At 36.0% G+C, this 72,089-nt stretch overlaps 2 protein-coding genes and 1 pseudogene across 2 annotated transcripts; 1 reads left to right on the forward strand and 2 right to left on the reverse strand.

Moving 5' to 3' along the window:
* Nucleotides 1-26,986: 26,986 nt before the first annotated feature.
* Nucleotides 26,987-29,387, forward strand: LOC100804436 (uncharacterized). Its single transcript, XM_003548657.5, has one exon. It carries the CDS (start codon nucleotides 27,518-27,520, stop codon nucleotides 29,003-29,005), a length of 1,488 nt encoding a protein of 495 aa, XP_003548705.1. The 5' UTR covers nucleotides 26,987-27,517; the 3' UTR covers nucleotides 29,006-29,387.
* Nucleotides 29,388-30,420: 1,033 nt separating this feature from the next.
* Nucleotides 30,421-34,866, reverse strand: LOC100803546 (protein NUCLEAR FUSION DEFECTIVE 4). The gene is made up of 3 exons (XM_003548656.5): nucleotides 34,254-34,866; nucleotides 31,140-32,068; nucleotides 30,421-30,995 (listed from the first exon to the last, which is right to left on the reverse strand). Exons 1-3 carry the CDS (start codon nucleotides 34,680-34,682, stop codon nucleotides 30,515-30,517), a joined length of 1,839 nt encoding a protein of 612 aa, XP_003548704.2. The 5' UTR covers nucleotides 34,683-34,866; the 3' UTR covers nucleotides 30,421-30,514.
* Nucleotides 34,867-42,541: 7,675 nt separating this feature from the next.
* Nucleotides 42,542-43,252, reverse strand: LOC121173651 (proteasome subunit alpha type-7-like; annotated as a pseudogene).
* Nucleotides 43,253-72,089: the final 28,837 nt, after the last annotated feature.

Genomic DNA, 72,089 nt, shown 5'->3' on the forward strand with positions numbered 1-72,089 from the left:
TCTTAGGGTTCATGGGAATCCTTTGATCACTATTTAAAAAATTAAGAAAAGTAATGCAATAAAACATACCTTTTTCTATATTTTCATGTTGATTATTCCTACCAAAAAGTATAACAAACCTAAGGTTTCCCATATGAGTACCTAAGTTTGTATTGAAACTAAAAATAAGAAGAAACCTACCTAATGAGTCTCTATGTAGACAAATCATGAAGATGTTGGGTGCACGAGTGATTTTACAAAAGAGGGTTGCACCATTCAAAACATTCATCTTACCACCTATTTTAGGGATTTGGTGCCTAATAATACCTATTTTGGGAACCAACAAATCACAAGGATTTAAGCTCTTGCGAACCAAACCCTCATCCAACAACTCCTTTACTTGAGGAATAAACTCAAGCCCAAGAGGTGTGGCAATGCTAACAAGTGCCTTTTTACAAAGGAGAAAATGTGGAGGTTGTCTAAGAGGGGAAATTTCTTTGATATTTGTATTTATTTCAAAATGTCTTTCCTTCTTAGCTAACCTCTTGGAGGAGACACTTACCTCCTTGCACTCCTCCTTAACCATTAAAGGTTGTCCATCTTCTTGGGGGTAGATTTCTTCACTAGATTCTTCCCCTTTTGCTTCTTCACTTTCACTAGAGGAAGGTGAAGTAGTAGCCTCATCTTGGCTACTATAAATGTCTTGGCTCCTCATAATCATGGTTTTCTTGGTGGGGCATTGAAAAGTAATATGTCCTCTTTCAAGACATTTAATGCACTTTATAGAGCTAGTCTTTTCTTGCATACTAGCCTTAGGAGGTTGCTTTTCTATTGTCTTCCCCTTGGGCTTAGAAGGTGCTGCCCCTAAGATGCCTAGACCATGGTCTTTCTTTGGATAAGAAAGAGAGCCATAAGATTTTAAAGTAGACTTTCTTTTAAGTTTTCGCTCTATCCTTATTTCCCAATCTAATTAAGCCTTTACATTGTCCCTCCCATGGAAGTATGAGAGGTTAATGTTAGCCTCTTGAGGCTTTCTTTCATTTTCTCTCCTATGGGAGTGAAGTCTAAGATGTGACCTATGCCTTCCTTCATAATAGTCACAAAGTTCTTCACTTAGGCTCTTGCAAGAGTTATGACTACTATAGGAGGCATGTTTTTCTCTTTTCACTTCTTTCATTATTTTTCTTCTTTCTTCCTCTCTTATTTTCTCTCTTTCATCTTGACTTATTCCTTCCACTCTTTTTTTCCTTTTTCTTTTCTCTCTTGTTTTTCTTTCCACAACTTAAGGGATCTCAATTCATCTAATATCTTATACAAGGGGTCCTTAGGAGTAGAACCCTCACCATTAACACTAGATGAAGAATGAAGATTCATGTTGGTTCCTAAGTTGCCGTTCTTTCTTGTTGGGGGTTTGAAAACAAAATGTAAAAGAAGCTATGGTTGAAACTAGCCAAAATAAACACTAAAAGAAGTGTGAAAGATAAGGTAAAAACTAATTGGTAAAAGGCAAGCTATCTAGGCGGTTTGACAAGGGAAGGTAAATGAAATAAGCAATGAAAGTAAGCAAGAAATTAAAGTGCAAGAAATGTAAACTAGGCGGATCCTAAGAGTGTTTGGATGACCTCATTTAAGGTTTCCAAGAAAACACTCACTATCCTAAGGGAAAATTGCCTAAAATTATTACACACAAATGGAAGTAGGGTGACCTATTGGAGGCTCCCAACTTACTTCCAATGAAAGGCCTTTTTGTTACAAAATTTGAAAGCAAAGCAAATTGCCAATTACAAAATTACAAAAAAAAGTCTTCAATTTTGGTGGCTATTCTCTTTGTGGTGTTTCACTCAATTTGGAGTGCTTCTTAATCCAATAGCTCATAAGGTGGATGACCCCTTTCTTATTGACTCAAATTCTTCAAGGGATGGCACCAATCCTCCTTTCCAATTCCCTATGTGGCAACTCACAAATAAGGAAACAAAGAGACACGCAATAACCAAAGACCAAAAAAATGAAATGAAAGTTAAACCAATAGAGTTTTAACAAGACAAATTTTCAAGGATTATTCAAAAATTAAAGCAATGAAAAGCACATAAAAGCAAGCTAGAACTCAAAGAGAAACTTAGAATGGCTCTAGAGTAGAGTAAAAAAAACTAAAAAAAAGACTGAAGAAACCTCTAGTATTGACACTTTTTTTCACACTAATTTTCAATTTAAATTTCAGAACTAAGATTGGTATAAAATAGGCACCAATTATGGAACAAATTTCGAGCCAAAACAACAAGCACACTTCCCTTTCACTTTTTTTTTCTTAGACACTAATTATTTTACAAATTGTGTGATTTTTATTATTTTTTCCTTTTATCCAAATCGCTTGGTTCTTTTTTTATAGATTTTTTTCACATGTCTAGAAAATTCAGTAAAAATTTCAGCTCAAAATTCGTAGTGACCAATTCTCAGTAATTTATACAAGTTTGTATGTTCAAGCTGCCAACACTAACAATTTCAACCTAGAAATCAAGAGTAGTGTTTATATTGCTTAAGGCTTGGATAGTTTCAATTTGTGGTTGCTTATGCTCAATTATCTTGAATAACATAATTCAAGGGAGCTTAAGACTTATTTTATTCACAAATCCAGTCACAACTCAACACCACAACTCAACTTCATCATAGGCATCATGTAGAAAACTTAGAAAACAAAAAAAAAAAGTTCAGCAAGATTACTTCTAGGAATTGATTTAGAACATGTTATGAACTAAATAACATGCATGAATTAGACTCAAAATTCAAAGGATAGGCTAAGAATAAAAATAATACATGAAAAAATGTATCTAGAATTCAATCAACAAAGTAAAAATTCAACACAAATTTAGAACATAATGTGACAATTACTATGACTAAACATGACTCTAAGACAACATGGATTAAGTGATTTACACTTAGATTTTTGTGTTTTTTTTTCTAATCAATATTTTGAAAGAAAATTTAGATCTAAAGGTTCAGCACAAGAATATTATGACTGAAAAATGATAGAACCTAAAATCAACACAAAAACATGATTCAAGAGTAGATCTATAAAATTTGAACCACATAAATGCAAGAACAAGTGTAGATCTAAGATTTAATCGGTTTATTTTTTTGAATCTACTCTAAACAGTACCAAACCACAAGACAATGGAGGATATACATGGAGAATAAGATGAATAACAAGGAATTAAAGTGAATTGTCCGAACAATAAGATAGAGGAGGCAAAAAAACATCACCTAGATAAAGCGACTCTTGATACCACATGATGTAGCTCCATTGGAGCTTTTAGGCCTTGGATCTTCTTCATCAATGGATTCCTTTGCTTCTTGAAGATCATGGTAGCATAATGAAGAAGGAAGAAAGAGGATTGGAGATGACACTTCAAGGAGAAGATGAGTCAAGAAGAAGCTCACCACCATAGGAAGCCATGGATAAGAGTTTGAAGGTAGAAGAAGATGAATGAAGGGAGAGAAAGAGAAGAGCACGAAATTTAGAACCTCTAAAGAAGTCTGAACTTTGAAGTTTAATTCTCAAATGATCAAAGTTGAAAAAAATGCACACACATGACCTCTATTTATAGCCTAAGTGTCACCCAAGATTGGGGGGAAATTTGAATATCTCTATTCAAATTTCACTTGGATTTGAAATTGAATTTGTGGAGCCAAATTTTGGAGCCAAAATTTCACTAATTATGATTAGTGAATTTTAGTTATGGTTCAGCCCACTAATCCAAGATCAAGTCCAAGATTCTCCACTAAGTGTGCTTAGGTGTCATGAGACATGTAAAGCATGAAGGGCATGCACAAAGTGTGACTATATGATGTGACAATGAGGTGTAGCAAGTAAATGCTCACCTACCCCTCTAAAATTTAATTGGATTGAGCTTCTCCCAATTCAAGTAAATTTATTTTCCAACACACACATCAAATATTCACTTAATGCATATGAAATTACAAAACTACCCCTAATACAAAAACTAGACTAGGTGCCCTAAAATACAATGGTTGAAAAATCCTACATTTCTAGGATACCATACCTACATTATGGAGCCCAAAATACAAGGACCAAAAATAATGAAACCTTAATCTAATGTGTACAAAGATAAGTGGGCTCATACTTAACCCATGGGTCCAAAATCTACCTTAAGGCTTATGAGAACCCTAGGGTCTTCTTTTGCATCTCTGGCCCAATCTACTTGGAGTCTTCTATCCAATGCCCTTGTGGGGGTAGGATTACATCAGGGAGAGAATGATGGAGGTGCAACTAGCCCATCTAATGATCCTTTACAGGGGATTTGAGGTCCTATGACAAGGTTCAAGATTAAGAGGATGAAGCAAGCTTTGCAAGACTTGATTCCAAATATCAAAGAGAAAGAAGACCAATATGAATTAAGGGTTGCACCTAATTGGGTTACTCTCCTACAAATTGATGAAGATGTTTTGAGGCTAACTTGAAGAATATCTTTGGGAAGCCCAATTTACAGGACAAAAAACATCCATGGGCTGAATTGATCAATTTTGGTGGGCTATTAATATTGGACTGATTAGATAATAATTAAGCCCAATATGCTCATAAATTTTAACCAACTTTTAGAATATGATTTATTTTTATTTTTAATTGTCTTTTAGGCCTATTTTTGGACTTGTAATGGGCTACCACAACCATTTATTGTTATTTTAAAGTCTTTTATTTATTAGATTAGTTATTGGACATTGGGCCTAAATTAGGATTATTAGTATGAGTATAAATAGACTCCTTAAATACTTTGTTGGAATATTTGGAAGATTAATGAAATTTGAGAGTTTCTCTATTGTGGGAGCTTTTCCTTTGTTCTTGGGTTAAGAATTGGTAGTGTTGGTTCTACCGACAGGTCGTGGTTAGTGTCACGCTTTTTTTCATAGCTTTGTTCTACCGAAAGGTCACAATTAGGGTCAAGTTTATTTCTTTTTATACCTATTTTCAAGACGATCCTAAGAAATAAAGGAACTCCCAAATAGGTGAAAGGGAGGCTGCCAATTTTGAAACCTGGTTGATTTCTTATTTCAGCAAACCTTCTAGTCGCCATAGCACCAAGAAAGAAAAAACATTTCTCAGGGTTGATGTGCTGACCAAATGAGTGGGAATAATCATTAAACAACTTCATAAGATTCATCAGATTTCTCTTAATACCCTTACAGAAAATAAGAATATCATCAACATAAATAGTGTGAGAGGGAGTAGGAAATTTCCTGAAACTAGCTATAGGAGAAAAGACAATGGTGTCTATAACATGGGAGATACCTTGACTTAAAAATTCCTCCACAAGACAAAATAGTAACAAAGAAAAGGGGTCTCCTTGATGGACTCCCCTCTTACAGGGGAGGTAACTACATAGGGCACTAGAAAAAGACAACCTGGATGAGTGAAGGATGGTAAATACCTAATTACAAAAAGTAGAGATGAAAGCAAATGCAGAGAATACTTGAATGAGAAAGTTCCAGTCCAAGGTGTTTAAAAAATCAACTTGGGGGATACCTGGGCTAATCTATCCTTGAGGATTTTAGAGATGATCTTAAATTGAAAATTACCCATAGCAATAGGTTTGAAGTGCTCTATTCTATTAACTTTTAGAAATTTTGGAATCAAAGCAACAATGTTTGAATTTAGGCCGGGGAGGATCTAGTTTTGGAGAAAGAAATTGAAGGATAGAATTAAAAGAACCCTTAGAGATAATTTCCTAGTACTTGTGGTAGAAATGATCCCTAAAACCATTAGGCCTTAGGGAACTAGAGCTACTCATATTAAAAATTGTATATCTATTTCTTCAATAAAGGGGAAATTAGATAAGAAAGAGTTGTCCTTTTGGGTAACCAATTGAGGAACAAGGTTGTTGATTTAAAAACATTAGGGGAGCACTGGTTATTAGAAGCAAACAACTCATAATAGAACAAGTAATGTGTTGTTGAATCTGATATTGGGATTGAAGAATATCATCTCCATTTTTCAAAATGGAAATATGATTGGTAGCTTGCTTTTGCTTAACCATGTGATGAAAAAAGGTCATGTTATGACTTCCTTGAAAGAACCATTTCTGATTTGATTTTTCTTTATAGAAAACTTCCCTATAAACTAAAAGGGCATCTACTTCAAGAAGAAATAACTCATCAGAAAAAGCCATTTTGCTGAATGAGAGATTGCATCGAGTTCACCTTTTGCAAAGCTTGGGAAACTTTGAGCCAACATCACCAAAAACATCTACGTTCCAAGATTTGTGGGAAGCCTTCAAGTTCTTTAATTTTTGCTTGAGAATAACCATTTAGTTACCATGAAAGGGCTGCTTCCAGACCTCCTCAATAAATCTCAACAATCTGGATGCTCATACCATATAGCCAAAAATTTAAACAAGGATTTAGGAGGAGGTCTACCTTTATCCAGCACCAGCAATAAAAGGAAATGTTTAGATTTAAAGTGAACTAGGGAACTACAAGAAATTGAGTCACAAAGATTGAAACAATGTTGATTGCATTAGGCATGATCCAATCTTAAATTGATTATGTGAGCACCAACACAAACATTAGTCCAAGTGAATTCGGCTCCTCTAGAGTGGAGGTGAGTGAGGTTTGAGAGAATGCTCCAATCGAAGAAATCATCACTAGAGGCTCTAAGCAGGGGGCACCATCCAATTTTCTCATGAGCTCCCAAAGTGGTGTTGAAATCACCCAAGAAGGCTCTAGGGTGATTCAGCTACATAGAAGATAGTTCTTCCTAAAGTTTTCTTCTCCTTAGGTAATTAATGGCACAATAACTGCCGCAAAATGAGTTGGCTGATTGCCAAGAGAAGTTGTAAAAGAAACATGTTGATCAAAAATAGAAATAATAGAAATAGCTAAAGTTATAGAAGAAGACCTTGAGCACCAAAGGTTTGGAAGGAGATCTCCCCTATCATGAACAACACCAATAGAGAGACCTAGTTTTTTTTCCAAAAAGAGAGATGGGAAGCGATCAAAGGAAGTTTAGGGCTTTGCTAGGAATAGAAGGTTAGGTTTGTCAGTGACACACATGTGTTTAAGGACTAGCCTAATGTCAGAATTGGCTAGCCCCTTTTCATTCCAAAAAGAGCGTTCATGTAAGTTGTGAAGTAAAACCGCCCCTAACTTAGGTGTTATGAGTTCTTACCGCTTTCGCATTTCGAGATTTTTGTCTAAGTCTCTTCTTCTGGGATTTAGACAACACTACTTCAAATTCAGGGTCATCTTCTCCCAAAGGGATAACATTCTCTTCATCTGAGCCTTCCTTATCCTTGGATACTCCTTTTAGAGCAACAAAATCTATTTGGTTGTGGAATATAGGGGAACCTATAGAAGAAACTAAATCAAAGGCATGTGAACCAACGGGTTCAGTGGATGAAAGCTGCAAAGTAGTGTCAATATTTTCTTTCGAAATGAGGTTAGAGGCCCTGGGGGGGACACTCCTAGGTAGATGTTTAGGTTGGACATTTTGAGCCATAGGGTTAGAAGTGGACTCAACAGAAGCAATTACAACTGGTTTTTTCTTATGTGGAGATTAGGGGTGGGAATAGGTCAGGCCAGGCCAGGCTTTGAATGGCCTGAGCCTAGCCTACGATGAATCTTTGAGGCTTGAGCCTGGCCTATAGCCTATCAAAGACTTTTATTTTGGCTCGGCCTGGCCTTTTTAAAAGTCTGACCTGGCCTGATAGCCTTTTTAAAAGCCTTCTTCACAATAAATATTTAATATTTTATGGAGTAGAAACGTAATAGGAAAGTTAAAAAAAAGGAAAGTCAATCAAAATAATGAGGAATATAAAAGGGCACATGACTCACACCTAAATTGTAATTAAAGTCTTTGATTATAGGAATAGAAGTTATGGAGCAGTAATGTGTAATTGATAGTTTCAAAAAAAAAATTAATTGTATCCAAAAAATAATATTATATATTGGTACCCAAAATATATATATATATATATATATATATATATATATATATATATATATATATATATATATATATATATATATATAGGTCGACCTATCAGGCTTATAAGGCTTTTTAATAAGTTTAAGCCTGATCTATTTGATTTAATAGACTTTTAAAAAAGTCTGAGCCTGACCTTTTAATTAAATAGGCCAATTCAGGCCAGACTTTATGTAGGCCCCTGTAGGCCGACCTGGCCTATTCCCACCCCTAGTGGAGATGACTCAGGCATAATAACATTGTTATCGCTTTGTTGCCAAATGGTTTCTGACTTTTTCCCACCCTTTCCTTCCTTTAAAGGTAACAGAGATGTTTTGCAATAAATCGCCAAATACCCTATAGCCTTGCAGTGATCACAGAAGTTTAAAGTCTCTTGTAGGTGATGTGACCAAAAAAGCATAGCCTTTCCACTCCACCAAAATCTGATCTCTTAGTTGTAGAGCGAAATCAATATCCACTAGGACCGTAGCATAATGCCCAAAAGTTCTAATCACTACCCCTGACTTATCTTCTATCTCTGGAAGTGGCATTGTCATACCCTAATTTCGTCCGGGGACCTTTGCTTGATGACATGCGACCTTTGTTTGGTCCTTGTAAGGTGCTTGGCACCCATCATTAGACAATTTGTTAAATTCTGGGACATGCCGGAAAACAAAAGAAAATATTGATGCACAATCCGTAAGGTTCCGTGACACACCGGAAATCAAATGGAGGCATCGTTGCACAACTAGTGAGGTTCCGTAACATTCCGTAAGTCAAAAAGGAGATGATTATGTAATCCACAAGGTTCCGTAACATTACGGAAATAAAACAAGTATTGTTACAAAATTCGTAAGTTTCCGTAACTTTACGAAAAAAGAATCACCAAAAAAGGGCAGGGGGGTGTACTTAGTAAAAATGGGGGTGCAAATAGCAACCAGGCCCACTTGGGCCCTCTAGAAGATTCCTCCAGAAGGCTGTTGCTTCTCCCCTATTTTGCTATAAATAGGGGAGGAAGTGAAGTGAAAAAGGGTTTAGCCCCTTAGGCACTTCTCTCTCTTTCGAATTTGCTTGGAAAAATTGTTTCTGTGAAGAAAATCTAAGCCGAGGCGCTTCCGAAACTTCTCCGTAACGTTTTCCGTGAGGAATTTCTCAAAGGTTTTCGACCGTTCTTCATCGTTCTTCGATCTTCAACGGGTAAGTACCTCGAACCAAGCTTTTCGATTCATTCTATGTACCCGTGGTGGTCCACATTATGTTTTGTGTATTTTTATTCTCGTTTCATTTACTTTTTATACCCCCTTTTGACGTGCTTAAGCCATTTTATTTAAGTCATTTCTCGCTTAACCTAAAAATAAAATAAATTTCCACCGATCGTTTGAATTGTATTATCCGTTAACTTCGGTTAAAATGAATTCCGACCGTTCGGTCATGCCGTAACCACGTTGGAAATAAAAAAAAGAGGTAAAATGATAATATAATAATAAAAAAATGTCTTTTAGTAAAATAAGCGGAAAATCAATCGGACGTTTTCTCTTTGGGATTTCTCATTCTTAATTGAATTGACTAATAACTAAGGTGAAACTAAGGCTAAAATCAACTCGCCTAGTCAAGCTCGTCCATAAAAATAGGTTTTTGAAGTTTGTCATTTCAATTTCTTACTAAGTAAAATGGATCATTTTCAAGGTCCAACGCCTTAAAATGATCACCTTTTAAGTAAAAAAGAACCACTTGATAAAAAAGAACTACGTAGGTCTGATTTCCTCATCGCAATTGAGGAATACGTAGGAGGGAAACACCCTTGTCGACCACAAAAAGAGAAAAAATATAAAAAAGGTATAAAGGATATAAAGACATAAAAAGGGAACATAAAAATCAAGGTCATGTTTTCACATTCGATTAAAGGCTGCCGTCCCTTGGGACGGACGTGTGGGGTGCTAATACCTTCCCCGTGCGTAAATACAACTCCCGAACCTTTCACTTAAAAGTTCGTAGATCACGTCTTTTCCGGTTTTTCCGACGTTTTCCTCAAATAAACGTTGGTGGCGACTCCGCGCGTATTCCTTTCGTGGAACACGCATCCCGCGAGTCACGCGTCGCCCTCCCGCCGAAGGGTAGGTTGCGACAGTTGGCGACTCCACTGGGGACCGTTTTTAGAGAGTTAGACCATTTAATCTTGCGCAATGTTTTACCATGACTTACTCCTTTGTTGGTTTTCCTTCATTATGTTCTTGTATATATAACTCTTTGATGCTTTTAGTGCATTTTTTGTATGCTTGAGGTAAATATTTATTCATTTGATGCACACAAACACTAACACTATTTGCACACACGATGAGTTGAAAAAGGACCCTATACCCGGGTTCGTGGGAACATAAGGAGTGGAGGTGAATCCGTGATCATGCTAGGTCTCCGACTTGCTTGATTACAGTGAACCCTCATCTAGAGTTTTTCTCTTTGAAAACATATTGTTGCTAGTAGTCCCTACTGCTGCAGTATGTTCTTCGAAGGGGATGATACCTCTAGAAACCATCAAGAGAGATATGACTACCTTGGGGGTTATTACTAAAAGCCTAGTTAGCTCTCTCCCTTATAGGTCCCTTAAATAGGGGCACGGAGCAAACACGCTGCGTGCCATTTTTCACACTGCCATGCATAAGTGTCATATACCCTTTTGCTTATATTCAGTGAGTATTGTCATACTATGTACATTCCCGTGTTGCGCCTTTTGCATATGCATCGCACATGGGTTCTGTCTTGATCCCCTCTGTAAACAAACCAACGAAGGGTCCGTGTCACCGTTTTAAATACATACATTGGGGCACTTTGCTACCCCTAGACGTTGTATCTAAGAAGGAGACAGTTTCTCGGGCTCCCGTATTCGTAAATTGCATCTGTGTCATATGCATTTCTTCATGCATTCATCCATTCCACCCATGATAGATGTCGGAGTTTTGATTCGCACTAGATTTTATTTCACTTTAGTAAAACATGGGATCAAGTCAAAAGCCTTTGCTTAAAAAGAGGTTCTATCAAGTCAAAATCAAGAGCTTAGAGGTCACTAGTTTACGAGAGTTGGGGCAATTAATGGGTCAACTTCAACGGCAAGCCTTTCGCAAAGCCTATGGTAAGATTTGGGACCTAGCTAGGGTAGAAGTCTCCATGGAACCGATTGCATCCCTTTCCCAATATTATGACCAGCCCCTAAGGTGCTTCACATTTGAGGACTTCCAGCTAGTGCCGACTGTGAAAGAGTTTGAAGAAATCCTGGGATGCCCACTGGGAGGAAGGAAGCCATATCTTTTCTCTGGGTTCTATCCCTCCACGACAAGAGTTGCCAAGGTAGTGAAAATCTCAGCACAAGAGTTGGACCGTGTAAAGCAAAACAGGAATGGGGTAGTCGGAGTACCAAGGAAGTGTTTGGAGGAAAGGGCAAAGGCCTTGGCAAATCAAGGCGAATGGGCTTTCTTTTATTGACATCTTGGCGTTTTTGATCTTTGGAGTTGTCCTCTTTCCGAATATGGAAGGGTTAGTGGACCTAGCAGCGATTGAAGTTTTCCTCGCCTTTCATCATGGCAAGGAAAGCCCGGTCATCGCCATTTTGGCCATGTATGACACGTTCGACCGGGGTTGTGAAAAGAGCAGCGCAAGAATTGTTTGTTGTGCACTGGCTCTCTATGTGTGGCTGGTTTCACACCTTTTTTCTCCAAGAAGGTAGGCCCGTCTATCCGCTACAAGGTCACCGCTCGTGCGTCGAAAAAGGAAAGGCGAATTGGGACCATCTCTTGGCTAGCATGGAGGGGCGTCTGTTAATTGGTTCCCTTGCTAGAAGGAAGGAAGAATCAGGATTCTATCTTCATGCGAAGGATTTCCAAATGTTCCCTTAATGGGAACAAGGGGTTGTATAAATTATAATCTTGTCCTCGCCATAAGACAGCTTGGCTACCCCATGAGAGGAGTGCCATCACACGAAAGCATCACGCCTTTCATTACACGGGGTTTCAGTGACCCCAATGCAAAGGTACTCTAAGGAGTTCGCAAGGCATGTGATGCGGTGTGAAGAAAGGACAGAGAGCTTAGGGGAAGCAGTAATGGGATCATCGGCGGCTATCATAAGTGGCTGAGAGTCCGGACACAAGGATTGGATTGGCTCCCAAATCTAAAGACTGTGAGAGACAATGAGGTTAAAGCTTCGGAAGAAAGTGATGAGGTACAAGCCCTAAAGGCAAAGCTTGAAAGAGCCCGGGTAGTCAAAGAGAAGTTCAAGTCCATAGCCATCAAAGTCTGAAGAGAGTATGATGAACTAAGGGACGTCAATATGGCCACCGATGAAGCCTTGGAATGAGAAACCAAGAAGTCCCGAAAGGAAGAACACGACCAAAACAAGTTTTGAGGGGCTTTATAGGGCAGCAATAGTGAGCTCAAACTCTGAAGAGGTGAAAGGAATCATCACGGGTCAAAGGCATGATCTGGAAGGACAAGCTAAAGGCTTGCCTTAGGTCGAAAAGAAATTTGTCCCAACAGTTAAAGTGAGACTGAAGGGAATATGTGGGCCATCATCGATGAGTGCAGAGAGAAGCTAAATCTAGCGGCGACTCACGAGCAAAGGCTAAAGGATGAGTACGCCAAGATATCAGCAGAAAGGGAAGCAAGGGAAAGGGTAATTGATTCATTGCACCAAGAGGCAGCAATGAGGATGGATCGATTTGCTCTTACTTTGAACAGGAGTCAAGAACTTTCCCGATTGTTAGCCAAGGCCAAGGCAATGGCGGACACCTACTCCGCCCCCGAGGAGATCCACAGACTTCTCAGCTATTGTCAGCATATGATAGACTTAATGGACTATATGATTAGAAACCGCTAGGAAGTTTGTATTGTCGCTCAGATCTTGACTAGTTATAACTTTTTGAATAAAATGAGTTTATCCCACGTTTTTACTCCAAAAATTAGTGCGAATCAAGTCACTCCCGCATTTTATCTCTAGCATGCATTGTATGTTGGTCTCGTCCTTTGTCACGGGAAGCCGGAAGGTCCATATCACCTTTTTAACTGTACACATAGGGCACTGCGCCCCCAAATGCGCAAGTAAGAAGAGATAATTTTTCGGGCTCTCGTGTCCGTAAATGCATTCATATCATGCATCGCATAAACATCTCTTCATGGCATCATAATGAACATATCATTCCTGCATTTGTCTGTTATCATATTACAGCCTCACATTTTGCATGAGTCATGGCATCGTCATGCATATGCGTTCAACAAACTTTTTGATCTGCAAAATTGCATACCATTTGTTTACATGTTTTCTCATCCTTGCGTTTTCCTCTACAAAACAAAAACAAAAAAGGGGAAGCGTGAAACTTCACACTACATTCTTAGTTGCATGTGTTAGGCACCATGAGCCAACCATGTTGGGATCATAAACCCATTTCTAAAAAAAAAAAAAAAAACACACAACAACAAAACAAAATAATTGAACATGGTACCTAATGCATGGTTAACTAGGAAATGGTGTTTCTTCGGGCATCTCAATTTCATAATTACATTTTCCGTGCATAAGCTTAAAGTATGCCCGAGTCATTCATCCCTATGAGATGTTGTTGAAGTATTGGCGATCAAAATTGCCATTCCTTGGATTATAGGGTTGAACCAAGCTCATGCTTTTACAAAAAGGTTCATCAAGTCAAGTTGAAATATGGAAGTAACCGTCTTGCAAAATTGGGGCAAAAGATGAATCGAGTCACATCACTGCTTCGTCTATTGCCAAACATATTTAGGATTATTGATGTCCTTGTTACTTCCAGTTTGACCTTGACAAAGATGTCATGGACCATGTTGGAAATCTAAATTGATTCAACCCCATATCCTGCGTAAAAATTCGCAATACTTCAACTGTACATCATTTGCATACATCCATGCTTTTCATTGGTTGCATTGCTCATTGCATTCTTTCCTTGAAAAAGAAAATAAAAATAAATAAATAAATAAAATAAAATAAAAATGAACTTAATCGTTATTATCAAAAAAAGAAAAAAAAACACGCTTTACGACGCCCCTACCAAACCCGTGCTAGAGCTAGAGTAATGGGTGAAGTAGAGAAGGTGCAAGAGCAGATGAAGGCCGACATGGAGGCCATGAAAGAGCAAATGGCCACAATGATGGAGGCCATAATAAGCATGAAAAAGATAAGGGAAGTCGATATGGTTGCAGTTGCCGCTACCAACGCTGTTGCTAAGGTGAACCCGATGCCCCCATCTGGCCTCAACCAAATGAATCATCCAACCTCAAATATGGTAGGCAAAGATTTGGGAAGTACGGACGACCCCATGATGTGCAAATTCAAAACGAGAACGCCTTCCCATCATATGGCTTGCCTCCCAACTATACACCACCCAATGTGGCATACACTCTCAATGAAAATCTCAATAACTCCACTCCGATACTCATTGAGAACCAATAACCTCAATCTGATCAGGCACATATCTCTCAAACCATGGGGGAGACACATGAAATTCCCTACCACAATCTAGCTGACTTCGAGCCTTGGCTCGGATATGCCACTGAAGGGCAAGCAGTTGGTGGTATACCCTTTGAAAACACTTTGGAGGGCCCTCAGTTTCGCCCACAACCACAACCATTGCATTTTGCGGTGGGAAGAGCCCCTCCTGCTATGGCCGAAAAGGGAAAGGCGGATCATCTAGAGGAAAGGCTCAGGGCCATTGAAGGAGGTGAAGATTATTCCTTTGCTAACCTAGAAGAGTTGTTCCTAGTACCCAATATCATCACCCCTCCCAAATTCAAGGTGCTGGACTTTGACAAGTACAAGGGGATTACTTGTCCCAAGAACCATCTAAAGATGTATTGTTAGAAGATGGGGGAATACGCAAAAGATGAGGAATTGCTGATACATTCCTTCCAAGAAAGTCTTACTGGGGTAGCTGTTACCTGGTACACTAACTTGGAATCTTCCCGAGTCCATTCTTGGAAGGACCTAATGGTTGCCTTTGTTAGGCAGTATCAGTACAATTTTGATATGGTTCCGGAAAGGATGCAACTACAGAACATTTGCAAAAAGGGGGACGGATCTTTCAAAGAACACGCCCAAAAGGTGGAGGGATCTAGCGGCCCAGGTGGTACCCCCAATGATGGAAAGGGAGATGATGATCATGATGGTAGACACATTATCGATACTCTACTATGAAAAGATGGTGGGCTACGCACCCTCAAAGCTTTGCGGATTTGGTCTTCGCCAGTGAAAGGATCGAAGTGGATCTAAAAAGAGGCAAATTTGATCATCCTACTTGGACGAATGAGAAAACTGGGGCAAATAAAGAGGGTGACGATGAGGGAGAAACCCATGTTGTGACTGCCATTCCTGTACGGCCAAGTTTCGCACCAACCCAACAATGTCATTACTCAACCCTTCTCCTTACCTACCGCCCATTTATCCACAAAGGCCATCCCTAAATCAACCACAAAGTCTGTCTACCGCACTTCCAATGACGAACACCACCTTTAGCACAAACCAAAAACACCAACCAAGAAATGAATTTTGCAGTGAGAAAGCCTGTAGAATTCACCCCAATTCCAGTGTCCTATGCTGACTTGCTCCCATATCTACTTGATAATTCAATGGTAGCCATAACCCTAGCTAAGGTTTATCAACCTCCATTTCTCCGAGAATACGACTCGAACGCAACGTGTGCTTGTCACGGAGAAGCCCCGGGGCATTCCATTGAGCATTGTAGGGCTCTGAAGCGTAAGGTGCAAGGTCTAATTGATGCAGGCTGGCTGAAATTTGAGGAGAATTGCGTGTAAATCCTGACATTGACAAGAGATGCCACACATGGGGCAATTTTGAAGGCTGTTGTTAGGTGTCTCTAATGACTCATCAGGATTTCCAAGTTTATGCCATTATTGTAAACCACAGTTACAATGTTAAATGAAATGGATAAAGTTGATATCTTTGTCCCTCATCCTCTCACAAACGCATGTTTGCTTATTCAACTTTCACTGGAATGTGGGTGCAAGCCATTGGTCTGTTTGCTCAAGCGACCTGCGCTCCTGAGTGTTGACTTCTAAGACTGTTCAATCAGAGATTACTCGTCTTGCACGTTGGTGGGGGTGCCGTAAAACAACGAGTAAAGTTCAAAACAAATAAGTTTCAAAATAAAAAATAAGTTTCAAAATAAAAAATAAAAAGGCATTTGATTGACTGTGTTTTCAAGTAAAAATATAGACGTTCATGTGACCTCATTTTGTCTTTTTAGAGAGAAGTGAGTTATCAAGAATAGGATGTTGGACAAATGGCCTCAGTTACCTTAAGAAAAAAAGGGGTTGAATTAAGATGCAAAGACTATTCCCCAATTGAACTATCACTCTTTCTTTTTGGATTAACAATGCACCCTTAACATGAATTACTCAAAAGACAATTCAAAATAAACTTCTTTAAAGCAAAAGATAAATAGCAATAAATAAAAGAAGTTTAAAGGAAGAGAGGAATGCAAACTTGATTTATACTGGTTCGGCCACTTCCCGCGCCTACGTCCAGTCCTCAAGCAACCCACTTGAGATTTTCCACTCTCTTTGTAAAACTCCTTTTACAAAGTCTGAACCACACAGGGACAACCCTTCCCTTGTGTTCAGGAATCCTCTACAACAAGAGACCCACGGTCTCTTAATCCCTTTTTAGAAATAAGAAGAAGAAATCTCTCTTAAAAGAGATAGATTGTATAATGAAGATCAATCAAAATTCCTTATTGAATATGCAAGTGGTTGACCAAGGAATCTTTTTGAGAGGATAAGACATTTCAGTTCAGAAAAACTCTTAATCTTTTGAGAGGATAAAACTTTTTGGGCAATGAAAACTCTCTTTAAATTCGTGTTTCCAAGTCACCTTTGATGGTCATTCATAAACCATTTGAATAGATATGACTCTTGGAAATTATTTTCTGAAAATCTCCTCTGGTAATTGATTACAAGACTTGTGTAATCGATCATAGGCTTTAAAATTTGAATAAACTGCTGGTAATCAATTACCATCCATGTGTAATCGATTACACATTATAAATTTTGAATTCAAATTTCTAGTGACTATTATAAACATTTTCAGCTGCTGGTAATTGATTACCAGAGAGTAAATCTCAATTTAAAATGATTTAGATAGAATTCTTTGGCCAAACCTTTTGCTTTTTCAATTTGGAAACTTCTTCCTAAGATTCTAGAGATCAACTTGATCATATATCTTGATTTTCTTGGATTCTTGGATTCTTGTCTTGAATAAAACTTAGAAGCATTTGATCCTTTAGCATCATCAAGACATCAAAACATCTTGCTTCTACATAGGAGTCATTTGACTTAATCCATCAACTGAAAAATCCTTCAACTATTTCTCGTCCTTGGAAAATTCTTTTTGCAAGAATCAACTGCTTCTTTCATTCTTCCTCACTACGAGGCTATGAAAACAAGACAACGATTGGTACCTCAAAGCCTTACACTGGGGCAATGAGGGGCATCGTGCATGAGCCTCAAGTGAACCTAGGGGCAGATTAGAAGTTCTCACCCAATAGGTTCCCTCCTACAAGGTCATGACGAAAGACAACGATTGTACCTCAAAGCCTTACACTGGGGCAATGAGGGGCACCGTGCATGAGCCTCAAGTGAACATAGGGGCCGATCAAAAGTTCTCACCCATCGATATTTTCAACAAAAAAAAAGGGGGGGACAAACCCTAGGATTTCAATGGATTGATTAAACATCAAACAACTCCATTGCCGTCACTCCAAAATGGTCAAATGACTAAATCAAACAGAACACACACTCTGAGGGAGTTCTCGGAGAGATTTGCAAAAGATAGGATAAGGTTGCATGGACTATCACCTCTTTCAAAAGGACAGTCAATTTGTGTTTTCCAAAAAAAATCAAATCAAAATAAAAATCACAAAATAGGGAAAGAATGTCATGAACATTGTACAACTTTCCATTACATTGCATTGTTTCATATGAAGTCCGCATTTACCAAATTTCACGACAAAGGTTGCATGCATCTGCATCCCTAAAAATCATGTTAACTGCATAGATTTCCTACATCTAATGTCCAAATCTTGTGGATTTGGGATGACCGGCCCTCTCGATGAGTCGATTTCTTGCTTTCTCATAAGGGTGGACCCTTGGGTACTTGTACCTATCGCCTTTAGAGGACTACACATCCTCGCCTTCAGAGGACTGCATGTCCTCACCTTGAGAGGACTACACGTCCTCGCCTTTAGAGGACTACACGTCCTCGCCAACAGAGGGCTGCACGCCCTCACCTTGAGAGGACTGCATGTCCTCACCTTCGTAGGGCTACACGCCCTCACCTTTAGAGGACTACACGTCCTCGCCAACCGAGGGCTGCACGCCCTCACCTTGAAGAGGACTACACGTCCTCGCCAACGGAGGGCTGCATGCCCTCACCTTGAAGAGGACTACACGTCCTCGCCAACAGAGGGCTGCACGCCCTCACCTCCAGAGGACTATACATCCTCGCCTTGTGAGGGCTGCACGCCCTCACCTTTAGAGGGCTGCGTGTCCTCATTTTCAGTGTGATCCACATCCACACCTTAAGAGAATTTAAGGTCCTCTATCCTTAAATGCTTAACCGAGACTTGCACTCCCGGTTAAGGGGCCAGTAGTTTCCTTTTAACGGTTCCTGGGCCACCCCCTGATATTGGAGGAGGGCCAACTGTGCGAGCACAACCAGAGAGGGAGGCTATCACACTGCTACTATGCATACCGGGGCAAGATTTCACCCGTACCGCTGCAAAGAGACGAGTGCGGATCATGCGCACCAACATGACCACTCTTACACAGATATAGATGACATTGCTACTTAGCAATATTCTGCCCAGCGACCGCAATGCCAATCTCCCCCTGCAAAAGTATCAGTTGGTCTGTGTCGTCCCGACATGGGTAAGTATGCATATGGTTCAACTGATTTCTGATACCATCTATTGTTTGCAGGGATCGCACCCACAAAGACACCCAGTGGACCTGAAGAAGTCCAACAGGGCCCTGGGGTTTCCAGCTCTGGTTACGGGTCTCTGTCGGCCCTACAGGGCACCCGTCCCCCCAGCAAGCTCATGCCATCATGACATAGGTAAGTATGCACCTCCCCCAACTGATTTCTGATGTCATCTATTGTTTGCAGGGATCGTGCCCGCGAGACACCTAGTGGACCCGAAGAAGGCCAACAGGGTCTTGGAGTTGCCAGCTCTAAATATGGGTCTCTGTCAGTTCAAGGGAGTGTCTGCTGCCCCCAGCAAGGTCATCAGGCCCCCTACCAATTGAGCTTTCATCAAGAAGTACTGCGCCCCCAGGTAGGCGCAGGGCGAAACACCACAGCAGCATTGGGATGGCCGGTAGCGGGCAATAGACACACCGCCACCACCTCTAGAGTTCACCTCAGCTCATCCATAAAAAGGTTAGAGCGTTGCCTACGACACATGGCCGACCAATAGGCAACCAAGTCCAAAGCCAAAGGTAAGCAAGTACTTGGTCCATGACCGACAAATCATTAGGCGTCCAGCTCAAGACGTTAAAGAAGCGCTACTAGGAGGCAACCTAGTAACTTTTAAATTTCTGCTTGCTATTTGATCACCTTTTGTTTCTCAAGTCATATTGGGACACACCTAGTTGCTCATGATCCTAAGAATTTAAATAAAATGAGCACAAGCTCGGAAGGTAGTCATACCTCACAAAATATATGTATGCGTGTTTAGGTAGTGAAAAATACCTTAGATATGCATGTATGTAATTTAGGTAGCAAATAACTACCTCACAAAATATATATATGTATGTTTAGGTAGCAAGATATCTTAGATATGCATGTATGTAGCAAAAAGATACCTCACAAAATATATATATGTATGTTTAGGTAGCAAGATACCTTGGATATGCATGTATATAGCAAAAATGCCTCACAAAAATATACACATGTTTAGGTAGAAAAATACCTCATGAAAAAAAAAGGGGGAAAAAACAAAAACAAACAAGAAAAAGAAATAAACAAATGATAATGATAAAAAAAAAAGAGGGGGAAAAAAAGAAAAATAAGTTGTCTAGCTGAAAAAACCAACATGCTTTCGAAAAGAGATGACTTCCAACTCTTCTTTGAAGAAAAAAAATTCGCTGATCATAGCTAGTTTTTGAAAAAATGTGTGTACACCTGAAGGGTGAATGCTGTGAAATTTTCCCCGGACGCCCGAAATGGACTCGGATGAATGCACAAATTGATAAAAGAACATATTTTGGAAACATTGGGTTGATTTAAAATAGAGGAAATGAATCTTGAGCCCTAGCATCACATGACCATAAAAATTTGACACTTGAGTGTCCGCATAGGTGCATGCATGACCAGTTTTGCATAAAATTTCCAAATCATCATTTTTGCATTTGTGTCATGGAAATAATGTGGGGCATCCCTTTTATCCTTGAGCCAAACCAAACCCCGACATGTATCATGTCTAGTCATTCTACAAACCTTGAGCCAAAATCCTGACTCACCATAAACCTTGACCCAGGGTGAGAATGTCAATCCTTACCCTCGGAAGCAAAAAAGAAAAGAAAGGAAATTCTCAATCAAAGAGTGGGAGAAAGCAAAAAGAAAAGAAAGAAAATTCCCAATCAAAGAATGGGAGAAAGTAAAAAAAAAAAAAAAAAAAGAAAAAAAAAGAAGAAGAAGAAAAAGGAAGGAAAGAAAGTTCCTGATCAAAGAAGCAGAAGAAATGTGCAGAAAGGTCTTTTGACCAGACAATATCTGAACAATACATAATTGTCACCAAATGAACAAAAGGAAGGAAAGGAAACCATGACCTAAAGTGGTCTTCTCCCTTTGATTACCAACCAAAATCCTGTGCGTCGGTGACTTATTCGCCTTGCGTCAAACAAGAATAGAAAAGGAAAAGGCCAAAAACACACAAAAGCCGAAAAACCCACCAAAAGAACCCATTCCCAAGGGAAGTCCTATTGATCCATGATCACGCATGTAATTTTTGATTTGATAGGAAATAATTTGCAAAATCAAGTCATGACATATCTATGGTTCGGAATTAGGATAAAACACTTACCTGTGCGAGATTGATACACTTTGAGTGGATTTCTTCTATTTTTGTCGAACCCAGTGTTTCCTCTAAATGGTCATTTAGAAACGAAATGCTAAACATCCAAAATCTCATTTATGGTTATGAGAAAATTTCATCAGCATACTCTCCTTCCCCGGTAGACGCATTGTTTTTCACTCAAAAAAAGCATATGCTGCTCTAATCAGTTGGAATATTTGTCTCTTTAATAAAGCATGTTTGCATTTTAGTGGAGAAAACACCGAGACTTTTTCAAGTCTCACAAGTTATCCAGAACTACGTAGGTCTGAGTTCCTCATTGGAGGATACGTAGGAGCAAGAGCCTCGCTTTTGTCGACCGCACCGCTTTTTGTTACCATGACCCAAGAGCTGGTAGCCCGCGGAGACACCTTACGGTTATCCGCACCTCGTCATTCAGTGACCCCAAGTGTGATTGATGAGCAAAGGCCAATGTGGTCATCTGCGCCCTTTCCGGAGATGTCAGCATCTTCCGGTGGAGACTTTTTCAAGTCTCACAAGTTATCTAGAACTACGTAGGTCTGAGTTCCTCATTGGAGGATACGTAGGAGCAAGAGCCTTGCTTTTGTTGGCTGCCCCACAAGATCTGTCATACTGACCCTGAGGTCATGTGACATGCAGAGACAAAATTTGGTCATTCTGCACCCTTTGTCATCCAGAGGAGGCGGGCCTGATGACATGCGGAGACAAAATTTGGTCATTCTGCACCCCTTTGCCATCCAGACACAGTCGTGTCCGATGGCGCCCAGAGACAAAATTTGGTCATTCTGCACCCTTTGTCATCCAGAGGCGGCGGGCCCGATGACATGCGGAGACAAAATTTGGTCATTCCGCACCCCTTTACCATCCAGACACAGTCGTGTCCGATGGCACGCAGAGACAAAATTTGGTCATTCAGCACCCTTTGTCATCCAGAGGCGGCGGGCCCGATGACATGCGGAGACAAAATTTGGTCATTCCGCACCCCTTTGCCATTCAGACACAGTTGTGTCCGATGGCGCGCAGAGACAAAATTTGGTCATTCTGCACCCTTTTGTCATCCAGAGGCGGCGGGCCCGATGACATGCGGAGACAAAATTTGGTCATTCCGCACCCCTTTGCCATTCAGACACAATCGTGTTTGATGGCACGCAGAGACAAATTATGGTCATTCTGCACCCCTTTGTCATCCAGAGGCGGCGGGATCGATGACATGCGGAGACAAAATTTGGTCATTCCGCACCCCTTTGCCATTCAGACACAGTCGTGTTCGATGGCGCGCAGAGACAAAATTTGGTCATTCTGCACCCTTTGTCATCCAGAGGCGGCGGGCCTGATGACATGCGGAGATAAAATTTGGTCATTCCGCACCCCTTTGCCATTCAGACACAGTCGTGTCCGATGGCGCGCAGAGACAAAATTTGGTCATTCTGCACCCTTTTGTCATCCAGAGGCGGCGGACCCGATGACATGCGGAGACAAAATTTGGTCATTCCGCACCCCTTTGCCATTCAGACACAGTCGTGTCCGATGGCACGCAGAGACAAATTATGGTCATTCTGCACCCTTCGTCAATTACGGCCGACAAGCCCGTTGACACGCGGAGATTTACATCATCTTCCGCACTCACAAGATCTGTCGTACTGACTTCTGAGTCACGCTGACGGGTGGAAATACCCGAGTGGTTATCCGTATAAACATTCTTTTGCTATCTGTAAGACAGAACGCTTGGTAGCATGCAGAGACTGACATCGTCTTCTGCACCTTTTGTTCCCTCGGGAACAACAAGTCATTTGCATACGGAGATTTTATGGTCACCCGCGACTCTCGTCAATCGAGAGGAACGAAATTAGTGTCTTATCTTTACTTTCCTTTTATCTCCAATAAAAGACAAGTAAAGAAGGGCAACTGTCATACCCTAATTTCGTCCGGGGACCTTTGCTTGATGACATGCGACCTTTGTTTGGTCCTTGTAAGGTGCTTGGCACCCATCATTAGGCAATTTGTGAAATTCCGGGACATGCCGGAAAACAAAAGAAAATATTGATGCACAATCCGTAAGGTTCCGTGACACACCGGAAATCAAATGGAGGCATCGTTGCACAACTAGTGAGGTTCCGTAACATTCCGTAAGTCAAAAAGGGGATGATTATGTAATCCACAAGGTTCCGTAACATTACGGAAAGAAAACAAGTATCGTTACGAAATTCGTAAGTTTCCGTAACTTTACGAAAAAAGAATCACCAAAAAAGGACAGGGGGTGTACTTAGTAAAAATGGGGGTGCAAATAACAACCAGGCCCACTTGGGCACTCCAAAAGATTCCTCCAGAAGGTTGTTGCTTCTGGAGGAAGCAACCCTGCTCGCCTGGGCGAGCTGGGCGGCAAGCATCTCCCCTATTTTGCTATAAATAGGGGAGGAAGTGAAGTGAAAAAGTGTTCAGCCCCTTAGGCACTTCTCTCTCTTTCGAATTTGCTTGGAAAAATTGTTTCCGTGAAGAAAATCTAAGCCGAGGCGCTTCCGAAACGTCTCTGTAACGTTTTCCGTGAGGAATTTCTCAAAGGTTTTCGACCGTTCTTCGACGTTCTTCATTCGTTCTTCATCGTTCTTCGATCTTCAACGGGTAAGTACCTCGAACCAAGATTTTCGATTCATTCTATGTACCCGTCGTGGTCCACATTGTGTTTTGTGTATTTTTATTCTCGTTTCATTTACTTTTTATACCCCCTTTTGACCTGCTTAAGCCATTTTATTTAAGTCATTTCTCGCTTAACCTAAAAATAAAATAAATTTCCACCGATCGTTTGAATTGTATTATCCGTTAACTTCGGTTAAAATGAATTCCGACCGTTCGGTCGTGCCGTAACCACGTTGGAAATAAAAAAAAGAGGTAAAATGATAATATAATAATAAAAAAAATGTCTTTTAGTAAAATAAGCGGAAAATCAATCGGACGTTTTCTCTTTGGGATTTCTCATTCTTAATTGAATTGACTAATAACTAAGGTGAAACTAAGGCTAAAATCAACTCGCCTAGTCAAGCTCGTCCATAAAAATAGGTTTTTGAAGTTTGTCATTTCAATTTCTTACTAAGTAAAATGGATCATTTTCAAGGTCCAACGCCTTAAAATGATCACCTTTTAAGTAAAAAAGAACCACTTGATAAAAAAGAACTACGTAGGTCTGATTTCCTCATCGCAATTGAGGAATACGTAGGAGCAAAGGGAAACACCCTTGTCGACCACAAAAAGAGAAAAAATATAAAAAAGGTATAAAGGATATAAAGACATAAAAAGGGAACATAAAAATCAAGGTCATGTTTTCACATTCGATTAAAGGCTGTCGTCCCTTGGGACGGACATGTGGGGTGCTAATACCTTCCCCGTGCGTAAATACAACTCCCGAACCTTTCACTTAAAAGTTCGTAGATCACGTCTTTTCCGGTTTTTCCAACGTTTTCCTCAAATAAACGTTGGTGGTGATTCCGCGCGTATTCCTTTCGTGGAACACGCATCCCGCGAGTCACGCGTCGCCCTCCCGCCGAAGGGTAGGTTGCGACAGGCATCATTCGATTCCTTGACTTGTACCAAACGATTCACTCCTAATAAAGATCACATCAGGAAGTAATATTAAAGTGAGTGTGACATCTCCAAATGTTAGTCTAACATGCCCATCAACTATCTTAGAACTTGAGTTTTGAGCATAACTCAATTTTTAAGGCTAAATCAAACATTGAGAAGTATGTTCTACTTAAATACAATATTTTAACCATATCATCCTTCCATTTGAAATCTTCAAAAATCCTTTATATAAATTAGGTAGGTGCACGTTCTTCAAGCTGAAACCATGTAATTTTTTTTTAATTTCTTTTGTGTGCAAAGGGCCTAAGCCCCAAAACCTTTCCATGTGATTTATAAATAAAGGGAAATTGCATTAGCATTAGCAATAGATGTTGTGTACTCAAATCTATATGCAACTCTTGAGATAGAAAGGAGAAGGACAATAAATTTCTTAATATATTTTTTAAGCAAAGGAGTCATGCCCTGCATCAAAATAAGAATTATGTTCCCAACTAGGTTGATAAATCCATAATTCTTATGAATTTCTTAATATATTTCTATGCAAACGCAGTAACACATGGTTTGGCTATCTTCAATATACTCCTAAAAGAAAATGCCGGCAATAGGCCAAACTTTACCTTTCAAATCATGTACGCAAATTGCAAGTCAAACCCAACAAGCCTAAAAAGAGATCCAAGTCAAAATGTTCATGTTGATCGGTCTGCTTTAAACCAACAATACTCGTTGACTAATATTTCTTTCATTTTTTGGTTTCTTAAGAAAGTTGATTTAAACTTACACCTTTTGTATATTTAATTTTCAAATTAGTACTCCTTTAAATTCAAATATAAGCGGAAAAAAAATCTAAATTGGGTGAATTTAAATATAAACAAAATTTCAATTTATTCCCCCTTATTTAATGTCTCAATTTCAAATGTTCTCAAGTTAATTCAATAGAAATGATGTACACATTTAAATTAACTTAAGGGTAGTCTGTAGTTTCTTTTTTATGAAATCAAGAAAATTAAATAAAATTAACTAACATATTTTTTTATGCAAACTATATATTTAATCAATATGTTATATATGTTTACTTATATTTAGTCTGGAGACATTATTATATGATATGATAAACACAAAATATAATTACTTCCTTGATCTCTTAATAATTGTCATGTAAAAAGTAAAAATAAGTCTCAAAATAATTGTCTATTTAACTTTTTAATATAATATTACTTATATTTCTTATAATATTAATTTTAATGTTATATTAATTATTTTTTCATTTATATTCTTTATAATATTAATGTAATATTAATGATGATAAATCAATTATTGATAATAAAATAATTTTTGAAAACTATCACTTGTTTACGTATTTATTAGTTTTGTTGAGAAAAAATTTATTACGATAAATATTACAGGACAGTAAGTATTGGATGTATGAATAGAGAAATTTAAAAGTAAACATATGTACTTCAGTATCGGAATAGTCAATTATTTTTTTAATGTGCATGTATGTTAGGTAATGCACACCACTTTCTTAAAAACTAAACAAATGGCATACGTGTTCTTGCATATGCCACGATATACATTATGCATATGGTAGAGTTGCATTTATAATACTATGGTAAATTCTAGAGGGTGAATGCGTAATTGGCACAGCCACGATATTTTTTTTTTTTTATGTAACAGCCACGATTTCGTTGACTCACAAATACAAGTTGGTTACATTAAATGTATTTTTAAACAGTCCAAAATAATTAAAACAAATAAATCAACGAGCCAGCGAATATAAGCGGTCAACAAGAAGCCATCTAAGACATGGAAAATGATATTGTCAAAGGAAATAGATGCTTTGAGTCGCATTTAGGATAGATACCCTATTCAAAAAGAAAAATAAGTGAAATAAGAAATGAAATAGGTGATGTAATAAAAAAAATGAGGAAGGGTTGAAAAAATAATGAATGGTAAAATAAGACTGTAAAAGAAAAAGAGTATAAAAATATCTATTCCATAGAAAAGGACAAGAAAACTAGATAATTTGGATTGTTTGGTTTGGTTATTTTATGTTTTCATTTTTATTGATGATAAAAATATGTTTAGTTGGATTTCTGTTTTCATTTTCAGTAAAAATATTTTTCTAAACGAACCAAAAACTAGAAATAATAAAATTTTGTTTTTAGTTGAAATCAGTAATTTCATTTTGGATAAAATAAAAACAACATGTTAATTTTAAACAAATCTAAAAATATATTTACTTTTATTAAAAATGTATTTTTAATATTATTTCAGAAAATAAAAACAGGAGAAAAAAAAATAAAAATACAAAACAACCATGCCATATATAAGTATAAATTTATAAATCACAATAAGCTTAAATTTTAAAGGCAAATTCTTTTACTAACTTTGTTAAATCAAAAATAAAACTCGTTTAGGAAAAGGACAAGAATGAAGAATCACATAACGTTGTATGCTTCTTGTGATCGAGTTTCTCTCTCCATACAAAAAAAAAAAAGAAGAAAACTTAACCAGGAATTCAGGATATCAATGATTCTTAATCTGAATTCTGAAGTCTGTACGGGAGTTGGAGAACGCCTAATTGTGCGAGCTTGTTAAAACAGTCTCATTTTTCAACTACTTACGAAACCCATATCACATGCGTACACTTTTTAACCCCAAAGAAAGGCGTGAGGAACGCACTCTTAATAGAAAACTCAAACTCAAACGCACTTGCTTCAGTGCGTGTCTACCTTCCAATGGCTCCTCATAGTCTTCTTCACTTTCCCTTTCCCTTAACATTCATCACAAACATCACACAATTCCAAGTTCCAACCCTCAAGAAACCGAAGAATCTCTATGCACATATCCTCCTCAGAACTCCCTTGAGGAAATGGCCCTCAATACCACCAAGTCTAAAAAATCCACTTCACCTTCAAATTTTTACTTTTGCACCACTCTTTTCTTCATTGTCCTATTCACCATACCTGTTCTTTTCCTCCTCCATGCCCCAACCACCACCTCCATATGCACCACCCTTGCTTCCTCCCAAGCCAAAACTTGGTCTGGTGATCTTCAGTTGGTTGAATTCGCGTGGAACCGCCTCTCGTTTTTCGAACACAACCCATCACCCTTTGCTCTCAAAGTTGCTGTCTTCTCCAGGAAATGGCCTATTGGCACAACCCCTGGTGGCATGGAGCGTCATGCTCACACCCTTCACACAGCTTTGGCGCGCCGTGGCCATCAAGTTCATGTATTCACATCTCCCCCTGAAGATGAGAGCATTTCAGTCTCATCCTCTGAGGTAAACGAAAACAAACATCAAGAAGGTGCACCTTCTTCCCCATACATCCATTTCCATGAAGGTGAGCCTGGCAGGTGGCGCTACAACAAGGCGTGGGAACAGTTTGTGGAAGAAAACCAGCGAGAACCATTCCACGTTGTGCACTCAGAAAGTGTGGCACTCCCTCACTGGCTAGCACGCAACATGTCAAACCTTGCAGTGTCTTGGCATGGCATAGCCCTTGAAAGCTTGCAATCAAGCATTTTCCAGGACTTGACTCGCCGGCAAGACGAGCCTATGTCCCCTCTCTTCAACAAAAGCATACAGGGTGTTGTGCCAAAGGTGCTGAATGAGATAAGGTTCTTCAAGAATTATGCCCATCATGTTGCTATTAGTGATAGTTGTGGTGAGATGCTGAGGGATGTGTACCAAATTCCTAACAGAAGAGTCCATGTAATACTAAATGGTGTTGATGAGGATGACTTTGGAGAAGATGTTGAATTGGGAAGGGAATTCAGAACCAAAATTGGCATTCCAGGGAATGCAAGTTTGGTACTCGGTGTAGCTGGAAGATTAGTGAAGGACAAAGGCCATCCTCTGCTTCATGAAGCTTACTCGAGGCTTATAACCAAGCACCCTAATGTGTACTTGATTGTTGCTGGTTCTGGACCATGGGAGAACAGGTACAGAGATTTAGGGAGCCAGGTTCTTGTTCTGGGATCGATGAGCCCTTCCATGTTAAGAGCTTTCTATAATGCTATTGACATTTTTGTCAATCCCACACTCAGACCACAAGGGCTTGACCTTACATTGATGGAGGCAATGATGAGCGGGAAGCCTCTTTTGGCATCAAGATTTCCAAGCATTAAAGGGACTATTGTGGTCGATGATGAATATGGTTACATGTTTTCGCCGAATGTGGAGTCCCTGCAGGAGGCACTGGAAGCAGTTGTAAAGGAAGGACCACAGAGGCTAGCAAGGCGGGGCAAGGCATGCCGGGAATATGCTGCCAAAATGTTTACAGCAAGAAAGATGGCATTAGCATACGAGAGGTTATTCCTATGTATAAAAGATCGCTCATTCTGCACCTATCCTTGAAGCTTAGGTTAGAATAGAAACTCTTTAATACAACTTTCTTTCTTCCATTTATTTTTCTGTTATTTCAGTATGATAAAATCATATTTAAATTTTTAAACAATTATCAGATTTAGGTTTAAAATGATTATAATTTCTTGAATCACTTCCACACATTATGGCTTCTGCATTGGTCTCGAATCTGGAGTATCTAATATTGGAGGAGACAATAAATAAAAGAGATTTACTAAAAGTTGTAACAAAATGTGTGAGAAATAATAATTAGAAAACTAAAGTCTTAGAAGATAAAAGGTTGTGAGTTTACTGTACATCAAGGGATATTATTCTTGTTGAAGGGTTATTTTTCCTTCTAATGTAGCCGCTACGTATTTTACTTGAGAATTTATATGATGTTTATTTGTTACTCTACCACAGATAGAGAACCATGTAAGTTACGAGGCAAAGTAATAGTACACTGAGTCTCCTCTGTTTGCGTCTCATAACAGAGTAGTAGTAAACAAAGTAATAGAGAGCCAACTCATTTTCCTGTGTTTTTCTATAGTCTCCTCTCTATATTTAAAATAATATGATCTATCAATCATTGGGCAAACTGAGTCTCATTGAGGATATATAAATGATCATTCATTGATACATAAAAGGAACAGACACCTTGTTTCTATTGACTCAAAGCAAATAAAGATGATGATGAAATCAGCGGAAAAAATTGCAAATACTTTTCTGTTAGGATTCTAAGGATAGCTTCCTGAGTAATCAAAAGGATAGCTTCATGAGTAATCAGAATTTACAAGTCTATATCTGCGTCAACCTTGCAAGTGATGAATAATCAGAATTCTCATATCAGAACCTGGGGAAAAGAAAAGTCCCACTCAAGGTCATACAGTCAAATGACGCTTGTATTATGTGTTTCCCAAATTACAAAATTGAGCTCTTGAAGTTTTATTTCTCTTTGGCGAGGGAAGAAACTGAAGGAAAAGAAAACACGGTAACCCGAGCACTTGAGCCACATACTCATTGGAGATCTTATAATATATTAAAAAGAATTAGATAACTAAAGCTTTTTAAAATGTCATGTATGGCTTTGTTAAAAGAACTTTTTATCAAAAGCTACTGAAAAAGTATAAGGTAGCAGCATCTTTGGATCCAACACAAGGACGAAGCATAGCTCCTGCTTCTACAGCTGAACTATCAGGTTAAACACAACTTTGTTCAAAGCAGAGGAGTTATGTGCTAAGTGTGAACCAAATCATGGCTGCAAAAGAGGCAAAACTTCTAGCAGGTCCAGCTCCAGATGTCATTCTGTTTTATTGATGCATAGTTCCTCAGACCACTTTTTACCCCTCTTTTCTCTTTTTTTGTGCACTGTGAAAGAGTTAATGCAATCCTTACCTCTTGGTTCTGAATTTAAAACTCTTCTTCTCTAATCTCAAACTCCAAATGCATATTTAAACTTTATGCTACTATACAAATGAACTCGACTACACCATCATCTTCACGGACCATCAATAACAAAAATTAAGACACAATTGATTGAGTTGAAATACGGTTCTTCTCAAAATGATCATATGCATGTTTGGTTCTTAAGAACAATAGCATGCTTGAAGCTAGTCCCAGGACAGATATGCATCCCCACCAGACAAATGTCCAGAAGTAACACTGCCTTCCCATGCACACTACTGAGTCAGACGTTATCAAGTTTCCTGGCATTGAGGGTGCATTAGCATCATAAACTAGTGCAGCAAGAAAGCCATAGAGAAGAGATCCAATAGGGATATTTGTTATGAGAATGTTGTGATTGACGCCCACACTGTTAGGTCCAAACAACTCAGATGTAACTGACACAGCAGCTGCAAATATAAAACCAGAGCTCAATCCAATCAGTGCGGTGCCTGTCTGAAGTGCCAGAAGACTGTCTGATGCAGCAAGGAGGAAGAACGCAACTGGGGTTGGTATAAGTGCAATTGATAGCCAACCAGTCCTTGCAAAGTAGATCTTACTGCAAAGCAGAAGATACAATCATCATGACTACTACAATTTTATTTCCAAGATTCACTTCCAATTCAAGACAAGGCAAAAAGAAGATATTTTCTACTATAGAAAGCTCCAAAAGTATAATACATCGATTAAAGAGAATACTTACTTCCGAATGTAGTCTGGTCCAGCTGAAAGCAAGCGACCAAAAAAAGAAAAGGATGCATAGAGCATGACAAGTGTAGAAGTATTTGAACTCTGGCCCACAGATTGTGCAATCTGTCCCAGATTATTGCTATAGACTAGACCAAGTGTACCTCCACAGAAGTATGTAGCATAGTATAACCAAAAATCCAATCTGCGGACAACTACTGCAACTGAGTGCTCTTCTCCTAGCACTGCTAACTGATCCTGCCCAATCATCGTCTCACAACACGGATCACTATCTTTTTCCCTTTGGCTCCCAAACATGTATCCATTGTTGCTTAGCAGGCTGTAAGTATCTCCATTGCTAACAATACTATTTTGACGGCTATGGAGCTCTTTATGCATCTCAAGATCATCATCATGAACAAGAATGAAGCTAGAGCTTTCCATCTGAAAGCTGGAATGGATGGTATGCTGAAACCAAGCCCGAGCATATACAATGCCAGGAATACATAATGGGAAGATGAGGAGGAAAATAGCTCCACCAAAATAGAACCGAGCAGAAGTCACACCAGAAGCAGATGAGCCAAACAGGAGAAGATAAAGACCAGTTAAAAGGGCTATAAAGTTCAATATTAGAAATATCACTGAGTCCCGGTTTACTGCATCAGGAGGGAGAGGGTCTAAAGCTGGTTGGTTAAGAATAGGGACAAGTACTGCAATGCAAATGAGAAGGGGAACAAGAGCATTCAATAGCAGATACAGTGCATCCGATGATGGATCAATTGAATTGGCAACAAGGGTGTAGAGTGCTGCACTAATGCCATTGAAACTCACAGTGAGCGATAATGCAAGGGCTCGGTTAACCGGAAAATTCCTAATGCAGAGAACAAAACATACTGTGTTGAACCAACAGATGCTACATCCCCCTAAAAGGCACAGAAGAAAGACCTGCCAATAAAGTTAAAGGGTAGTCAATGCGACGTGGGCCATGAACAAATTTTCTGTATATTATGATTCAGTCAAGTTTACGAGCTGAGCAGCCACAGTTTAGTTACCAGATGTAATCACAGAATTACTGACTCTGAATTTCCGATGTATTACTGTTTACTGAATCTCACGTTTAGTTACCAGATATAATCTCATTCTTTTAAACTATGGTTTATTATATAGAATACAGCACATAGTTGCAGATAAATCATGGAAGTGTTTTTTATATAGTATGAGACTTTGAGATACTTCCAGCTTAAATCAGATAACTAATGACTATTTATATTTTTATAAGAAAAAACATGTGAGATTGGTATTGATTAAGAGAAAAAGACGCATGCTACAATTTACACATGCAACACATTCTTACGTACATCTCAGTCTCTCAGAATGGTGAATAAATAAATATGGATCCAATCACAACATCTCATTCAATTTTTGTTCTCACGGGCTTGCAATGAAAGACAAAGGAGACTGATTATTATTTTCGCCAATATACTTTCTGCAATCAGAAGAAAAAGCATTTTGATGGCATGTATTAATCAATACATTAAAAAATGAGAACATGGGATTATACCCTTAATTGAACAAACATGATTAAGGAATATAGATCCAAAAGTATGTCATCACTCAGGTTTTTTCTGATGCAGGTTGATTTTAAAAGTACTATTTAATCATACTTTCTATGACTCCGTATGGTGCGGCACAATCATGTGCCGGTGTCGAAAATAGTAAGTTAGTGGAGATTCTTTGAGCACTATAGATATGTTCACACTTCACACGATGTAATCTTATTTGAATCAAGAACATGCATGACATGATACAGTTAGCTGTTTTAACTAAGGAAAAATAGACATTTATTACTTAAAATCAAAATTGTGGACAATTTGAACTGTAGAACATGGCTGCTCTATTTATTTAAAAAAACTAATTTATTTTGCTTGTAAAACCATGATTGGAATTGGGACCACAAGCAATGAAAACCGCAAACTGTATAATATTAATATAGTAATTAATATAATATCATCCCTTTCAAACGGTAAAACCTGACGACAAGAGTATTTCAAATATATGTGCCTAAGATACAAGATTTTAAAAATAAATTGCTTGCTTCAGATCAAAATTTTGATAAGATTATTTACTCTATTTTATTTTTTTTACTTCATCAACTGCCTTCTAGAGAGTATCATTTAACCAGAATTAAAATAGCAATAACATCTTCACTCAATCTTTGAAAAGAAGACATTATTGTTGTTGTTTACTCGTATAATACTTTTTAAAATCCAAATTTTTTTTATCATCAGAAAATAAGCAAGACAAAAGATATCAACGGTATCTAAAATTGAATTCAATATAATTTGACAAAATTCCAATGATAAAAAAAGTTATTATTTATTTTTGGAAACCCATTTTTCTCTCAGGGTTGCAACTTGCAAGACCAAAGGAGCAAATTATTTTCGTTCCTCTGATGTATTCTTTCTAATATTTTTTATTATTAGTTAAATTTAAATAAAAATGATAAAATTATGAATAAAACCCACAAATTTTAAAAATCTTATATATTTAAATTAATAATAGAAAAATTGTATTAAAAAATGAAGAAAAAAAATATATCCACAATTTTACACCATTGAATTATAACCTATAATGTTTGGTAAATGGCAAGTATATCTTAAAAGTCATATATAAGGATAATTTGTGATTGAATAAAATATTCTCTCTGACAAAAAAAAATAGTGCAAAAATATTTTAATTATCTATGCATAGTCTTTAAACTTTTTTTTTTAAAAAAACTCTAGAAGAATAGGGTTTAAATAGTATTACTAGTATTTTATGTTTTTCGGTGGCTGTAATTTAAAAATAAAACCATTACTTCGATGGTATTATTAGGTGTGCAGCCATCAATAATTAATTAAAATTTTAATTCCTCATTTAATTTTTATAATTTTTAAATGTATCTTTTTAATTCCTATAGATAATAATAAATAAATTTTTTAGTTCTTAAAATTACCATCTTATTTTCAAAAAAAAATTGTCCTTGAAATTCTTTAACTAATATAAAGACGAAGGATTAAAAAATTCACAGAAGTCAAAATTAATTAATCCCCACTCCATCTGTAAAATCGACAAAAAAAAAAAAAGTTACCAGAAAATAAGGCAAATTGACGACGCCGGTGATGACGAGCCACTGGAGGCCGTACCCGAAGAACCCCATGAAAGCCGCAACAAACATAACAACAGAAACCGGAAGGTGCATTAGGGCAATCCCCGAGGACCACCCGAAAACCTTCCCCATGTCGTTCGCCGTGGCGAGATAGTTCAGCTGCACCTGCGACACGTTAAGCGCGAATTTGAGCGACGACGAGTACTGGGAGAAATCGAAATTGGTCCCCGTGAAGGCCTGAATCCAAATCGTGGCCACCAGGATCATCCATTTCCGCGACTGCCCCGCCATCAGCACCGCCAAGAGCTTCGGCCTTCGCCGCGGTGATTTGGGGGAGGAGGAGGCTGAGTTGTTGGTGTTGGCTGAGTCGAAATCGAATCTGCGCTTCTCTGTTTCCCTGCGTGGCCGCATGCTACGTGTGTGATGTGTGCGTGATATATATTATATATGAGATAAAAGTGTAATTGAAATGCTGTTTGGGAGAAATTTTTAATAGCGCCCGAGGGTGTGTGCGACTGTGTCGTGTCTCCTTTTGCATCTCGTGTCCCCCCAGTTTCAGAGTTCCGCCATCGCGCCGTGGTATTAAACAGGGAAATATAAAAAAAAGATAAATAATCATCCCTAAATATGTAATTTGTTGATAATTATATTTATAAAAATTAATTTAGTCCCAAGTATAAAAAATATGATAAATATATCTTGTGTTTACGGTTAATAAAATACCCTACGTGATATAAAAGGACAAAATTGCTACTGACGTGATCATGCTGACTAGATTAGTTAAAAATATAAAAAAGATATCATTTTTGAACATAAATGTCAGTAATTATTTGTTGGACGAAAATATCAATGTTCTTTTATTGAAAGAAAATGTCAGTAATTATTTTTAGACCTAAATGTCAATATGATCCATTAGACAAAAATGTTAATAAGTTATCATTATTGGATGAAAAATGTCAGTAATTTTTTATTAGACCTAAATATCAATATGTTTTTATTAAACTAATTTGTTAGACTCGAAATTTTATTTTATTTAACAGTAAAATATAATTTTAGGATAAATTTTCGTCATTTTTTATCGTTACAAACATAATATTACAATAATCACTTAAAAAATATATTGACAAACATAATTTAAAACAAACATAATAATAACGATAATATTGATTAGCAATCATAATTTTTTGTCACAATAGAAATTATCCAAAATAAACATTGTACCAATTTACCAAAATAAAACATTGTAATAGTGCACCAATCATTATAAATTTTTCCAAATTACCCTAAAGGATAAATATATTTGTCGCACTTTTTATACTTTTAGGGACTAAATTTTATATTTTCATCTTTCAGGAACACATTTCTCATCGAATTATACATTTAGAGACAAAAGTGTTATTTACCCATTCATATTTCGAGAGAGTGGAAAGACGAAAAAGTTAAGAAAATATTATATAACAAATATGTGTCTGTGTTGGCAATTAGAGATGGTTACGTTGACAATCATTTCAGTGACAACTTCATCCCTTTGTACCACGTAAGCTATTTTATTAATGATGACGAACAGAAGTTAACGTCCGGATATATTTGTCGCATTTTTTACACTTTCAGGTATTAAATTTTGTATTTTCATCTTTTAGAAATGTATTTATCAAGAAATTACACATTCAAAAACAAAAATGACTCTTTACCCTAAAAAATAAAGACAAATATAATTTTGTTCTACTCATTTTTATTTTAGATTACTCCTTCAATTATTAAAAAAAAGTTTTCATTTAGTCCTTTAAAATATTTTTTTCTGCAAGACGAGTGCAACGACGCACAAGTCTTTCAAATGGTTTGTGGTGGACCACAATTAATATTCGTTAGATTAATCTCTTCCTCATATTATTATGGTGCATCATTTATGTCATATTTCTTCTTTGTTCACCGTCATCCACCAATCTAGGCCAAAATCCGCTACTCCAATTTTGCCATCACAGAGATTCACCTTGCTGACAAAAAACTTATTTTGACAACAGTTTCTCCATATCCAACCCTTTTTTCTATGGCTACACCACTACACACCCATTCCCCAAGTTTGAAACTGTGACCCAACTCCTCCTCTAGTACTTCGCTGCCACACATGTCAACCTAGATGTCGACTAGGTGTCGCTAGTCGTTTATGGTTGTTCGAGGGATTTTCAAATAGTTTCAATTGTCTTATGAATTGTCCTTTTTCGTACAGTTGCCTTTGAATGTTTTTCCCTCATAACCTGCAATTTTTGAAATCTATTTTACTCTCTTCACTATGTATAGCTAGCATAATTTGAATTTTGAATTGTAGTTAGTGGTTGTTATTGCCTTAGTGGTTACCTCATGACATCTTCCGACTACTATCATGTGTGTTGCTTATGAAGATTATTTTCTTGCAGAATATCTCTAATGTTGCTTCTAGTAACTGCGGTGTTTATGTATGAGTCTTCTTAGCTTATAGTTTCTTTGTCTTCATGTGGACTTAATAACTTGTGCAAGTTTGTGCTTCTAGATACTTGCATATCTTCTTCAGAGCTTTCTACTTATAAATTAAGTGCTTCTTAGCACTCTGAATGACTTATGCTTATACTGTTGATTATGGTGTGTGCTTCTCAACACTGCAAACATTTATGTCCTATATTCCCTGTTTAATTGTGCATCTTCTAATGATACTTAAGTCATATGCAGCTTTTGAACATCTGCCAGGTCGCTAGAGATACCTTTTAACAATGCTTCTGATCATACACAACTTTTGATTTATGTTGCACTTTGATTTGGGAAAACATGATTTGCCTTTCATACTTCTATGCGGCAAATCTTATGTCTAGAGGGTTAACATACTTCAAGTTAACGATTAACACCTTTTTCATGCATCTTAATCAAGACTTGTCTAATAAACACATTCAAGTTATTTTCCATGAGTTGATCGACAACTCAATGGAAATATACATTGATGACATAGTCGCCAAGTCAACCGATTTTGAAGAACACCTATTCGATTTTGGAGCAATCTCTTTTGAGGATGAGGTTCCATAAACTCAAGATGAATCTTGAGAAATGTGCATTTGGAGTGTCAGTAGGAAATTTTTTGGTTCATCAAAGGGGTATTGAGGTGGATAAGAATAAAGCTAGAGAAATGCTAGAAGCAAGGCCACCTCAAAATAAAAAGGAACTTCAGAGTCTAATCAATAAAATAAATTTTAAGTAGAGGTTTATTGCCAATTTGGTAGGAAAGCTTAAGGCTTTTTCATCATTGTTGAAATTGAAGGATGCTAATGAGTTCAATTGGGAGTTAGAATATCAGGAGGCTTTTGAGAAGATTAAACAAGTGTTGACAAAACCACAAGTGTTATGCCACCTGAGCCAGGAAAGCCTTTAAAATTATATATATTGGATGTTGGAGAATCTATCAATTGCCTTTTAGGTTAGGATGCTAATGACGGTACCAAAAGGATGATTTATTACCTAAGTTCATTGTTAAATCATGTTAAGATTAGGTATATCCCGATAGAAAAATTGTATCTATCACTGTACTGTATCATGATTGCCCTAAACTTGAATATTATTTAATGCCAAGGGAAGTATTAGTTTTGTGCAACATAAATATAGTTAAATATTTATTGAATCGGCCTGTATTACAAGGAAGTTAATGAAATGGACAATAAAATAAAGTGTCGTTCACTATTACAAAAATAGGATTCTACATAGGTTATAAGACACTTTTTACAACGGTTTTGAACCGTCTTTGTAGTGCATGTTGTAAAAAATAAGTGGGATTTACAACGACGGTTTTAAGAGACCGTCTTAGAATATCAATACATTTTAAGACGGATGTCTTGAGGGGACCGTCTTAGAATATACTGCCTTCTACATCGATTTGACGTAGAACCGCCTTAGAAATTATTACATTCTAAGACGGGGTGTCTTGAGGGGACCGTCTTAAAATATACTACTTTCTACATCGGTTCTACATAGAACCGCCTTAGAAAGTGTTTTTTTAATTCTCTTTTTTTATCTCATTTATTTTTGTTGAGGTCAATTTGTTAAGACGAGAATCATTGCAATTATGTATACAAAATAATCAATTAAACACAAACTAAAATCATATTAATTCTTAAAAAATATCTTTTATTCAATTTTTTTATAATAATTAAAAAGTGTATCATTAACAATAAAATCATAACCAGGATCCCATAAAAAAGTAAAATAGATAAATCACACGTCAAATATCCAGTGGAATAATATATATATATATATATATATATATATATATATATATAAAAGTTAAAATATTGTATAATTTAAACTTTATGAAGGTATCAAATTAAAAGAAAAAATATTTTAGTTAAGTTAAAATATTTAGTTTATGAAAAATGTAAAGTTGATAAAAAAATGGAAAGAACTTATTGGCTAGATCACCAATCATATTTATGATTGGTTGTCAGGAAATTAAATTGTCGATTGGCTGTCAGGAAATTAAATTGTCACAGAGACAGTGATTTTATTGCATGATTCTAAAACTAAAATCTATATAGTTAAAAAAAATGGAAAAGACTAATACACAAAAAGAATGACACTAAACCACAGTAGCTAATCTACAAATTTGGTATGTCTATTTGGAGGATATACAAAAAAGGGTGACCGACTTAATAATTTCCCACCCCTTGAATAGAAAATCACATGCAAATAAAGTCAAAGACCTTACACCGAATTGGGAGATGTTGAAAGTGTAGAGGAATCCTCCTCTGGGCCTGATAAATCCAACGCGGTTTCAAGGTTGAGCAAAGGCTTTAGTCTTCTATGAACCTCGTCACTCAGAAAATTAATCTCTTCAAGAATCATGGATAAAGCAGACTTACAAGACTCCTCATCCCTGAACGCCAATGTCCATCTTCCATCGACAAAAGCTTTTGTCTTTAATTTCCTGGGGTGGTTGAACTTGGCAGGATCCAGAACAGGTAAAGAAGATGGTCGGATCCGCAGATGTAACCATCTTGGGTGTTTATCATCAATCCTGGGCTAAAAAATGAAGACAAGATTATTGTGAAATTATATACTGAGTCATCAAAGTAAAAATAATTGTAAAATTCAAATTTTCCAATTCACTCTTTCATTCTTTGTCAAACTCTAAAACTAAATTCTAGAATTTGTTACCGCATGAATCAATCACACATGAAAACCAAAAATAAAAATAAAAACAATGTTATAAATATTTGAATTAATTAAATAAAATTATTATAATAAAAGTATTATTATAAATAGATCTATTAAACAACATAAATATTTTATTTTATTAAATAAATCTAGCTTAATCAATTAAATAAAATTATTATAAATATTTGAATTCTTACAAATAAAAAGATTCCTTATTTTATCCTTTATAAATTACAATCATGACAGGAGGAATATAAGGATTCCTTATTTTTTCTCCTTATCGTTTGTTGGACGTAGAAATTTCATGACCAACGCAAGCGTTTACTAGCTAATTAACCTTTACCCCTTCATTCATGCAAACAATATATATATATATAGTATCTCATTACAGTCACACAAATGCCACAAATTTCTTCACCAAAAGGAAAAGAAAAAGAAGGACTTTACTATTATGACGGCTAAAATAATATAAAATTCTTTAATACTGTGATACAACCTTTTTAATTTAATAAATTCAAAAACAAATTACAGTAGCACTTCCTAAATTTTTATCAAATGACGCATAATCCTTTTTTGAATTTATTTCAAGTTTTGACTTACAGAATGACCATCCAAAAGGTAAAAAAGGCATTCTCAAAGGGTGCAGAAAGCAACTTGAAGGTGCAAGTCCGATGAAAACTATTATTTCGGCCTTTAATGGATTTTTATGTGCTTAACTTGAATTGGACTGTAATAGGATTTTAAATCAATCAATTCAAAACTCAATGTTTTTAAACTCTCATATCTTCAGCAGCTTGTTTCAAATGGCTCATATAAGCCCAAGAAAACTGTGCTACTTCCATCTTCTAGGAAACCAAAAACCTATTGATGCAGTTATTGAATAAAACAGAAAGCAACTAACAGATGGTGATGCATAGCTTAGAAAATAAGGATTGTCAGCAACATACTATCAGTAGATTACTTAATCCTAAATCGCTCAGTTCATATTTCACATACAAATTATTTATTACTGCACCCAATAAGAACCTAAAGTTGTCACATGCACGGAGATTCAACCAATTTTTTAATTCTTTCTTTCTTTCAAAATTCTATTTTTATTCAGTGAGGCCATCACAGGAATATCAATCTGAGCACATTAATCAGCCACACAAAACAACGCTCAACAAGACTTAACTGGAAGTAAGAAACACTAACCTTTTGCCTAAGCTCTCTTGCGCTTAAGTGGTTTGATATGTTCCATAATATAATTGATAACTTCTTTCAATGCAGCCTTCCTGTTATCCTTGAAGCTAGTTCCATAGCTCCACAACAGTATACCCACCGCTTGCATTGTATTCATTTATTTCTTTTAAGGCTGTAACAATGAAAACCATTTTCTTGGGACAATAAAGCATATAAATCAAACTTCCTTCATATGCAAACAGAAAATTACAAGCAACCACGCCAACTAACCAATTGAGGCAGAACTCCTTTATGAACACAAAGCATGTCAAGGTTGTACATACCTCTGCTTTATCATCAATTGTGACCACTTTAAATGGATGCCAAGCTGAATTCTTCACATTTTCCTGCCACAAAGAACAAAGCTCGACACCTTTGGTCCCAGCTTCTTCAAGAGGAAATCTTTTCTTGCAGTTATTCACAAAAACCTTATGATCAAGTTCTCCCATTCTCTTCAGCCCAATTTTAGTTCTAGGAGCATTCAGCATATCGTCTAACCCCTAAAACATAAAAAGAGTAGTCTCCACAATCTACTCACACAAAATAGAATTTCAAAATTCTTATTTCCATCAGAAAGGTGAAGAGAATCTTCATGCAAACATGCTTGGCATAATTAGACGCAGGAACGAAGCAGTTGCTTTTTAGAGAGGTTATCTTCAAGAATCAATGAAGAGAAAAGTTAAGCCATGGAATCTAAGTGAATTTAAGTGACTTTAGCAATTGCAAAATGTTATTCTAGAAAATATGACAGTCCTAAACTCCTAATCTTAAATAGACTAGTAACCATTTTCCTTAGCCTTTAAGAAAAATAGACTAGTAACCATGTAATTTTAAGATAAAAAATTAACAAGAATGTTTTTCTCACAATTGATTGCATTCACAACAGAAAATCAATATGGTTTAGTTTTTGGGACCAATATGTTTTGTTTTCATCTAGATTATTTTGCAAGTGAATCGTACTGCATATATCATCCTCACCTCAGTAAATTCCTAGAGATTGTAAATTTGTAATCAAAATGCTCCTATGTTAAATTCCAAGATTTCATAAGCTTATTAACCACTTCAATAACTTTCTTGAGGAGATAATATTTCTCAAGAAGTAATATAAGTATTAGAAATTGAAGCTAATTCAGTTTTCATTAAGAGAACACCAAAATTGCAAGCAATTCTTAGCATCCTATACGTGGAATTTGAAACCAAACCATGGGTCCACAAATATTTAAATGTGCCAATATATAGTCATGATAATCATCAGTAACAACATTACCAATCTGATATCAATCAAAGAAAAATCAAATCCATTATAGATATATCGTAGCTAACAAAAAAAAACTAGGATGCAAAAATTATAGATATATTGTGCTTATTTTCTTGGGGGATATACTTATATGTATACATCCAGTACATTTTCCTTAACTTCTTTCTTAAGAGTGACCCATAGATATATGTAGTACTTCAAAAAAAGAAGAAGAAGAAGAAAAAGTTCGTGGCTTTGTTCAATTACTTCGTTCAATTTCTATTCTCCTGCCATATGATGAGAACAGAGTGAGCTTTACTGTCATCAACTTTTACAAACCCCCGGTACAAGATGTAGTAAATTAACAAATATAATTAATAAAAATGAAAAATTTATCATAACAATAAATTTCTTTTATCCTTAATGTAAAACATAAGTTAGAATACACATTCTTTTCAATAGATTGGGGAAATTGAAAATCATGTACAACATATGTTATTTCATAAATGGAAATTAAATGTATATAGACAATTACTATTTACCATTTTCAGTGATGTAAATCAATGGATTATTGTACTTTTCCTTGGTATGTAATAAAAGGTCACAAATTCCTCTTGGAGTAACATATATCAAATCAGAAGCAATCTATGCATCAGAGACATATGTTGAGGAGTAATAGTTTAGGCCAATAAAATCAAATGAACCAATAAGTAGTTTGGTTTGCTCTGTAGTAAATTTTGGTAATCTTTTTCTCACTAGAGATCACATACTTTTTGGATAGTCTCCAGATGTTAATGGATCCATAGCAATCAGCCTCGTACTCCACACAGTGAGCCTGTGACTCTGGCACTCCACACGTGCCTTGTTTATGAGCACACGTGTGTCGGCCTTCAGCTCCGCGCATGCCAGCATAATGTGGTTGTCTAGATTCACTATCTTCCTCATTGACTTGTGAAAACGACACAAAATTAGGGTTTGATTTGAAACGATGTCATTTTTATTTTTTTTCTTCTTTGATTGCAAATGTTAATTGTTAGTATTCGTTAGCAGAGGATTTGAACCCCTGATCTCTCCCTCCTTGCCTTCTCCTTATAACTCATAGTTTTCTTGGTTAATCCCTAGTAATCGAAGGGGAAAGGGATCTGAAACGGAGGGAATTTAATTGAAAAGAATAGTAGTACCTAGAGTCTTGGAGTTTGGCGGTGGATTTCTTCTCGATGCCGAGGACAACATTGTTGGTGCTGCGGACACCGACGGCGGCATTGCCCTTGCGGACGGCTTCGAGGGCATACTCAACCTGGAAGAGATAGCCGTCGGGCGAGAACACAGTGATTGCTCGGTCTTACCTAGCCATAGCGATTGTGATTTGTGTTTTTTTCTACTTATGAGTTTTGATTTGAAGCTTTCTCTCTCTTTTTTTCTCTAGTCAAGCTTTTTCTTTTTACGCTTCTGTGAAGAAAAGAGTAAAGACGAAGAAAACAAGCCTAGTGTTGGTGTTGGTGTGTTCTTTACTTGCAGTTGCTTAGGGAACAAGTAGAATAACGTCTTGGACTGGCCTTTTGGAGAGCTAATATTCTCACCCACAATTTCCATGATCTTTCTTTTAATGTTGTTCGTTGCCGCCGTCGTCAGGTGTATGTGAAAACCCTAGAGGAGCTAAAGAGTCACGCGAAGAGGGAGAATAGAGAACGACAAGTAAAGAGCCACATTAAATATTAATAAATAAAAAAAATTCTAAGATGGGTTTTGTATAAGGACGTCTTAAAATGGCACCAATCTAAGACGATCCTGCATAACCGTCTTAGAATGGTTGTATTTATTTACATCTTTGCCACCGTGTCACATTCTAAGACGGTCCCGCATAACCGTCTTAGAATGTGCGTTGTATAATATGCTTTTTTTAGTAGTGTTTGCTTTGATTTATGTTCCTTTATGTGTCGTTAAAGTAACCGTCTTAGAATGTGCGTCGTATAATATGTTTTTTTTAGTAGTGTTTGCTTTGATTTATGTTTCTTTATGTGTCGTTAAAGGGCAGGCATTAGCCGATTTTTTGGCTGAGTGTGTAGAAATTGAGGATGTTATGGTTGAAATGAATAAAGATATCAATTTACAGCCTTGGGTCTCAATGTTTGATGGATCTAAGACAAGGGAATTTGTTGGTGTAGGAATCAAAGTTGCAGATCTCGAAGGAAAGGTGTACCGATTCGTGAATCAACTCGCTCCAAATTCGACCAATAATCAACCCGAATATGAAGTGTTGGTTATTGAATTAAGGGTGATGATTACCATGGGAGCACAATGTGTATATATCTTGGGAGATTCACAATTGGTGATTAGGAAATTGAAAAGAGTGTATAAATGCGAACATGAAGAATTGGTCAAAAGATTTTAATTGGCGAATAAATTACTATTAAAGTTTGTTGATGTGGTGATTATGCGTGTATCGAGAAATCAAAATGAAGAGGCAATGAATTAGCCCAAAGCGCTTTACGATATAAATTGTTGGATGAAAACACTCAATTGAAGGAATATCCTTTAGCCAATTGTCATGCGTTGGATGTCGATAAAGTAAATCAGTGGTAGAATGAGCTGATTTGGTATCTACAAGACCTTTCTCAAAAGGAAGATGTGAAATTAAAATAGAAGGCGTTGAAATACATGATGGGCGATGATGTTCTTTTTCGAAGATCTGTCAATGGTGTGTTGCTCAAATGTATTAATAAAGAAGATGCTTTAAAGGTGATAGGAGAAGTCCATGAGGGTACATGTGGAGCTCATCAATCTAGATACAATATGAAATGGACCATCAATCGATATGACAATTATTGGCCAACAATCATCAAAGATTATTTTCTGTATGCCAGAGGATGTGAGGAATATCAAAAGCATGGCAATATACAAAGAGTCCCTGTTGATGAGTTGAATTTGGTAGTTAAGCCATGGCCATTTAAAGGATGAGCTATGTGTTGGGAATAAATTTGTATGCCCACGATCCAAGTCATTATGTAATCAATTCTAATTTTAATAATAAAATATTCTTTTATTTTAATTGTCATATTTCACTATTTGATTAAATGGTCCATTTGATAATGTCATTGATTAAAATTAAAGACTTGTTATTATAATAGAAATTATGATAATAAGAAACAAATTTGTTCTAATTTTAATCTAAAGCGCTCTTGATCATATGATTATTGTAAATAGGATATCAATAATCCGGATAGATTAATATATATGTGATAGTATTTATTGGATAAATATTAATAGATCTCATTTATTAATTTGCATATATAGATAAGTCACATGTTGATGTGATCATTGAACTGACTCAATTGAAATTTTCTAATGGTTAAAATTTACCATAAACTGTCAATAGAAAATTCTCAAGAAGAGGTATAATAGTTTTCTTTGACCTAAGATTGTCATAGTAATTCACAGGTTATTTATTGTATTTTGATTCCGAACACCTAATGTTTAGAGCACTTGTTGAATGGATATTGAATATGATTAAATACCTGTAGAATTAATGATTAATCAAGAAGGAATTCATCAACTCTTGGTAATGAGTTTGAGCTCTATGAATAAAATTATATCTTGGCCAGAAAAATTAAATGAAAGAAGAAATGAGTTTCTTAAGTCATTATGAGTTAACTCAAAAGGGTTTGACAATAATACCATACTCTAGAGTTAATCCAGAGCTGTAAAGATGGAAGAAATTATTACATTACTCTTCTAATGGTTCTTGAAAGTAGAATGCTACTTCATGCTACCTGGACATTAAGGAGTATTGGTAGACGCCTACCTTGATTAGTATATTAATTTGATTAATATATTACCGACTTAGTATTGAACCTACGAGGTCACACACAAACGAGTGTTCTAATCTCTGTTAATGAAATTATTTTAATATTTGATGATTAATTAAATTAGAAAATTTAATATGATCAAATGATTAATTGATTTCAAAAAGGTGGAATATTATTATATTTTAGCTAGCACTGAAAATATAAATAATATGAAAGATTTGGTGAAAGAAGAGAAACAAACATGTATGATTTTGCATTTGAAATTTGAGTTGAAAAGGCGACTAGATACAAGTTTGACTTGGTCAATTATTATTTCAATTTTAATTGCTAAATGGTTAGCAATAAAAGGTAACAAGAAATAATATAACTTAAAAAAGATACTATCAATAATGATTTTGATTTGATAAGGAAATTTGGTATCATTAGCGTGCTATAAATAGAGCCTTGGGTTGCACGTTGAAACAATCACAATATCACTTCTCTATTATTATTTTTTCACTTGTCAAAGTTGTTGACTAATAGAGATCAGTCTCGGTATGGAATGGATACACGTAGAGTCTTCACACTATTGAAGAATTTTTATGCTTCAACAGCTCATCAATAAATACATTTTTAATATGTCATTTGTTTATAATATAATTTAAATACAAAATAGACCATTTTATTCTGCAATGTGTGTTTTTGAACACCTTTTCTTCTTACACTATGGACATGATTGGAAAAATCCATCCTTCGTCATCAAAAAGGCATTTGTTCATTTTGGTGCAACTGACTACTTTACCAAATGGGTCAAGGATGGACCTATATATGGTGAACGTTACTCAAGAGGACATGATTCATTTTATTCAGTATCAAATAATATGCCAACTTGGTATTCCCCAAACGAACACTATAGATCAAGGAAGTGAAGGAATGATGTTACAGGGGAAAAGGTTGTGGCATTGATGCAATAGTTTGGAATTAAACTAATTCATTCAACACTTTATTATGCACAGGCCAATGATCAAGTTGAAGCAACCAATAAAATCTTGATCAATATGATTAAGAAAAATGATGAACAGAAACCTCATAAATGGCATGAAGCTTTGTCAAATGTTTTGTGGGCTTGGTGAAATACAAGATGTAGAGCTAGAGGTTTTACACCTTTTCGGTTAAAATATGGTCATGATGTCATTTTTCCATTAGAGATAAATATTAAATCATTAAGAGTTGTGAAATAGTTTTTTTTGGATGGTGACCGATATAACGAAGCTTTGTTAGCTGAATTGGATTTGGTGAGCGAAGACAAACTCATGGCCTTAGAAAATATTTGTCTAAATAAGGCCAGAGTTGAGAAAGTTTACCGTCTGCATGTTCGGTCTAAGTAATTTTTAGAAGGAGACTTGGTTTGGAAAGCCATTTTGCCTATAGGTTCTCATGACATACAATTAGGCAATTGGTCGCCAAATTGGGAAGGCTCGATCATAGTTAGTAAGGTGTTAGAAAATGGTTCGTATCGGATAACGGAAATTGATGGAAAAGAGTTGAACACAAGTATTAATGAAAAGTACGTAAAATATTATTATCCATCCATACAGGCCGAAACATAAAAGATCAAGAAATAAAATTGTTTGAAGTGGCCACAAGACAACCACTATGGCTACTGAATAATCAAAATAAAAGAAGGTCGATATAAATCAATAATTGGAAGCGGAGGCAGTATCATTAGTTGCCATGGAGTCTAGAACAACAGAGGAAGTATTTGGAACAATAGAGGAAGTATCTAGAACAATTGTCGATGAAGTGGTTCCAGCATTCGCTAGATCAGCTGCTAACTCATTCTCAAGCTGGGAGAGTTGATCCCTCATGGCATTCCACGACTTTAGGTCTTTGGTGAGTCCCTTTTCACCAAGCCTCAGATTGATCTCCAATGCTTCCTTCTTATGAAGTAGCAGATTAATTTCATCATCAACGTTAGTCATCTGCTCTTAGAGATGGATATGCTTATTGGCTTAGGCGTTGAGCTTGTCTTTAATGACATGGACCCGAGGATTGATCTTTGCATATTCCATATAAATTTGTTCGAGGGTAGCGGCCAATTCAACAACCTTTTGATTTAGCCGAGTTTGCTTATCTTTCTGCCTAGTCCTCTTTGCATTCATCTTTTTGAAGGCAACAAAATATTCAGTTTTCTGGTTCTGGAGGTCTCTGAGATGTTTTAGATCAAAGGAAGCCAAACTATGCTTGTGTTTCTGCTTAGCATGATGGAAAGATACTTCGATTAATTTCCTAGCTGTAATAAAAAACATTGCCTTTTGAGAGGCCAATAGGTTTAGGGAATGAGAGATTTTTAGTAGAGACATGTCGAGAACTTTAACCCCATCCTCGACAATTAGGATATCTTGCTTTAATGCTTGTTTGATTCGATCCGAATGAGCTTGAATTGGTGAAGTTTCAATCGATAAGGAAGGAATGGCAGGAGTAAACTATCGTTTTCCCAAGCTTCCTCCTTATGTTCAAACATGGCCTCTCACGATTCCCAATTATACTTCTTGGTATGATAAGGTTTTGACAGAAAAAGCTGATGATTGGAAACATTGAGGGATTTATGAGATGATTTCTTTTTCTCTTAAAGAAATTACCACTAATTGATCGTTGTTGTTTGCATTTATGAGGTTTTGGTCGACTGGCATTAATGGATTCGTCTTTCCTTTTGGCATGATAAGTCCAACCTTTTGGGATGTGTAATGAATGCTTGCCAAAATGTTGGTGGTGTTGGTAGTCCTTTTTAGTTCCTTTAATTCTGGATTACCAGGTATGTTCTTGAGTTCATGGCTTTTACTATGGAATCGATTGAGGCTGCAAAAGAAAGCTTACTTATGTCATTTTCTAAATTATACCTCTTTTGTCCGTAAGACCATATTCGAGTTCATTCAAGATCTCTTAAATACTTGAAGTCAATCTATTTTTAGTTTTGCTCCGCCTTTGCCTAACTTTCTAACCAAACGATGGGTCATTATGAACACCCAAAGGCCCAACACTACTTCTGATCGCTGCAAAGAAACTCAAGGATGAGGAAGCTTTCTTTCAGCAAGGAACCTCTTTATGGTATCAAGCCCTATTCCAAAATCAATAAACCTATTGTCGAGGCTTATACACTACAATGCTTTGCTCTTCAGTTTCTCCTTTATCAAAACATTCCTATGTCCTTTGCTACCATCACCACAATTGATTTGTGACCTACTTAGGATGATGTTGAATTGGCCACTCAAGCTGTCGAAACAAGGAAGTTGTTAAGAAATTATCAAGTTGAACCTTTTTCGAGAGCTCTAGGGGAAACTACTGCCTAAAGTAATTGGTGGCCTTCAGTTCAGCAAAAAAATGTTCCCCAAAACTCCTGAGGAATATCTAAATTGAATTAGCCCATACAATGCAGTAGCCTCAACCAAAGCCCACATTGGCAACTCCTCACATCAATCAGCTAACTAAATTGACGCCTTCCACTCCTTTAGGTATGATTTGAATCCCTTGGTCATTTTGTATTTGTCTTTTACTTTCTCTTCTCACCAAATTATATTTACCAAATAAGAAAAGAAAATCAAAGAAATCAATTGACATGGATGAGCTCTCTAACACCCTTGTTATTGTGTCCACAAAAAGAAAAACAAGGTCCTTGGCTCGTCAATCTACTTTATCACAAACTATTAAGGTTAGAACGTTTAGTTTAGTCAGTTGCCTTTCTGATGTTATCAACATATATTCATTGATATTTCTTCTACAGAAAGGGAAGAAGTTCCACCTCTTTCCAAACCGAAATGAAGAAAGATGATCACTTCTGATGATGAAGAAGTTGAGGCTAGAGGTATTTCTCTAGGTTTCCTTGTTGGTTATATCTTTAATTTAACATTTTGCACTTTCTCCCTTTTGATTTTAGAAGAACATTGAAATTGAACCAATCGAACCAGAAGTTGTGGTAAAGAAGGAAAAGGATGACGATTTTATGCACAATCCCTTTTTTTCTAATTTTGAAGCCGTTGGGGAATCAATGAACTTTATCAAAATGCTTGCTTCAATGGATCCATCCTTGCAAATTCCTCAACAGCCTCAAGCAATGGTGACTCCTTCTCATTCATCTCTACCAACAATATTTGATGAATAAGTGGTTCAATACTTCATGGCAAAAGGCTGGACCCAATATGCCAAAAGGAAAGACAAACCCATTAATACCAGTCAACCAAAACCTCATAAATGCAAACAACAATGTTCCATCAGGGGTAATTTCTTTCAAAGAATAAGAAATCATCTCATAAATCCATCAATGTTTCCCATCATTAGCTTTTTATGCTAAAACCTTATCATACCAAGAAGTACAATTAGGAATCGTGTGAGGCCATGTTTGTACATAAGGAGGAAGCTTAGTCAAACAATAGTCTTCGACTTGGATCGGGAAAGGGGTTTCGGTGGATACAAGGAAGTTGTTGAGAAAGTTGTTACCCTCGACTAAAGAAAAGGTGGAAGGTTGAAGAGTAAAGATCCAATTTGATTTGAGAACAGAGCCCAGGGTCAAGTCATCATATAGTCGATCGAGATAATCAAGGTCTTCCAAGTTGATTGTGTTAATGTGATCCTCTTGATCCATTGCAGCATTAGAAGTGATTACTTCAAAATTGATGTCGACAAATGCTAGGATGAAGACAAACGAGAGGTTCAAGAAAAAGGATTTCTATGAAAGTCAGATGAAGGTGAATTGATAGGGAATGAGCATAATTTAAGGAGTCAAAGAGAAACCAAATGATTGAAACAAATAAGAGAATCACGATCTCGGTGGAAGGATAAAGAGAGTTTCAAAATTAAAAGTTGTTAAGTCTGGATGGTCCATTGTCATAACTAGATGATCCATCCTTGCCCATAATTTTGATGATTACAAAAGTATAAATTGTTGATAAACTAATGAGTTATTCTTAAATGAACATGACCTACTATATATTAGCACACTTGGTATTATTTTTTATTCTAATGCTCTAATTAGTAAGGGGCCCAATCACAAGTGGAAATTGTTTTATTAAAGAGTAATATCCAGCGTCCAACACATTGTTAGTGTCAACTTATTGTGAAAACCACTGTCCATACATAGTGTTGTTCTTATTCGCGTCCAATGAACATAATCACTCACACAATCTATTTCACATCAAGTATATGTGACATCCAATGTTGTACATGTTTGATCGAGTGGCCTCAGAATAATTAAGAAGGGGGGGTTGAATTAATTATTCCTAAACCTTTACTAATTAAAAAATTACTCTTTTAAGGATTTTACTAAATTGTTAAGAGAATGAGGAGTAGAAGAGAAACTTAACGGAAAGTAAAAGCGGAAATTAAATGCACAACGGAAAGTAAAAGAGTAGGGAAGAAGGAAACAAACACACAAGAGTTTTTATACTGGTTCGGCAACAACCCGTGCCTACATCCAGTCCCCAAGCGACCTGCGGTCCTTGAGATTTCTTTCAACCTTGTAAAAATCCATTTACAAGCAAAGATCCAGAAGGGATGTACCCTCCCTTGTTCTCTTTGAACCTAGTGGATGTACCCTCCACTATAACTGATCCACAAGAGATATACCCTCTCTTGTTCTCAGTCAAACCCAAGTAGATGTACCCTCTACTTGTACCACAAAGGATGTACCCTCCAACGTGTTGAGACAAAAATCTTAGGCTGTTAAACCTTTGATACTTTGTGAATGGGGATACAAAAGAATTCTCAGGCGGTTAGTCCTTTGAACACTTTTGTATAAGAGAATGGGAAGAATCAAAAGAATTCTCAGACTGTGTCATTTTGAATTCTTTGACAAGGGAGAAGGGAGACACAAAAGAATTCAGGCGGTTAGTCTTTTGTTCTTTTGGAAAAGGGAGAAAAGAGACACAAAAAGAATTCAGGTGGTTAGTCCTTGGCGAATTCTTTTTGGCAAATGGAGAAGAGAATGAAAAGATGAATAGCACAAGTTTTCAAGGTTTGGAAAACCAAAAAACTTCAAAAAGCTTTTGGTACAAAGAAGAAGAAGAAGTTCAAAGAGATTCAAGGCTTGTAAAGGATTGTAATGAAATGATTGGAAAAGTATTCAAGATTCTTGAAATGCAAAACAAAGCCTTGCTTTTATAGACTCTTCATGTCTGGCCAAGAAGACCATTTAGAAGAGTTATAACTTTTAGAAAAACTTAAAACCAATTTGAAAAAGTCAAAACCTTTTTGAAGAGTTACATCTTTTGATTTATTCAGAAACAACCACTGGTAATCGATTACCAAATCAGTGTAATCGATTACACAAAGCTTTTAGTGAAAGGATGTGACTCTTCACATTTGAATTTCAACGTTCAAAGGCACTGGTAATCGATTACCAAAACATTGTAATCGATTACAGCTTTTTTGAAATCAATTGGAACGTTGTAAATTCATTTGAAAACTTTTTCAAATCCATTTTGCTACTGGTAATCGATTACAACAATCTGGTAATCGATTACCAGAGAGTAAAAACTCTTTGGTAAACATGTTTTGAGAAAAAATCCATGTGCTACTCATTTTTTGAAAAAACCTTTTCATACTTATCTTGATTAAGTCTTCTCTTGATTCTTGAATCTTGAGTCTTGAATCTTGTTCTTGATTATTCTTCATTCTTGATTCTTGAAAACTTGAAACTTGAAACTTCTCTTTAATCTTTCTCTTTATTCTTGAATTCTTTGGCATCATCAAAATAACCTTTGAAGGCATTGCTTCCACAGTACTGAAATCAGTGTTAGCTATATAGGAAAGCACACAAAAATTATTTTTCACAAAGTCATTGGATGATACACAACAATGCCTAATTAGTTCATCCTTTGCAAAACAAAGTTATTTATTTGTATTCGAGCTTTAATTGTTTATCCACTCTATTGAGTGATTTGAATCTGTGTATTCAATCAAACATTATTTGTTTGTGAAATCCAAGAGTGACTTAATGTTAAACAATACTTGGGTGTCTTAGATTTAGGGGGAGTCTAAGGGTGTGCCACTAGTGGCCTAGAGAATACTATTGTAGCTAGGAGTAGGAGACAAGAATACTTGTTTGTAATCAAACTTTGATTAGTGGAACCCTTCATTGGTTTGTGAAGGAGAACTAGACGTAGCTTTGTTTGATTGACCCAGTATAAACTAAGTGTTTCTACTTATCTCTTATGTTATTTGATTAATATTCTATTTAGCTTATACCGACACAATTTGTCACTCAAGTGTTATTTTGAAAAACCTTTGTGAAAATATTCTTTTATCAATCATTGGATGACAATGTTTTTGCTTTCATCAAAACTGGTTTTATTTATTGGACGACACTGGCAATAACTTGGATTTTGCATATTTTTTTGTGAGAAATAACTTCTTATGGAAAGGATTTGATTTTTATCTATCACACTATTCAACCATCCTTCTAGTGTGATATCTATTATTTCAATTGACATTAGAGTTCAGCCTCTCAAGTTAAGTATTTAACAATACAAAGGAAAATATCCAATCAAAGAAAGAAATGGAAGAATGATATGCTACCAACAAGCCACCGTTATTCAAAGGAGTCAAATATGACTACTAGAAGGAAAGAATGATTGCACACTTCAAATGAATACACATCAATTTATGGGACCTTTTTTGGTCAACTGGCCCAAACGCAAATGCCACAAAGAATTATTAGGCGAGTCATTGGATGCATGGCTTCTAAGATTATGAAATAGCAAAGATAGAGTCTGTCACAGTGGACCCCTAAAGGATGTAAAAATTTCCTTGCTTGGTTCCTTAGATCCTTTCCCTCTAATTTGTATAACTCCACATTCAACCAGGCAAGAAAAAACCTTTCGAATCTGTGGTACCCATAGATACAAGATTTTTGTTAAGCTTTGAAACATGATGAACTTCAGCCAAGGTTCTAACAACACCATTATGCATTTTGATTTGTACAAAACCTATACTGATAGACTTACAAAGAGCATCATTACCCATGAAGACGTTACCACCATACTTCTTCTCATATGTGACAAACCAATGTTTGTGTGGACACATATGATAAGAACAACCTAAGTCTAGTACTCATTGCTTAGAATGTTGTTGTAGTTGTTCACCAACAACCAGAACCAAATCACTTTCCGATGTGGAGTCATTCTGAACAAGAGTAGCAACAAAATCTTACTTTGCTTTCTTTGGATAGTTTCGCTTCCAATGACCCAATTCTTTGCAGTAATTGTAGATGTCCTTAGGATCAACTTTGCTCTTCTCGCCACCTTTTCCTTTCTTTTTATTCTACCCTTTAGCAAAATCAGACACCAATAATTAGGATGCTAAGGCTTCATCACTATTCCCAGACGCCTTTAGTCAAAGCTCTCTAGAATAGAGACTGGACTTCACTTCCTCAAGTGTAATGGAGTCCTTGCCTACACTAAGAGAACTCATAAAATTCTCATAAGAGGGAAGAGGAGAGGCTAACAGAATCAATTCCAATCTTCATCTTCCATCTTGACATCAATGTCGCATAGCTCCATTAGAGTAGAGTTTAGCTCATTAATATGTTCCTTCAATGGCGTACCTTCACTCATTCGGAGGCCAAACAAATGTCATTTTAGAAGCAACTTATTGCAGATTGATTTCGACATGATGAATTTTCCCAATTTAAGCCAAAGCCCCATAACAATTAGTTCTTCAAATACTTCATAAAAAACTTCACCAAACAGAAATAAGAGGATTAGTGAATGCACCTTTTCCTCTTATAACTCAAGCACTAACTTATCAATCTTCGACGATTAACCAGAGAGAGAAGCCCATATGCCATATTCTTTCAACAATGCTTGCATCTTGATGCGCCAAAGGCTAAAGCTATTATTCCTTGTGAATTTCTCAATTTTTATTTGTTGACCATCATCTTCATAGAATCTTGAAGATGCAACACAAACAGATAAAAAGCAGAATGGTTGATCATTGATGACTTGATCTACCACGAAACAGATGCAGAATTGTGCTTCAATCGAAGCTCTAAGACCAATTTCTTGGGAAGATTCGAGAAATTCTATTTAGATAAGGAAGCACAGATGGTAGAAGGAGAAAAGAAATATCGCACCAAACTCTTAAGTTTATTGCGAATAACAAAATTTACAATGAAAGGGTTCAAAATACAACTCCTTATAAATGAGATTGCATATAATTGTCTAACCAAAAATGATTACAACAGAAAAAACATAAAAACATTATAGTTACAACACAACCATGTTAATGAACCACCAAACTAGACGCTCTACCAGATTACAAAAGATTGGACAATCTATACAAAAGACAAGAGTACTACACCAAACGGCCAATGTTGTTGTCCATCCTATCTCTATCGTCCAACAATCAACAATAATTATGATCACATTGACAAAATTTGGAGATGTTTGTCTAGAAAGTGGAGACCACAGGTTACAACCTTGAGGGCTCTAAAGAATCTTGATACCATGTCCCTTGAAGAACTTGTTGGAACCTTAAAGGTCCATAAATAAGAACTTCAGCAGGGTAAAGGAATTAAGAAGGGAAAATATTTTTCTCTCAGTGCTTTGAAAGCACCATTGTCCAAGTAATCCTCATCGAAGTCATTGTTCAAAAGTGCGTCCAAGGAATCCTTATTCAGATCATCCAAAGCACTAAGCAAAAACAACTCTTCTGATGAGGATTTTGAAGAATAATCTAATGTGGATGATGAGTTGGATTTCATCTTGAGAAGGATCAATAAGATGTGGAAAATAAAAATAGGTTTAGATGGAAGAACTCCTCTAATAAGGTGTTTAAGGAGAACAAAGATAGAGAAAAAAAGCTTCATTATATGCTATGAGTGCAAGAAGCTTATACACTTCAAGTTAGAATGCCCATAACCATAGAAATTCAAGGAAAAGACATTACAAATCAAAAGAAAATAAAAGTCTCATGAAAACTTGGGAGGGTTTTGATGCAATCCTCCCTAGGAAGGGACCAGTCACTAGAGCCATGAGCAAGAGGCTCCAAGAGGATTGGGATAGAGTTGCTGAAGAAGGTCCTAGGATTCTCATGAATCTCAGGGTAGATTTATGAGCCCACGGGCCAAGGTTGGGTCCAATTATCTTTGTACATATTAGACTAGGATGTCATTATATTTTCTCCTTGTATTTAGGGCTCCATAATGTAGGTAGGGTACCCTAGAAATATAGGATTTTTCAGCCCTTGTATTTTAGGGCACCTAGACTAGTTTTTGTATTAGGGGTAGTTTTGTAATTTCACATGCACTAAGTGAATATTTGATGTGTGTGTTTGGAAATAAATTTAATAGAATTGGTAGAAGCCCAATCCAATTAAATTTTAGAGGGGGAGGTGAACATTTGCTTACTACACCCCATTGCCACATCATATAATCACACTTTGTGCATGCCCTTCATGTTTTACATGCCTCATGACACCTAAGCACACTTAGTGGAGAATCTTGGAATTGATCTTGGATTAGTGGGCTGAACCATAACTAAAATTCACTAATCATAATTAGTGAAATTTTGGCTCCAAAGTTTGGCTCCACAAATATAATTTCAAATTCAAGTGAAATTTGAATTGAAATTCAAATTTCCCTCCAATTTTGTGTGACACTTAAGCTTTACATAGAGGTCATGTGTGTGTATTTTTTCAACTTTGATCATTTGAATATTAAACTTCAGATTTCAGAACTCTTTTAGAGCACAAAATTCCGTGCTCTTCTCTTCCTCTCCCTTCATTCATCTCCTTCTTCCTCCAAGCTCTTATCCATGACCTCCTATGGTGGTGAGCTTCTTCTAGACTCATCTTCTCCTTGAAGTGGCATCTCCTCTCTCTCTTCCTTTTCCATTCCGCTGCCATTCATCTTCCAAGAACAAAGGAATCCATTGATGAAGAAGATCTTAGGCCTACAAGCTCCAATGGAGCTTACATCAGGTTTGGACAACACCACCTCTGATGAAGAAGGAGAAGAGGAAGCCAACCTATGTCAGATGACTGATCATACTAAACTAAAAGAAATCCATCAATCTAAAGATATCGGTTCTTTGATAGAAACTACTCAAAACAATGAAGCTTATGATACCTTGAAAAGGGAGCTTTGTCTAGTAAATGAAAATGTTTCAAAGAACTAGATACTTTGATGAAGGACTTTCACATTTTGGAAGGTAAAAATTGAAGTTCTACAAAAAGAGTTAAAAGAACTCAATGAACTTCAAGATCACCTCACTAAAGAAATTTATGATCTCTAAAAATAATTTTCACATGCTAACAACAATTATGAGGGATTGAAAAAAGTAAACACGATCTTTGGGTAGACTGTGAAAATCACAAAAAGTTTGTGAAATTTTAAAATGATAAGCTTTTAAAGAATGAAGTCTTAAAAGGTCAACCTCAAGATGTTGTAAAACACAATGAGGAGATTGATACCTTAAAGAAATCCTTAACCAAATTTGTTGGAGGAACTGAAAATCTTGACAAATTGTAGAGATATATATTCATGATGAGGATATTGTTGTTTGTTATTTCTGTGGCAAAGTAGGACACATGACGTCCAGATGCAGGGACTTACCTAAGAAGGGGTGCATCTAATGCATTCAGAACTAACAAGAAAAGACCAGAAGTTTTGGGTACCTAAGGACAAGATTATTTATTTTTAGATGTCCTTGATAACAGGAAAGACACATCGATCATGGTACCTGGATAGTGTCTGCTCACGATACATGATAGAAGAAAAGTGTATGATCTAATGCCTAACCCTTATGCATGTTGGAACTGTAACTTTTGGAGGGAATAGGAAAAGGCCAATAACAAGAGTGGGTAAAATAGGTATACCTCCATATCTACCTATTTATAATGTTTATTTGTTGAAGGGTTAAAACATAATCTATTCAACATAAGTCAATTGTGTGATAATGAATACGATATTTCCTTTAACAAGGATGAATGTATCGTCCATAACAGTGATGGGTCCTTTCTTTTCTACCAAAAGGAAAGGTAATCTTTATAAGATTAGACTAGGGTGAGCTATCAGATAAAAATGTATCTTACTTACTTTCTATCAAAGAAGATCATTGGGTATGACATATAAAACTTGGCCATGCCATGTTGAGGTCAATCTCAAAGCTACAAAAGCATGACCTTGTAAGAGGTCTACCAAGTATGTCATACAAAGATGATTTATTTTGTGAAGATTATATAAAAAGGGGAAACAAGTTAAAAATTTGTTTTCTAGCAAAAACATTGTTTCCACTTTAAGAACTTTAGAACTACTACATCTTAATCTATTTGGCCCAACTAGAACAACCTCTATAAGTGGAAAATGGTATGGACTAGTCACAATGGACCATTACTCTAGATCGATCTAGGTTATGTTCCTAGCCCACAATGATGAGTCCTTCAATGTCTTCTTTAAATTTTGTAAAAAAAAGCTCAAAATGGAGTATGCATTCCTTCAATTAGAAGTGACCATGGAGGAGAATTTGAAAATAAAAATTTTCAATTGTTATGTGAGGAAAATGGTATCCATCACAACTTTTCAACTCCAGGAACACCTCAACAAAATGATGTGGTTGAAAGGAAGAATAGATCATTATAGGAAATGGATAGGATCATGCTTAATGATAATTCTACTCCTAAGCACTTATAAGCTGAAGCAATAAATATTGGTTGTTATTTACAAAACATGATTTACATAAGATCCATTCTGAAAAAGACTCTATATGAATTGTGGAATGGACAAAAACCCAACATATCATACTTCCATCCCTTTGGATGTCAATGTTTCATTTTAAACACTGAAGCCAACTTAGGAAAGTTTGACTTTGAGTATGATAATAGAATATTTCTTGGGTACTCTAAAACATCAAAGGCATATAAAGTATATAACTCTAGAACCTTAATAGTTGAAAAAAGCTATCCATGTGAGGTTTAATGACACCAAGCCTGATAAGGAATTATCTAAGCTGGATGAGTCCTTTACAAATTTAAGGATGAACGATGCAATAAAAAACTTTGTGTCATCTAGTCGCAGGATAGAAACTACAGCGTCCAATCCATCACTGGGCAGTCCCCCAAAAGAGATAAAGGAACCAACTAGACGCAATATGAGAAAGAACCATCCAGAAATCCAAATCATTGGGGATCCAATAGAAAGAGTCCAAACCAGAGCATCTCTTAGGCTTCAAGGTCATACAAAATTGATCTCACAAATTGAACCCAAACACATAGATGAGGCAATGCAAGATGAAAATTGGGTTATAGCCATGCAAAAGAAGCTCAACCAATTCCAAAAAAAAATCATGTATGGAAACTAGTGAAGCTACCGAAGGATAAGAAGGTTGTCAGAGTTAAGTGGGTATTTAGAAACAAATTGGACGAGGATGGTATGGTTTTGGGAAACAAAGAAAGGTTAGTTGCAAAGGTTACTCACAATAGGAAGGTATTAATTATATTGAAACTTATGCTCTTGTTGCTCGTCTTGAAGTAATACACATTTTGTTGTCGTTTGTTACATATAGTAATATAAAGATATATCAAATGGATGTAAGAAATGCATTTCGGAATGGACTCATTCAAGAGCAAGTTTATGTGGAACAAACCCCTAGGTTTGAGAGTGATACTTTTCATTATCATTTTTTTTAAACTTAACAAAGCTTTATATGGACTGAAACAAGCCCCTAAAGCTTGGTGTGAAAAACTGAGTTCTTTTATTTTAGAAAATGAATTTGAAAGAGGAAAAGTGGACACACAACTCCCAAAAACTATGACTCAAAGTTATTTTAGTTCAAATTTATGTTGATGATATTATTTTTTGTGCTACTAATCAAATTCTCTATGATGATTTTTCTAAGATGATGCAAACTGAGTTTGAAATGAACACAATGAAATATCAGATATCATACTACAAAGGGCAGTTGAAGAGTGTGTTAGATAAAAATGCAATCTTTTTAGTAAGAAGTTGTTTTTCACAAACACTTATGCAAAACCTAAGTTATTGTTAGTATCATCCAATGGATAAAACCATTTTTGTTGAAAACAAAAACACTATCATCCAGTGATTGATAAAATAGCATTTTCACAAAGGTTTTTCAAAATGAAATTTTTGTGACAAAGTATGTCAATATAAGCTAAAGAGAATACTAATCAAATAACTTAAGAGATAAGTAGAAACACTTGATTTATAATGGTTCACTCAAATAGAACTACATGCAATACTCCTTCACAAACAAGTGAAGGGTTCCACTAATCAAAGCATGATTATAAACAAGTATTTTATTATGCCATTCCTGGCTACAATAGTATTCCCTAGGCCACTATTGGCACACCCTTAGACTCCCCTTGAATCTAAGACATCCAAGTATTGTTTAACACAATGCCACTCTTAGCTTTCATAAACAAATAACGTTTGATTGAATACATAGATTCAAATAACTTAATAGAGTTGATAAACAATTAATCTTGAATACAAATGAATAAGTTTGCTATGCAAAGGAAGAACAAATAAGTATTGTTGTGTATTGTCCAATGACTTAACAAATTCTTACTTCAGAATGCTCTTGCTTTTCACTTCGTATTTTCATTTGTTTTCTTCTTGCACTTGATAGCTGAGCCTTGGTTACTTTTTATAAACTTCATGAAAGTATCTATTACAGGATTAGTGCTTGTCTCTGATTTGGCCATTGTCTCACAACTATAGGCAATGTTATGTGTTGCGCTGATATGGAGAGAGAAAGAATAAAAGTACATACAACTGCATGTGCTCTTTTCTTCAGCTATAAGGACCCCTGAGGAATATTCCTGTGAGTCATTCTATTCCCTTTTCTTTTGTCCTTCCTTAAATTCAAATGTTGGCAATTAAAAATAAGAGAGGCAAAAATGAATTTGTGAAGGATAAGGTCATGCACTTCCCTTTGTAGCTAACAAATTTTATTGTAAAATAATAACATTTGAATTTAAGGAATGATAGAATAGAAGGAAATAGTAGGATTCACAAGAATATTCCTCATAGGTCATATTCGTTGAAGAGAAGAAGCACATGTAATTGTTTGTACTGTTATTCTTTCTCTCTCCATAATAACACGACACGTAGCACTGCCTACAGCTGTGAGACAACGGTCAAATTAGACCAAACACTATTCCCATAATGAATACTTTCATGAAGTCTATAAAAAGCGATCAAGGCTCTACTATCAAATGAAAAAGAAGAAAATGAATGAAAACACAAAGTGAAAAGCAAGAGCATTCTAAAGTGAAATTTTCTCAAGTCATTGGACAAATAGAATGATGCTTAATTAGTTCATCCTTTGCATAGAAAAGTTATTAATTTACATTTGAGCTTAATTGTTTATCCAGTCTATTGAGTGATTTGAATTTGTGTATTCAATCAAACATTATTTATTTGTGAAAGCCAATAGTGACTTAGTGTTAAATAATACTTGGATGTCTAAGATTCGGGGGGAGTCTAAGGGTGTGTCAGTAGTGGCCTAAGAAATACTATTGTATCCAAGAGTGGCAGAACAAATACTTGTTTTTAATCAAGCTTTGATTAGTGAAACCATTCACTAGATTGTGAAAGAGAACTAGACGTAGCTCTATTTGAGTGAACCAATATAAACTAAGTGTTTTTACTTTTATCTTAAGTTATTTGATTAGTATTCTCTTTAGCTTATATTGACACACTTTGTCACACAGGTGTTATTTTGAAAAACCTTTGCGAAAATAGTTTTATAAATCACTAGACGATAGTGTTTTTGCTTTCTTCAAAACTGCTTTTATTCTTTGGACGACATTGCCAGCAACTTGGTTTTTACATATCTTTTTGTGAAAAAAAACTTCTTGCGAAAAAATATTTATTTCTTTTATCTAACACCATATTCAACCTCCCTTCTAGTATGATATCTGTTATTAAAAAATGTGGCAGTTGCAAAGTAACTGTAACAATAGATAACGCTATTCATAATCATAACATTTTATCAACTTCATTTAATCAGTTGACAAATGTTAGAGGGGATTTGTTAGTGTTTGAATTTAGAAATTAGGAAACTTGGCAAGTAAGTTGGTCAATGGAAGGAGTCAAAAGGACGTGAAGTCCAATTAATTAGTTGGTTAACAATATCTTATCATTTAAGTGGAATGAAGCCAATCCTTAGATGTTGATAAAGGTAAGGCAATTGGCCTTAGGCAACACGAAGTCCGACTCATTTAAGGGACCTATCAACTTGCAAAGGAAATAAGTTTGAGAAGGTCGTGGCTGAGTAAGGTGGTTTGAAGCAAAAACCTAAGAATTGAGGATCAAGCTTAGATAATGGGGTGTACCTGTTTCATTGGTAGCTCCTGATTGATGCAGATGAGCTTGTTATCTATAAATATTCAAATTGGAACAACTAAAAAGGACTTTCAACTCAAATTCAAAATAATTTATCTTATTTTCAACTATTATTTTTCAATTTGTACTATTCTTTTGTTTTCAGCATATTCAAATTCCCTTTATCACTTTCAATTTAGCTTTTTTGTTTCTTTGCCTATACCAAGCACTTTTTGAAGTAGCGTAGGAACCCATTGTTGGAGAGCAGATTTCTCTCTCTGACGCAAATTGCTTGATAATTATTTTGGAATCTTGTTGAAGTTTATAGCCAATACAATCAATTTAATTTCATGTGACAAGAATACTCAACTACAAACACATTAAGAATCATATTCTATTATTCAATTAATCTCACATCATCGAACAACCCGCCTATTCTAAGGATGTTACTATATCGTACAACAAATAATATAATAATTGAATTGCTTCATGTATATATAAAATATATAATCAAAGTCGTGATACAAATGTACCTGAAAATGGATTGGCCACTAAAGCTCACTCCAACAAGTAACCCATTTGGTCAGTTTGGGATAAAATATATTAAAGCATTAGATAAGGTGTTTAAGATGCATTACAACTTAAGGCACTTGTAGTGTGAATACTTTAAAGTATTTTGTTGGACACATTTCTTTTGCAACCTTGTTAAGCTTTAGAAAGGTTATGGAGTTGGGAGATGAGACAGATTATGTTTCTGCATTGTGTGACACACACTGTCAACGTCTTATAGTTGCATTTTGTCCTTATATAAGGCCCATTGGTTTAATCTTATTTATTAAAAACAATTTTTAAATAAAATAATTAGTTTTTTTTTTCTTTTTTTGTGTTTGTCTATACTACTTTTTTAAAAAATAGTTTACGTATTTTCTAAGAAGCAAATCATATATGCTTATCAAAAAATTACTTTTTTTTAAGGAAAACAAACTTTTTTTTAAATCATTTTTTTTATGTTTAAACAAATTGGCCCATAGTCCCCTAAATCCAAATTAGTCATTATGTAATAGACTAGTAGTGAGTAGGCTTCTACATCTTTATAATGGTGTTGAAGCACCTTTTCATGCTTTACAAAGAAGTTCCAACTGCCACAATGAACACAACCTTTCTGAGAAACTTTGTTGTAGCATGTTATGTTTGTCACTATATTTGAATTATTTGACCCTTTAAATGGCCAAACGAATTTTTGATTCATGAGAATTGTAGATAATTTAGTCCTTGAAATTTTGCAATTGGCATCATGTCATTTAGACATCTGAAACTCAAGATATCTTCAATATATGCACTTGTATCATGCTCTCAAGACAAATTAGCATTTTCATCTGCATGTCTAGTTATGTCTATGATCTAGGTTATTTGACCACCACATTACCATGAAAGTTGTAGATATTTCTTCAAGATTCCTATATCAACTAACAACACTTAAAACACATATCTATAGCCCAAGATATTTGCAAAATACTTGAGTTATTCTAGGTTGTCATGCTATACCAATGTCTTCAAATTTAAACTCATATCTATCCATGATCCAGGCTTTATTTGTCCATGACTACTTCATAAGAAATGTCAATCTCTCTTTTATGTTTCTATCAAGTCCAAGATATCCTTAAACACATATCAAGAGCTCAAGATATGCCCACCAAAGTCACCCATGTTGTTGTGAAACACCATTTTGAGAACCATGTGACTCTTCATGTTAGTTTTTCTTGTCCAATTGTTTAATTCATTCTAAAGGCAACACTATTCACTTCCGGCAAGTGCACCGGATCACACAAGTAGTATAAAATGGTAAGAACCGAGTACCAAACTCTCGGGGAACTTGTGTTACTTGGTAAGCTATTTCAGTGAATAGGTATATGGTGTGAAAATCTAAGTGTGAATATGAACAGGTATGTAAACTATCTATGCAAAAAGGAAAATCATGCGAGAGAAATTATGTGTAAAAACAAGTAGAAAACGCGTTGGTCTTTCTAACAAGTTCCTGATGCTAAAAGGATATTTTCTATCTAACAATGCTCATGTGTTCCTATGGTGTCTCTTGAGATGCTAAACCCCGATTCCTCATGATAGTTTAGCCTAATCCTGATCAAGCATCATCCTCAGATTCCTCTTGTTGGACTAAACTCAACCAAGACCGCATTAAGACAAACATACTACAACTAAATTATCGCACCCCTCCTCATGATAGTACGACAACTTAGCCCTGTCCTATCAAGGTCATCAGAATCAGACCAGTTTCCACTGTTGAATGACCCTAACAAAGCATGCATCTACGTGATCAAGGTAAAGGCATACTAGAATGAAAAGCTGATAGCACAGAGAACACACAAAACATCATTAAATAGATAGAAAGATATTTACATCAAGTACCTACAAGGAAGATCCAACAAAGGATTTTAGCTTTCCATAACCAGGAAGCCTCCTTTACAACAAAGAGAAGAAAAAGATGAAAGATTGCAAAAATACAAGTGGTGAGGATGTCTCCTTCACCTCTAAGATCTCACAAACACTCACTTGGACCTTTCTCTCTCTAGAATCACTAGACATGCAAAGCTTCAGCTCTTAGCCCAAACTCCCTTCACAAAATATGATTTCAGGCTTAAATAGGTGGCCTTGTTCGTGCTCGTGCGCTTAGCGCAATTATGAACCGCTTAGCGCACATTAGTAAATTTCGGCTTAGCGCGCGCTTTTCTCGCCCAGCGGATGGACTGAAGCGGTGCACTTAGTGAGATGAAGCAGTGTGCTCAGTGAACCTGTACAGCTCATCTTCTTCCAGATTCTTCCTCGCGCTTAGCCAATGAGTGTTACGCTTAGCGGACGCTCGCTAAGCCAGCAGATTGGCTTAGCGAGAAGGTGAAAAACAACACTTTTCAGAGTCGCCTAATTAACCTAAAATTGAGAGAAAATGATTATTAAACACACAAAATGGAAGTACTAAGTATTTATTACCTATACTTAACAGAAAGTACTTATAACACTACAAAATAACCATAAACTGGGGAAGTTGGATACAATTTACACAGGTTTTATACACAAAAGTTAGTCGTATTCATCGACTAACAAACACTCCATTGTTGACGAGGCTGCCCCCTAGTTCTTATCTTGGGCCTAGGCTTCTATATAGTTGCTGAATTTGACACCATGTTACCATTAGCTGATGGGGTTTGTATCTACATTCATCTCATTCCCTTTGTTGGCTAACTACAAGCGTCTTTCCTTCCAACGCCTTTTGCATTGTATTCTTTAAGGCCAAACAATTAGTTGTAGAATGGTTGTAGGCGTTATGCCATTTGCAATACCTCTTGTTCTTCAATTCCTAAATCATTAGGGAGCCTAATCTGTTGATCTTTGACCAAGTGATCAAATATTTAATCGGCTCTAGAAATGTCAAACAAGTATGTCTCTTTCCTTCCAACTTCCTTGACCCGAGAAGGTCTTAAGACCGGGTAGGAATACGGTTTTCCTTTCAATAATTTGGCTTCCATTTGTTTAGCTATCAAATCATCTTTAGATGAGTTGTCTTCTTCATTGATTATCATTGAGATCACTTAAGGATTCCCCACACCCTTATGAGACTTTTGTTGATCCTTTTCCTAGATAAAATGCTCCACTTGAGAATTTTGGCAGTTAAAAGAGCCAGATCAACGCAACTTTGTGTAATAAGTTGTTTCCTCAACTAGGAAATCATATCACCGACAACTATATATGCTAGTGTACTTCACCTTTTGGAATTGAGTGTTGCATTTACTCCTTATTCTATTGAACCTCTTTAGGAATTCATCCTCTGATTCACTAGCTAACTGCTTGGAATTCATCAACTCAGCCATGAAAACATTTGATTATGGTGAATAAAACCTGTCATGAAAACAACGTTCAATGTCAACCTAGTTGTTGATGGAATGGTGGGGAAGACTATAGGACCATATAAAACTCATTCCTGTTAAAGAGAAAGGGAATGACTATAGTCAATAATAGTCATTTTGACTAGCCTCTCCATATCGAGTCGTGAATCGGTTCACATGTTCCATAGTTGATTTCCAATCCTCCCCTAAAAAGGTAGCAAAATTTTGGAATTTTGTAGCCTCATAGTAAAGGCATCATTTTGTTAATCCTTTCAAGATATGGCTTCCTATACATATTTCTTTTGATAGGTTTCAGTTAGAATCCAAAATGTTTTCTTATGGCTTCAACTATCATATTAAGGTCAATAGCCAAAAGGGTTATAGGTCTGGCTTCAGTCTATACTCAGGGAGGATTCCTTACAACAACCATGGAATGAGCCCGCCTTCAACCATTGGGATAACTATCTGAATGCCCGACGAATCATATGACAAAATGTGATTGGCTTGCCCTCCAAGGGGTGGTTAGTAACCATTATGATATTGAGTTATCTCCCATAAAATGACTTTTTTCCCCCCAAAATCTAATTGACATAGATAGAGGCAAAGACATTAGGATACATTGGTGGCATACCAATTGGTCAAGTTATGTTACATGGACACCTTGCCATTTGTATAGTTTTGAACTGCAATGGAGGAGACCCAACAACCTCAACTCTTGTCGTAGGCCCAATTACCAAAGGCTTGACTGGCTGAACCATAGACAAAGGTTAGTTGATGCCTCTAACTAGTCATGCTGATGACGCTCCTTTTCTCTAGCCTTTTGGATCTCATTCAACACCGTGGGCTTCACGATATCTCCCAAGTACTTAGATATCTGTAACACAATATCATTAACTCCCATCTCCATTTACTAGCAAATGACTGAAGGAATGGATTAAGTCATCTCCATTACTAGAGGGGAGGTATTGTTGGGTGTCTCACCCTCATTGTCTACATAATCTTCTACTATGAAATCACATCTGTTCATTATCGCAGAAATAGTGGTAACCATAGTAGTTATTGTGGAAGCAATGACTTCCAAGATTATTTTGATGATGCCAAAGAATCAAGAATTAAGCAAGTTCCAAAGAATTAGGAGTCAAAAAGCTTCAAGAATCAAGTTTCAAAGAATCAAGATTCAAGAACAATCAAGTTTCAAGAATCAAGATTCAAGAACAATCAAGATCAAGATTCAAGATTCAAGATTCAAGAATCAAGAGAAAACTCAATCAAGATAAGTACTAAAAAAGATTTTCAAAACATTGAGTAGCACAAGAATTTTTTCACAAAATCTTTTACCAAAGAGTTTTACTCTCTGGTAATTGATTACCAGAAGTTAGTAATCGATTACCAGTAGCCAACATTGTTTTTCAAACTGATTTACAAAGTTGTAATCGATTACCATGAGCATGTAATCAATTACAAATGTTTTAAAATGTTAGATTTCAAATTTCAAGAGTCACAATTAGTGATAAAACATTTTCAAATCATTTTAAACTTGTGTAATCGATTACACAATACTCATAATCGATTACCACAGTTTCTAAACGTTTTGATTTTCAAATTTAAACATGAAGAGTCACATCTGTTGATGTGTAATCGATTACACCTTGATGGTAATCGATTACCAGTGACTGATTTCGAAAAATAAATTTCCAAAAGTCACAATTCTTAAAGTGACTTGTTTCTGAAGAGTTTTTCAAAAGTCATAACTTTTAAGTGACTAGTTTTCACAAAAGTCAGTCTCTTAAAGTGACTAGTTTTAAAGAAATTGCTAAGAGTCACAAACTTTAACTTGAGTCGTCAAATGATTATAAATATGTGACCATGACATGAATTTCAAATACAATATTGAAAAAAAGACTGATTCCTTTCATGATTAACAAATTTTTTTCATAGAGTTTTTGTTCAATACTTTCTCTTCCAAGAAAAGTTCATTGTTCAAAAACTTGTGCTACTCTTCTTCTTCATTCACTTCTTTCTCTTGCCAAAAGATTCAAAGGACTAACCGCCTGAGAATTATTTTGTTTCTTCCCTTCTCCCTCTTGACAAAAGATTTCAAAGGAATAACCGCCTCAGATATCTTCTATTTCTTACAAAAGATTTCAAAGGACTAACCGTTTGAGATATCTTTTTCCCTTTCCTTTTATGCAAAAGATTTCAAAGGACTAACCGCCTGAGATATTTTTTGTATCCCCCTCACAGAGAATTCAAGGGACTAACCGCCTAAGAATTCTTTGTCCTAACACATTGGAGGGTACATCCTTTGTGGTACAAGTAGAGGGTACATCTACTTGGGTTGTTATACTGAGAACAAGAGAGGATACATCTCTTGTGGATCAGTTCAAGTGGAGGGTACATCCACTTGGTTGTTCAAAGAGAACAAGGGAGGGTACATCCCTTGTGGATCTTTGGCTTGTAAAGGATTTTACAAGGTTGAATGAAATCTCAAGAACCGTTGGTTGCTTAGGGACTGGATGTAGGCACGGGTTGTTGCCGAACCAGTATAAATATTGTGTTTGTCTTCTTCTTCCCTACACTCTTTAATTTCTGATATGTACTTTTAATTGTTGCTTTTACTTTTGGTTAAGTTATTGTTTTTGTTCTTTACTTTCTTAACTTAGTAGTAAAATCCTAGTTAAATCTAGTAACATTAAGAAGGATAAATTTTTTAATTAGTCAAGACACATTAATAATTAATTCAACCCCCCCTTCTTAACTATTCCAAGGCCACTTGATACAACAGTTATGGGAATACCAATTCAAATAGCACCTCTTGAAAGGTGGCGTGCTAACTAGATGATGGTTCCATAGTTTTCTTTCTAGATCTTAATGTATACGCCAAGGATGATCAGATCAAAGTGAAGGAAACCCCAATGATGTAGCTAGGGTTCCACTGGGCATGCCAAAATTATGTCAGTATGAAATTTGATCACTCATTGTGTTGGCTAACAATAGTCAATTCCCATGTTAAGTGATTGACTTAAGGAAGGAATTTTGTTCCGTGATCAGATTCCTAATCTACTCCAAATATTATGAGGTTTTTATGTTATGTTACTCCTATGTGAAATTACAATAAAAGAATGTTGTAAACGACTAAAGTAAAATGCATAAAAATAAATGAAATGATATAAAGCAAAAGATACAATAATCAAAATATAAAATTTGGGCAAAAGAAGGTTAGTTTGATTGATGATGGTCGTGGATCCCAATTAAATTTTATTTTCCCTTATTTATAATGTTAAAAATGATTACAAGCCATTAATCGTCCCTTATCTTCCACTAACTACTACCTTAAATTTTAGGAAGTCATGAACTACATGTTCTTAAGCTCCTATCCTTTGTAAATGTTATAATCCCAAGTCAGGTGTTGCTAGGTGAACCATCCATACTGCTTGTGCACCCAACAATAAATGGGTATTCTAAAAATACCCCTATGTTCTTCCTTTTAAGTTATTTTTTTTAAGGTAACACATTCATTCGTTCGTTTTCTCGGTTTCTTTTGCATTGTTCATTGTCATGAGAGGTTCATTGTGCCACTTTAGTCGAGATGAAAGTGTTACAGAGGTACGTCGATGGTGATTTTAGTGGTGGTTGGTTTGGTTGTTAACGAAGGTACGTCATTGACATTATTTTTTTATTTTCTGTGTAAAATAAAGATTAAAGAATCCATAAGTTATATAAAACTTATCGATTCATTAATCCGTAAGTTTCATATAACTTACGGATTGTCAATCCGTATGAATTATACAAATTTATAATATTATTTTTAATTGAAGAAATATTTACTTTTTTAAATTTTATTAATTTATAAATATCTTAATTAATATGATTGTTATAAAAATTAATGTGTACAAAAAAATATTTGTTTATTTGTTTGTATGTTTATTTGAAATGTAATTAGTATTTTTATTTTAAATATTTTTAAATAATTGTAGCTTGATAATTAATTTGTAAGTATTTGTTTTTATATTTTGGAAATGATATTAATTTTAAAATGATTTACACTTTTAATTTATGTATAATTTATTTGAGTTGTTGTGGTCTAAAATTGATTGTTTTTTGGCTATTTTAATTTCATGAATTAGAATTAAGTTGAAAAATATAATTTATTTTAGTACATATGGTTAGGTTATATTTTTTTATCTATTATATGGTTATCAATTTTAAGTAGAAAAAGTTGATGTTATTGGTTTTTAATTACCTAGGGTTTTGTGTGATAGTATATGTATGGTGCGGTTAGGGGTCGTTTGTTTGTATTTGAAATTTTTGAATGGCTTGTTAAGATGGACGAAAATCAATGGATGTATAACAATATAATGTCTGAAGAAGTTGATATGAATGAACAAAAAGAAATCGAAGCTGGTGTGAATAAAGAACATGTTGATTGTTCTGATGCGCTTAATACTTCTCAGGTATTAATATGATTTATTGTTATTAAAGTAATTAAATGAATGTCCCTTGAAGACTAAACTTGTGTGATTGAATTATAGGTGTTTGCTACCCGAGATGATATTCTACATTGGGCTCGATGTGTTGCTTATGAAATTGAATTTGTGGCAGTGATTATGAGGTCAGACACAAATACTATTATGAGAGGAAGGATTTCATTTGTCTTAATTGGTTGTGAAAGGAGTACTGACAATAGAAAATGTGGGTGTCCATTTAAGCTTCGTGAGAAACCAGTGGTTGGAGGACAAAGATGGATGGTGAAGTTATGTGTGAGAGTCACAGTCATGAAATAACAAAGTCATTAGTTGGACATCCATACGCTAGTAGATTGACTAAGGATGAAAAGATAATTATTGCTAATATGACAAAGTCAATGGTGAAACCAAGAAATATTCTACTAACGCTGAATGAGCACAATGCCAATTGTTATACAACAATTAAATAAATATACAATGCAAGAAGTGCATATTGTTCTTCCATAAGAGGCAGTGATACTAAATGGCAACAACTAATGAAGCTTCTTGAACAGGATCAGTATATTCATTGGCATAAATTAAAGGATGAAGAATTTGTACGTGATATCTTCAAGTGTCATCTTGATGCAGTGAGGTTATGCAATGCCTATAATTTGGTATTTTTGATAGATAGTACCTACAAAACAAATAGGTACAGGCTCCTGTTACTTGACTTTGTTGGTGTGAACCAACGAGGATGACATTCTCTGGTGGTTTTGCCTATTTGGAGGGAGAACATCTAAATAATGTGGTATGGGTTCTAGAACGGTTTTGAGGTCTTTTTCTAAGACAAGATGCTCTCCCTGGAGTTATTATTATCGACAGAGACCTAACATTGATGAATGCAGTGAAAACTATATTCCCTAAGTGTACCAACTTGTTGTGTAGGTTTCACATTGACAAGAATGTCAAGACAAAATGTAAATCCCTGGTTGGTTAAAAAAATCCATGGGATTATGTGATGGATGTCTGGGAGAGTTTGGTTGATTGTCCTTTCGAGGATCGGTTCGATGATTACCTTAAGAAGTTTGAAATTGCTTATTCACCATGGCCAATGTTTGTTGGCTATGTCAACCAAACATGGATAATTCCCCACAAAGAAAAATTTGTTAAAGCCTAGACGAATAAGGTGATGCACTTAAGAAACACAACAACAAGCAGGTATCAAAATTCTCATTTTTTATTAGGATTTAAGTCTTAATGGATAAAAATACTTGTATTTGTTTATTTTTTGTGTATTTCATATGCAAGGTTGAATATGCTCATTGGGCTTTAAAAAGACTATTACAAAATAGCCTTGGAGACCTATATAGTGTTTGGAAAGCCATCAACAACATGATCACGCTGCAACACACTGAAATTAAGACATCTTTTGATAAAAGTACACATGTATTTGTTGGATCGAGTGGCCTCAGAATAATTAAGAATGGGGGGTTGAATTAATTATTCCTAAACCTTTACTAATTAAAAAAATACTCTTCTAAGGCTTTTACTTTTGTTGTTAAGAGAATATGGAGTAGAAGAGAATCTTAATCAGAAAGTAAAAATGGAAATTAAATGCACAACGGAAAGTAAAAGAGTAGGGAAGAAGGAAACAAACACACAAGAGTTTTTATACTGGTTCGGCAACAATCTGTGCCTACATCCAGTCCCCAAGCGACCTGCG

The sequence above is a fragment of the Glycine max genome, chromosome 16, assembly GCF_000004515.6.
Source record: "Glycine max cultivar Williams 82 chromosome 16, Glycine_max_v4.0, whole genome shotgun sequence".
Lineage (NCBI taxonomy): Eukaryota > Viridiplantae > Streptophyta > Magnoliopsida > Fabales > Fabaceae > Glycine > Glycine max.

Excerpts from the sequence above, each read along its gene's own strand:
- LOC100804436 (XM_003548657.5), top strand. The coding sequence starts at position 27,518 with ATGGCCCTCAATACCACCAAGTCTAAAAAATCCACTTCACCTTCAAAT.
- LOC100803546 (XM_003548656.5), bottom strand. The coding sequence starts at position 34,682 with ATGCGGCCACGCAGGGAAACAGAGAAGCGCAGATTCGATTTCGACTCA. Across the intron at positions 32,069-34,253 it reads TCAATTTGCCTTATTTTCTG|GTCTTTCTTCTGTGCCTTTT; the intron begins GTAACTTTTTTT and ends CTTTATTGGCAG. Across the intron at positions 30,996-31,139 it reads GGACCAGACTACATTCGGAA|TAAGATCTACTTTGCAAGGA; the intron begins GTAAGTATTCTC and ends TCTGCTTTGCAG.